The following is a 72,089-nucleotide window of genomic DNA, read 5'->3' as shown; positions in this document are numbered from 1 at the left end:
CTGTGCAAAGGGTTTCAGGCTGTAGAACTTTGAAAATGACAACTGTTAATTGTAAACCGATGAATGACTCTTTAATCGTCACATCAATGGCAACACCGAGAGCATCTCGTTTAACTATGACATAACTGACGATCTGGCTCATGTCATCGACTTTAGTCACATCTCGACGCTATTGTAAAGCAATTTACAAAAGATTCACTGAAAAAAAAATGCTGATGTGGTACATGAAAATGTAGCTTAAAATGTGGAGAATGCAATGCAATCAAACATTTTGGACGATGTGGAGAGACAAGCCGGCAGCAGATTAAATGCTCGAGAGAGAAAAAGATGCTGTTTTAAAAGGAAGCTGCAGCAAGCAGGTGATATTTGACATTTAGGCCTACTTCACAAAATCCAAGACTAAGAACAGAGATGTAACTGGACACATTGAGGCCAAAAATATTGAGAAGGGAATGTTGAAGACGAAGGAGTGAATAGTGGCAAGAGGCAAGCCGAAGGCTGCTGACAAGGGCCCGACGCTATTGTAAAGCAATTTACAAAATATTCACTGAACAAAAATGCTGCTGTGGTACATGAAAATGTAGCTAAAAATGTGGAGAATGCAATGCAATCAAACATTTTGGATGATATATTGGCACAAGCTGGCAGAATAGGCAACAGGCCGATGTGCGTTTTATTTGAAGACTGTTTTGCAAGACAGAGACTGAGTTTGCTGCTGATATTCTGGGGATAGGCTACAACATAGCCAATGTAGGACTTTAGCCTTTTAATTAGGGCTGTCAATCGATTAAAAAAAAATCTAATTAATTACATACTCTGTGATTAATTAATCTAAATTAATCGCATATAATTTTTGCTGTGAAAGTATTTTAAATATTTAAATTCAAATGAATCATTGAATAATCAGCATTAGTGACATTAAAGTTCAAAAACTCTTTTATTATTATTTTCACTGTTCAAATAATCGTCATAATAATCTATGATATGACCTAATATGCTGAGGAAATAAATTCAAAAGTGCTTCGGGAAGAAGTTTTTTTTTCTCACATACAAGGCATTTCAGGCCACAGATATAACCTAGGGGACACAATGAAAATAAATTAACATTCCCCTCAATGTCAACACTTATTTCTTTGCATTGATGTGCGACTATAGAGTTGATGAACTCCGTTGATATGCAAATTCCTTGCTGCAGACATTGCAGAGGACTTTATTTTCAACACTTTATGTTTTAGGCCGTTTTTAAAAAGTAAATGTTCCAATCAATGATCCAGGCAGCACGTTTTCTTCTCTCTCCTTCATTTTACAGTCTAATTTTTACTGATTAGAATGGCTCGGGGTCAAAGTCATACGGAATCGATTAATCTGCACACATTTTTTAATCAGTTATTTTTTCTCAAATGAATTCATCGAAATGAATCAGTTATTTTGACAGCCCTACTTTTAATATATTTGCTGCATAGTCTTTCTAGAACAGGCAAGAGCTTTCTAGCCTAACGTCAGCAGCGCTGCATCACCCATATACAGTACATTAAAACAACCAGCGGATGGCGGGCGGGTGCGGTTTTGAAAATTGGTCAAAAAACTTTGGTGCGGATGGATGGCGGATTGATAAGTTTTGCTATGCAGTTATGGTTGAAATAATAGCCAATCAGCGCATCTCTAGTGTGTGTGCGCCTCTCTCTCGCTCAGAGGGGAGGGTGAGGCTGAGGGGTCGATCAAGCATGGATTCTAAACTCTGTGGTGGATAGGATCTACAATTAGGTGTTAATTAATATTACTACGCTCGGTCAAGTACTCCCAAGTGCTATTGCGCCACATTGTAGTTCTCCTGTGTATTCGTCACATTTCATGTTGTGTGACCTTACACATTTTTATCAACTACTCATGCAACTGTATTTAAGTAGGGAAAACGTGGATGTGTTTGATTAATGCTATCTTTCTCCTTCTACGGCTACGTCTGGGCCCGCTAGCATAGCAACATGCTAACACATTTGCGCCGCAAGCCAGAGCGTTTGAGTGCACGTACCGACACCGGAGAGGTATGACTCAACTCGTGAAAGTTAAGGTAAGAACATATATTAATACTGACATTGGGTGGCGTGTTCCTTTAACACATGAACGGCATGCAGTTACAACTACAGACGAGAGCAAACTGTGCCTGAGATGGGACCGATGTGGTCTCATAATGAATCCACCTCGGCTAAAAACAAGTGCAACGGGCACTGAAGACGTCGGCAGTTTCATGGCCAGCATGTGGATTTGAGGGAGACAGGTCTTGGTGTTTGCCCTGAAGTGAAAAGCATTCTCGATGCCGTTGTGTGTTTTTTACATAAAAACATAAAAAAAATGTGTTGATCTCGAGGACTCGGTCTGAAATTACGAGTCCTTCTCCTCAAACTGTGGTCCGAGACGAGTCCAAGAAAGTAGAAATCGGTCTCGAGTCCGGTACTACATCACTACAGCCATGTCCTCGGTATCTCCAAACCAGACTTGGTTTTGCAAACGTAATATGCCAGAGTAAAGAAAGTAATCCTGTGTGGGATACCGTGGGATTGGGAAAGGACCATTAGGTTTGCATAACCCCACTATGTTACATTTGACATTTGAGTCTAGATACTCAGGAAATGCCCCATGTTGATTGGATACTAATGCAAAGAGGATATATTAGCAGTGATGGGCATATAATCTACCTTGTTTTCCTCGATGCTGTTGATGACCCACTGGTGTTAGCACAGGCCACTGAGCTCGCTGCGGTTGCCTCACTCCCTTCCTCCTCAACATTTTTGCCTTCTGCATCAATGTTGCTTGATCTGCTGGTGCTAGCATTAGCCAGGGAGCTGCTACTGCCAACAGTAGCTTCACATACTTTCTCTCTGGAATTGCATATTGGTTGTCTTCATTGTCATAATCATCATCAAACGTGTCATCTCCATCTTCTGGCTGTGGTATATTTCTTTGCTGGCACAGGTTGTAAAGAAACACACCGAGGAGCACATCATGCTTGACGAATTCCCGGACCGTCCTACTGCTATGGCTCTCCTATTCGGACTGATTTATGCTTTGAACACAAAGTATCCAAAGGAACTGAAGAACACGTTTGGAACGGTTTCTAACTTTTCAGTCTTTTAGAAACAAGTTACTGAACTGCTGAGGAGAGTAAATATGTGCATTAATTGACATTGTATGCTGTGCGAGTCTCTAAAAGATGGGGGTAAGGTCATGAGGGAGTTCAGTGATGTTGAGAATGTTCCAAAGGATTACAGAATTGTCTTTGACAAGGCTCACATTAGCCCCAACCGGATGTGGTTAAATTTGTTACCTTAAGATCATTTTAAAAGGCTCCAGAGTGATAACTTTATGTATGTGTAGTCCTGAATAAGTTGATACTGAAGTTCAAAACAGCACCCAATTCATTGCAACCTCAGTTCACTTCATGACAGTTATAGGCTACTGGTAGTGAGTGTTTGTAATGGGGTTACGCTTTGTGCCTAGGGGTCATTCCACGCTAACTCAGCCACCCATGTACATGACACCTCTCAGATTTTGCTAAAAAACAGTGAAAATATGCCTTATGTTACCAAACAAAGGAATCTAAAGTTTCAGGTCAATATCTCAAAAGGTTTGCCCGTGGTGTCCATTTGAATTTCTAGTGCCACACCCCACCACATCCTGTTAATTCTAAACAGGATTATTTGTTATATTTGGAAACTTTGCTCTTGCCAAAATTAATTTGAGGGTTATGGTACCACTGGTGCGGGTTTTATGGGGGTCCAAAAACCCTTTCGGGCAGAGGTGACTCTTTTGGAACCCCATATTTGGACCCCCAAATGACCATGTGGGCACTTGATGATCCTAATGGGATTTATACCAGATAAAGATACATATTTGTTCTTTCTTTTAATGAAATAAAACCTTTGACTATGAAGCTCCATAATATGGGAATTGAAGATTTTTATTCTTCATAATGCACCATTTTGGATTTTTCCAGATGTCTGAAATGTAGATCAGGGAGAATTTAGTGATAAAGCATGAACATAGTGGAAATAACTTAGTATTATGCTCAGTGATGGCAAACAATTAAACACTGAGGGCCAGATGTACGTACATTTGCGAACGTAACGTTATCAGCGCCATGGACAAACCGCAGACTGCGAACGCTGACAGACCCAAGTTTCCGTCGTATTTATCAATCGTTCAATCCTTGGTGTAAACTGCGCCTTTCTCTGCCTCTCTCCGCCCATAAACGCAATTTACGAACGTCCACAACTGAATGGCAGAGCCTACAAGCGCAGTTGAATGAAGTTAACTGATGACAACATTAAAAAGAATCAAACGTTTAGCGATCATGAAATAATACCATAGATGATAAGATGTCAACGAGCAGGGAGATAATGAAGATCAGTAGTTCTACTCAAACTACTTGTGAACGTAGGCTATGGAAAATGGGTCAAATCTAGCAAGTAGGAAAGTTTAAGTGAATGACGTGAAAGTGAAAGTAAGACATTCGAAAGGCCAACAAAAGTTAATGTTGCTTTTGATAGTAGCCTACAAAGACTTGCAAAACTGGTGCTCTAAATAGCGATTCTGTTGTCTATGAAAGGTTCTCTTATTGAAGCATTGAACTTCAATTTGGATTAACACCTGCTTTTACAAGGCAAGTATTTAGGCGCAGAATAGACGTGCGCTTTCAGGACCAGTTTTTGTACATACCGCGGAATACATAATTAGGCGCTCTTTACTCTTCCCCTCCCATCTTTTTACGCTAAACTCCCACTTTCCCCTGGATCCTCCCATGAATGCATATGCATGACATGACAATCGCAATCTGCCACTTTCAGCTCCCGCGACAGGCAGTTTGCGCTTTTACATCATTGCGGGCTGTTTGTACATACCTCGCAATGATTTTACACGCACGTTGCGAAACAAATACGCCTGAAGTGGGCGCAAAAGCGTTAGTACATCTGGCCCTGAGACTGTCACAAATTACTTTTTAAAATATGCTGATTTCCTTCTCATCATTTGCCTGTTTTCAGGCCTTCTTGTTGTTATTGGATTTATTGTATTTACAAAGACTTATCAATACTTTTCTGTTTATTTGGAGAGTGAAGGGGGAAGGAAAAACTCCCTTCTATTTGTAGTATTCTTACACTATGTAACATTCTTGTTATTTAGTTCTTTAAAAGTTTGATGGCGGGTCTCTTTCATAGGGGATAAGGGGGTAAGTACTGTAACGTTTGATCGCATACGACACCAAGCGTTGAGCTCTCCCGCTGCAGCTACCGTCTTCGGCGTCCCTCCTCGTGTTGCCATCTTGCAGAGCCGTCCTGCTCTGCTCCCGGCCCGTTCCACTCCTTTGCGGCCTCGGCGAAGGCACGAGATGGTCATGCTATCTAACTCCACACAACAAACTTTTTTTTTTTTTTAAAGACACCGGCCAACAGGCCAACTAGAACTAGCGCCTAGCACAGCACGGTGCCCCTCACACGCACCCAAAAGTTAAAACCCACACACAAAAACAGTCACACACTAGAGGGCCCCCACCCTCTCCCCTACCCAAAAGTCCCCGCACTCTTCGTGGCTCCAAAATGGCGCGAAGCAGGCGCGGCCGGCCAGGCTCCCGATTCTCCTCGCCGCCTCCAACTCTCCCGCGACGAACGGGCTCCGTCTCTGGCAGGCCAACAGTCGGCCCGTCGAGGAGGGCCGGAGGTGAGCCGCCAGCTCGCGCTGTCTCTCCCCCGGCGGGGGCAGCCGATCCGGGCCCACCTTGACTGGTATTGCTGGGGGCCCGTCTTCTCCGCTGCTCGCGCTCTCACTCCCGCTCTCGCCGCCGCTCAGTTCCTCGCTCGCTACTGGCGCGAACTCCACCGCCAGCAGGCCCGAGCATCTTCTCAGGAACTCGCTCTTGTCCTCCTCCTCTCCTCGCAGCTCGAGTAGGCGGCCCCCCTCTTCTCCCAAGCAGAGGTCCCCTGGCGCTTCATCTGCAGCGCGGAGCCAGGCCTTGATTATGGCGCCTCTTCTCCTCTCCCTCCGTCGGCGAGCCTTGGTGCGAGCCTTGGGAGTCTTATAAGGGCTGGCAAGAGCTCTAACGGCCCCCACCCCGGGGTCAGGTCGCCTGCCCTCACGAAAACTCCCGGGGCAGGGGCAGCTCCGCCACGCGTTCCAGCATTGGAGGCTTCCATTGTTCACTTCTGTCACCAGTGTAACGTTTGATCGCACACGACACCAAGCGTTGTTCAATGTAAGCTTTAATGGCTCGAGAACGAGGGCAGGGACACAGACACAGACCACAATGCACACAGAGCAGGTCAAGAAATCACACACACTACACCAACAGGGGAGGTCCAGCCCCCCACACGAAAAGGAACACACATGAGGGATAACTAAAAGGGAAACATGTTACGATAAAGACACCAACTTTACACATATAACTTAGGAGAATAACGACATAAACCCCCCGATTGTTCGCTCTCGCATCCCAGCATGCTTTTCGCAGGAGAACGCTAACACAGTCTTTTTACGCCGACGCTACAGTACTTACTTTTGCGTAATGTTTTGTGCTGGCGATACGGGTCACAGCAAGCTTCCTGCAAACTTTCATATCTTGTCAGGAAAGCCTTTTCATGGTAAAAAACATATGGTATCCCCATTTTTCAATGATACACCACTTCGCCACTCCAGGAGTCTCTTTTCATCAGGAGACAAACTTTCTACAAGTACCTTTTTTTTGGCAATAAGTGCTCTTATGACAAAGTGCTCTTATGACAAACTTCATTCAGAAAAATGCCAACAGTGCATTTGGACTGACTTCTTTCAGTCTAGAAGATCTACTAAAAGCCTAAATTGAATCTGTGGCTCGTTTCAAATACAGGTGTGAACAATGACCAAAATGGCTTGGAGTCTGATTGCTGAAACCACTTAAGGGGCTCTATCTTGCACTCCAGCGCAATTGACTTTGTGTACTCGTGCTTTTGTCTTTCCTATTTTGCAGTCAGGGCATATTGGAGTTTTCCCTCCACAGGTCCATATCCGTAAATTAGGAAATTCAATTGCGCCCACGGGGGCGGTTCAGCGAAAAGAGGGGGCGTGTTTTGGCACAAACGTTCCCTGTTGATATTTTGCAGTTTCAGAAAACAATTCCACCACAGACCAGTGGGGTATACTACGAAGCACGTTAGACATATCTAGGCTATGTAGACATATCGAGGCTTGACAAAGCCTTGACTCAGAGGTATATGTTAAGTGATCCTACGATAGCAGTTATGTGATATATTTGTCAAACTAGGCTTTCAGCTCAGATCTGTGCGCGTTCTCGGTGTTCGGATGACGTTGGCAATTCGTGAAATGTGGAGACGCACAAGACCGCCTCTATTTAAAAACAATTACTTCCGCATTCATGAGCGATAGCTTAATCTACACTGCGGTCATTTTTTGTGTCTAACCTATAACATCAAATAAATCATGTCATCAGTTGTTGTATGGTATGCACGTCCATAGTGGGATATTTGCACGCACAGCACTATTAAAGCGCATTCGAGATCCAAAATGTTAGTAGAGGCAGAGCTCCTGTAAGATATATGACAGAATCCTAACACGTGAGATAACTTCGTTTTTTAAGACAAATGATTGGTCAGTGTGCGGTAGATTACACAATTTGAGCTATAATTTAGCACATAACCTCCTCCCGACCATGTTTGGTTGACAGCATAAGATACCATGGTGATATAGCGACACTAAAACATATCCACTTTCGTATCACAGCATACTCTGGCTTTGAGCGCAACATACCTCGCTAACCCACTAATCGAGATTCGTAGTATACCCCACTGGGGGGTATTCCATCAACCTCGCTAAAGGCCAAACCTGGCTTATTTCGATAAGTCTCGCTAATTTTAGTGAGAATTCCGTTCCATTAATGAGGTTAACGTGAATCCCACCATGGGAATTTATGCCACAGAACTAACCTGTTCCGTAGCAGGTTAACTTTCAAGCTAAATTAAGCTGTGTTGCAAAAAAAAAACAATCAGTCGGAAAACGAGTCCAAAAAGATGGTTCCGTCAACCTGTGCTCACGTCACCTGTAGCCTACAACTTCAAAAATAGAAGTAGGCCTATAGAAATGTTTTTTCCGACACTGCACCAAGCATGGATTTACACATTCACTAGCTCCAAAGAATGTATGAAGATTATACGATTAAAAATGTTTTAACTTCACATGCGTGTGGTTCTAGGAATCGTGCTACTCTGCGTCACTTACATTCGGTGGTGGTGTAACGTGCAGCGAGACGGCATAGGAAAGGAATTACATTCTTGCGTGTTCGCAGGTTCGCTTCCCATACAAAGTATTAAGGCTACATTGTTTATCACCTTGATAATGGCATTTTTAGTTATAATCTTTGATGAAAGACATGTGTCTACTGCTGATAAAGGGTCATGCACATTTGGTAGGCTGTTCAGTGACAGCTTTGCCAGTGGGCTATATTATATCTGATGCAAGCCAAAGGATAATTATTCTGTAGCCTAGGGCTAGGCAGCTAATAATTAAAACTGCTTCATGTGTCGACGATTGTTTATGAATGTCAAATCAACTGTGTGCTACACAGATTAAATACTAGGCATACATTGAATTGAAAGCCATTGCATTTCAGATAATTTTATTTCAAACACTTTGGGACTTATGGGAGACAATAGGCTATTATGTTGATACTAATTTATTTTATGACCACCTACACCTAGACAATCATTTGGAGTGAACTCTTTTAATATAAGAACGTATAGTACAGCGGCTAAGCACCGGAATCGTTCAGTTTTTGCAGAAAGCATGAAACTTGGCACAGTTATACTACTACCCCTAGTGATCAAAAATTGAAATGGACCCCAACACATAACGCTCCCTAGTGGCCGCCATCTTGAATTCAAATATGGCCACCATTCTTAATAGAATTGTTGATACAACTTCAAAATTAAGCAAGATAAAAATGTCTTTTAAGTTCTAACACTTAACTTTTAGGGTCAAGGAAGCTATTGACATGATTTACAAACAAACCTGATGTTGGCCATTTTGAAATCCAATATGGCGGATACCAAATGTGAAAATATAGACCATCTCTATTGTTATTCATGATAGAAATATCATTCAAAAACAATTTCAAAGTTTGAAAAGTCATTTTATCACAACCTCAATAATATACGAGGCATCAAGTATAATCTGGTAAGATTCCAATATGGCCACCGTGTAAGAAAATAAGCCAGAAATTCTATATTTTCATCACTTCATCACATCACATCAATAAATTCTTATTCTACCTTCTCTTTCTGAGCAAATTGCTGAAAAAATTATACACTTTAAAAAATAAAACACATCAGATCTCAATGGGGAAAAAACATCATGCTGGTCATCTACATTACATTACATTTGGCTGACGCATTTTTAACCAAAGCGACTTACAACCTGGTAAACAGTTTAAAGCTTTTAAAACAATTCTCTCAACAATTGTAGAACAATTTAAAACAATTCAAAAAGGTAGAGAACAATAGGAAAAAGTGCATCAGTGAGTGCTGTTTTTATACAGTCAAGTGTCAGTTTTAGTCAGGTGGTAAGTGCTAGAATTAGCTAGTTGTAAATTGTGCTACGAGAGGAGATATTCTCTGAAGAGTTGGGTCTTCAGGAGTTTTTTTGAAGATGGAGAGGGATGCCCTTGCTCTAGTAGGAACTGGTAAAAGTTTGGATTGACCTTAGCGTGGCGCGTCATTTGTCTGAGGAGTGCAACAGATGGGAGGTATGCCTGTCTGAGGGCATTTGAATAGGTGGGAGCAGAACTGGAGACTACTTTGTAGTAGGGCTGTAACGATACACCAACCTCACGATTCGGTTTGTATCACGATTTTTGACTCACGGTTCGATACAAACCTCGATTTTTCTTTCTTTTTTTTTGGAGTGGGGGGGGGGGGGGGGGGGCTAGACATTTTATTAAATAACATTAAAAGATCAGAGGATTACAATAATATATAGTAGGCTAATATATATCTGTATTATTTTATATCCTGATATAAAAAGATTTTACTGAATGTCTGATATTTATGACAGCACACTTTATGCAGATTAGCCTATAGCCTAGGCCTACTATTTTTATTACAACTCTACCTCTTTAATTCAGTTGTCTGGTTGAAGCCTGGAAATATTATAAACAAAGTAGCATAGTTGGCTAGCTTATCATAGTCTACTTATTGGACTGTTCAGTTTCCCCATGTGTGTTTAAGTTTCAAGGTAGCCTAATACTTGTTTCTCAAGTTAGAGACTTGAATTTGATGTGGGCGGCCATAGTAGCCAGTGTAGCTGGATGAGCAGGGGGGTAAACGTGCCCTTTTGGGTTGGTTGTAGACCAGACGCGCCGGCGTGTTCTGGATCATCTGAAGGGGTTTCACTGTGACTTGCCTGTGCCAGGAGTTGGGTAGCATCTTGAGTCAAGTCCTGATTTTCCATATGTTGTAGAGTGTGAAACGGCATGACCGGGCGACCGAGGCAACATGATCAAAGAAGGTTAGTTGGTTGTCGAGAACGACTCCTAAATTTCTTGGTAGGTGCAACAGACAGAGAGTCAATTTTGAGGTTTATCTGGGAGGACCAGCAGTTCGGTTTTTGAGAGGTTTAGCTGGAGGTGGTGTGTCTTCATCCATGTAGATATGTCTGAGAGGCAATCCGAGATCTGTGCCGAGACCAAGGGGTCATCAAGTGGAAAGAACAAAGAGCTGTGTTTCGTCTGCATAGCAGTGGTATGAGAAGCTGTGCGAACGGATAATCTGTCCCAAAGAATTGGTGTGGATAGCAAAGAGAAGGGGGCCCAGTACTGAGCCCTGGGGGACCCCTGTGGTGAGATGGTGAGGTGCGGACAGCTGTCCAAGCCATGATACGTTAAACACGCGTCCTGTGAGGTAAGATTTAAACTGATATGGACTGGGTAATATGTTAGGAACGAAAGGATGTCACTTCGTTATTTGGGAATGAAAATTACCAATCCACAGAGGACTGAATTCAAAGACCCCTAAGTGAAAAAATGATCCGGCAAGCTAGTCCATTTTGCTTGAATTTTATGGGAGCAACTCATGATGGTACTCAGTAGTTCGTATGGCCCCGACATGCTTGATGGCATCGGGGCATGCTCCTAATGAAACGGCGGATGGTGTCCTGGGGGAATCTGCTCCCAGATGTGGACACAGCCATCACTGCGTTCCTTCACAGTCTGTGGTGCAACCTTGCGGTGTTGGATGGACCAAAACATAATGTCCCGGAGGTGTTCAATCGGATTTCAATCAATGCCTTCATCCTCCAGGAACTGCCTGCACACTCTCGCTACATGTGTCCATCATTGTTGTGCACCAGGAGGAACCCAGGGCCCACTGCACAAATACAGGATCAGACAATGGGTCTGAAGTTTTCATCCTGATGCCCAAGAGCAGTGAGGGTGCCGTTGTCTTGCCTGTCTCTGCGTCCTTCCAAGGATATCCCTCCCCTGATAGCACAGGGGCGTTGAATCCACGTTGAATCAACCTCCGCCGCTTCAAACAAACGTGGATACAACGCCCCTCAACGCCCCTTTGCTATCTGGGTCCCCAGACCATCAGTGGCCCACCACCAAACAAGTCATGCTGAATGATGTTGCAGGCAGCATTGCATTCTCCAAGACATCTTCAGACGTCACGTGCTCAGGGTGAACCTGGTCTCATTTGTGAAAAGCACAGGGTGTCAGTGGCGAACCTGCCAATTTTGTATTCTATGGCAAATGCTAATTGAGCTGCACGGTGCTGGGCAGTGAGCATAGGTCCTTCCAGAGGCCATCAGGCCCTCAGGCCACCTTCATAAAGTCTGTTTCTGACAGTGTGGTCTCACACCAGCGGCCTGGAAGAGGTCATTTTGTAGGGCTCTGGCAGGGCTCCTACTGTTTGTTGTTGCACAAAGGAGCAGATACTGGTCCTGCTGTTGGGTTAGGGACCCTCTACCATCCTGCCCAGCTCTCCTAGAGCAACTGTCTCCTGGAATCTCCTCCATGGTCTTGAGACTGCTCTGGGAAACACAGCAATCCTTCTGGCAATGGAACGTATTGGTGTGCCATACTGAAGGAGTTGGACTACCTGTGCAACCTTTGTAGGCTCCAGGTACTGGCTTATGCTACCAGTAGTGACACTGAACCTAGCCAAATGTGAAACTAGTGAAAAATCAGTCAAGAAGGATAAAGATGGAATATGTATCATTTGACACCACCTCTAAAATCATTCCTGTTTTTACAGTCCTATCTCCCTTCTTCCTTTCTTGTCAAAGTTTTTGGAGAAAGTGGTCTTCAAGTAAGTCTTGGACTTACTACATCATAACAACCTGCTAGACCCTATGCAGTCTGTTTTCAAGTCATTCTACTGAAACTGCTTTTCTGTCTGTGACGGAAGCATTGAGAGTAGCTAAGTCCTCATCTAAGTTGCTAAGTCATTAGTATTCATTCATTCTTTGATGCTATTAACCATGACATTCTCCTTTCTACTATCTGAACTGGGATAGTAGCATATGTTTCTTTAAGAGACTTGACAGACGCTAGGGTTTTATCCATGGGTTTTTAGCCTCCTTGCTAGTATGCTAGCCTCTAGGGGGCAAATTAGAATGATTGAGCCCAGGCAAGTGCAGGGTTTAGTCACACAGTTAAAACTTCACACATAGCCTAAATGCACCACAGTTTTTGACTCTGTGTCAGAATTTATGGTTACTTCCTTAAAATCCAACATGTCTGCCATTTTAATTATGCATGATTGTCACATTATGTATTTCATAATGCTGAAAGATGGCTATAGACATGTCATATTATGTGTTAAAAGCGGCATAGCATTATAAATGTAGAAAAAAGGGCATATTTTGGTGGCCATATTAGAAGTCAAAATAGGGGCCAGTAGGGGGCGCTATGTGTTGGGGTCCATTTCAATTTTTGATCACTAGGGGTAGTACTATAACTGTACCAAGTTTCGTGCTTTCTGCAAAAACTGAACGATTCAGGTAAAAATCTGGCCTTAGCCGCTGGCTATAGATAGTTTTGAATATATGGCAAAGTTGTTTTTGAGTTTATACTATTTATTCATTCACTTGTTTTGTTCAGGTATAGACTGTAGGCCAGGGGTCGGCAATTACGTTTGGACCCGGGCCAATTTTTTTTCAGACAATGGCATCGCGGGCCATAGCTTTTGTAATGGGGGGGGGGGGGGGGGGGTTATAGGCCTACTATTTAAATTATTAATTATTATATTATATTAAAATAAACATCATCTAACTTTTAAAATGCATTTAATTTAATTCCATTAAAAACGTTTATTTGCTTATGTGCGCTGTTTTTATGCCGCCTGCTGCATCTCCTGTCGTCTCTCATGAAACAGGCGACTTGCCTAGCAACTTGCCGTAACTAATGTGTAGGCTACAAATATTATTCTTTTGGATGACGTGTAAATGATTAGCTGAACATTGCTATATGCTAGTTATCGATGCAAAATGTCGTTGTCAAAAGCCTTGAAAAGAAAAATTGATTCAGAATGCAGGACCTACAAAGAAGAATGGAAGCAGAGGTATGTGTTGAGCCTGCCTGCATTTCTTAATGCCAAGCCTATTAATTTAACGAAACATAGGCTATTTTTGACCTTGCCCACTGGAAGAGGGAGACAGGACACTGTTGTTGTTTTTTTGCACAAGATTACGCGCACTCGCGTGCCAATACCGTTCCGACCTGTGCGTCATGGATAACTGCAAGGATGTTCCACCTGTTTTGTCACTTTAGTAGGACTATCATCTATACCTCAATAAATGTTTTGAAATTGATGGGATTGCTGTAGGCCTTTTTTTCTTTTTAAAAACATGGGGTTAAAAAAAAAATTCATTCAACAGCAAATTAACGTCATCTCGCGGGCCAGATAGAATAGATGGCGGGCCAAAATTGGCCCGCGGGCCACTATTTGCCGACCCCTGCTGTAGGCTATATGTGTTCAAGAGTGAAGCCAATCAAACTCGCAATTGATTTCAAACCATTAGCATTGTTGTTTTAAATGTATGCTTTCATTATTCTCTACGGTGGCGCATTGCATTCACATCACAAAAAAAAAAAATCAGGTTATCTCTTAATTACGAGATAATTATGATTTATGACACATTTCCAATTTTGCCCCCACTTGTGTGTGGCAATGACATGGTCTAGCTAGCAACATTAGAGAAGATAGACCATACATGGGCAACATACGGCCCGCGGGCCACATCCGGCCCGTTGGCTTTCCCTGACCGGCCCGCGTAAGGTCCGTGAAAGAGCCTAGCATAGAGATAATGCATGCAAATCAATATCGTTGTTTTTATTTTGAAAGCGACTGCTATTTGTATGCCCATACATTTGTGCGTGGATGCATACGACGTAAACACCCTCACTGATGTGCTGGTGAATAGAATTTATGCTTCTGCGTCGACACAATGCAGTTGCCTTTACGTCGGCGTAAACCTTTCAAAGTTTTGTGTCTCCTATGTCTGCGTCGCTCACCACCGCAAAGGTTGTTAGAACGAACTCCTACTGCTGCTCGTTGGCGATACGAAGTGTTCATTTCAAAACGTTACTGGCAGATAGACAGTTTACAATCGGATAACCCCGTAATTGTAACCAAAATATGTCTGAGTTTATTTGCAAAGCTTATGTTAGCGAACTAGTATGATGCTACTCACAGGTTGCTTGAAGCAGCCGGCTCAACACACAGAGCGAGTTGACCAATCACAGTTATGTGCATAAAGTTAAAGCAAAAACATAGCCTACATTTTTAAAATAGTTTTCTTTGTGCATGTTGATTAACTAATGACAGCCTACTGTCTGCTTCACATTTAATGATGAAATATTGCTGAGTGTTGATGAAATGGTGGCACAGGCCTATCGGTTGTACTGACTCCTTCACATTTTCATGACCTAGCCTAATTATATAGATATTGTAGTACTTTTTTATATCAGTCTTTGAAAACTGAAAAAAATGTCAATGTCAAAAAATAATTTTCGAGAATGAGGATTAAATACTGGACATAGACTAAATATTGCTGTGTCTCCCTCACATTTTCATCTGTTCTTACGACTAGTAAACAAAACCATATGATTTACTTAATGTTATACAAGAACAGAATAGAATTGAACAGAATTGAGTTCAGACTTGAGTTCGGTATTTTGGGTCCGGCCCTCCTCAACAGTCCCAGTTTGTCATGTGGCCCCTTGGGGAAATTAGTTGCCCACCCCTGAGATAGACCTATCAGCTTCCCAAGAGAAAGTCTGAAGCTGAAGTTCCTTTCAAACCTTTACTTAGGATTCACTGTAAAACTAAGCAGACCAACAGAGTACATCTCAGTTATTTCCTTCGATGTTTTGTTTAAGAGCAATCATGTAGACTAGCATTTCAAGTTACAGAATATAAACGAATGTGTTAGCTTATGGCTAATGTATATGAGAAATCTCATAGAGATGCTAACGGTTAGCATAATCAATAAAAGTAGATATTTAGAGCCAACTTCAGTCCATTTACGAAAGGGTTACATAAGAAGAGTTCTTTGTTTACAACTGACTATTTTCTCTCAATATAATATGTGTAGGAAAAATGTGACTGTTTAACTCATCAATGCCACTTGAACAAGTAGCCTAGCTGCACAAAATAAACAATAGGCGTGCATCTGACAACGTGGATGGAGGTAGCCCTATGCGTAGTAGTACCTCCACCTACTGGTAGGACTGTCAACGTGCAACATTGTATTGCCTTTGGGCAAAGAGTAGCCTTTAGAAGATTCTATTCTCTTTGCTTTGGGGTTGTTGGCGATTTGACAGGCTTATGTTTCATGCCACTTAAAGACATGTTAATCTTAAAGTCATTCAAAGCAGGAAATCAGTAGGAAATATGTGCTTGCTTTTATTGAAAGGCTGTTTACATCCTCAGCACGGATCCTATCCTTATCTCATAATTACGTAATTATGAGATAATTATCTCGTAATTATGAGATAGTTTTCTCGTAATTACGAGATAATTATCTCGTAATTATGAGATAATGTCATAATTATGAGATACTATCTTGTAATTATGAGATAATTATCTCATAATTATGAGAACCTGATTTTTTTTTTTTTGTGATGTGAATGCAGTGCGCCACCGTAATTCTCCAATTTCTGTAGGCAATCTATTTTTTTCTCTCGATGTTAAATTTGATGACTTAAATGAAAATCCTGTAGATGGCGCTTGCCTATCGAACAGAAATCGTCTAGTATTGTCTTAATTTTACGACATATATCGTCTTTTCGTCAATCTACTGTTTTGGTCTGCTTTTCTACCTCGTGCACGAGCAGAGATGAAGCTGAACTAAACCTCGCTTGAATAAACGAGGCCAAGATGCCGCTAACTTCAGTTAATGGAACGGCTTCAGCCCCAAGTGAAAGTCTACGCTAGTTCAAGCCAGGCTATTTCTGTTAAGTGCCGCCTTCATTAGCGAGGTTGATGGAATACCCCAGGGACCTCCTGGTCTAAAGTCAGTCGCGCAAATTCAGATGCTATTTTAAGGGTGCATGCATGGCCACAAGGCCTGCAGGAATTAATGCTATGCACACCGATCTACAGACACCCCCGTGCACAGACGGAAACATTCAAAGCCTTGATAATATTTGTCCGTTTCCCGGTTTTATTCGTGCATTGGTCACCTGAAAATTTAGTAGCTTAACATCTACATGCAATATCTTTACATCAACGCCTAATTACGACCTACCCTGGAAATCCAGAGTTTTCGCGAGAGCACAATGGAATTGTCTCTGCGAGACACTCTGTCAAAGAGCAATGATGCTCGTTACTTTTACCCCACATTCCGGGGAACCAGCTAAACTGATGAAGACAGCGCTGCAACGTTGGAGGACGGTACACATTGGTCGTAGTGTTATCCGATTGCGTCGAAGTCCGAAATCATTCAGAGTAAACATGGTCTAGTGTCATCCAATTGCGTGCAGTGAGATTTTTAAATGCATGCTTGTTGCCACCGCTCGTTCAATGCTGCCACACTGCCAGACAATTCTCTGCCCGCCCCTTGGATTAAGCGAGGTGAATGGGTCGATTCCAGACTATACATTTAAATGATATAGGATGGCCCGCCAGGCTAAGAGGTACCATGTACATGATACCCTGATATTGGCTATTTTCACATGTAATGACCCCTAGGCTGAAGTGCCAGTAGAGAAATCATACAAAATACCTGACAGTCAGAAACATTTCATCCCAATCTTTGAGGGACTGGTTCTTTCTCAGTATCTGATTCCTTCGCTCCTCGTCAGAAATCTTATCGGAGATTTGTCCCTCAAATCGGAGATTTGTCTCCCTTCCTGTATATCTGGCGGCACAACCCCAAACACAACACGTTTTCGTTATCGTTTTAACGTTTTTAACTATGTAAGGTCAGTGGAAGCCGCTTGAGTTCTGCCACCCGGAAGTATCTTGGAGCCTATTGTTTACAAACATTCTGAAATGCCGTCGAAGAATTTTTTTGTTGTAACGTCATGGTAAATTCTCAGGGACAGCAGAACTTCTAAACGGTGCTTAGCAATGACACCACGAGCATACGTCAAATAAATTACAATGACATTTAAACAAGTCATAAAAGAAGCAGTATCCTTAATTCTTCTGCCAAGTTTTTATCTGTAGATCGTTTGATTCACAAATCACTTATGTTACTAGGCAACCCTAAACAAAATGCTACATGGTCTGTTTAAGATTTCTCTAGTATTATTGTATCGTATTTCGTTCCAAAGGTCCTCTGTTCAGCCCCGATTTGGCCGTGTGGTGTGGTTCTGAAAATATAACAGGAAATAAGATATACTGTAAACCACTAGGCCTATTCAGAGCAATGTTACATGCATAATGACCGTTATCTGAAGAAATGTGCATTGTACACTTGTACACCAAGCACGCAAGCAAGCACAGCAAAAGGTAGCCTAAACGTGAATTAGCTAAAATCCATTCCCTAGCTTGCATATATTAAACTCTTCACTCAAAACGTAACTACTACATAATTCCCATATCTGCAATGATCTTACTTTGTTCATAGACACACAACTGTATGATGCCGTAGAACTACAGTAGTAGCCTAGACCAGTGGTTCTCAACCTTTTTTCAGTGATGTAGGCCTACCCCTTGTGAAATATTTTTTCAGCCAAGTACCCCCTAACCAGCGCAAAGCATTTTTAGTTGAGAAAAAAAGACTTAAAAAAGAGCAATAAAACATATTCTTCAAGATACAGCCGGAATTTTGCCAGCTCTAGTTTGGCCTTCTTTGCCACTTGTCTCTCCGTGTTTTCACAAGAATTACCGCTATGCTTCAACCACGACTCCATCGTTTGAGTTTTGACAGTGATTGACAGGTGATGGCGGGTGGCATGTGACCGGTTGGGTTGAACCATCCTGGTATGGGGGGGACTCTGGGTTTTTAGGATAATGAAATTGAATAGCCTACTGAAATGTAAAATTCATTTTATGAACATATATTTTCCTGAAATATTTATTATGTAAAATATTTATTACATAATTGTTTTTAAAGTATTTTTGCAAGGAATATTTTAAAATCTCACGTACCCCCTGGAGTGCCTTCACGTACCCCCATTTGAGAACCACTGGCCTAGACTAAGGTAGGCTAATGAGCTGCTAACCTGCTAAAGCTGCTAAAGGTGAGCTAGCATAGTTTGACTGCTACATTAAGTTAACATTTGACAACTTTTCATTAGGTTTCATTCAGTTATTGAAAACTTTATCGGCTACATACACAGCCAGACATGTTACTTACTTTCTTTGGTGGCCATCGGTGGTGTACTTCCGAATGCTGTAGCTAGTCAACCGTGAGCTGAACTAATGATGTGTATCGTGAGGTCGCAGATGTGTATGTGTGGATATCCCCGCCCGTCCTGCAGGCTGCAGCCAGAATACTCTCAACTTGCCTCGTGTGCACTTAGCAAACAATATATAACAGTATAACGTTATTGTCGGGCACACACAAGGTTGTCCTTGGGATGTTTTTGGGATGACCCAATGCGGACGACACTGAGGGACTTAACAGGGACGTCCCCAAAATGACACCGGACATCACACAAGGACCAAAAGGAGAACTTGTTCCGGACGTCAATAACGTTCTGGTGATCAATTGGGGACGTTGTGAATGTCCGCTTAATGTCCGTGAGGCCGTCCAGTGTTTGTCGGGTCTCTATCTCTTACTTTGTTCTGCCCCACAATCACTCCCATTTAGCGTAGCGGTCATATAGGAGTTTTTTTTCTTTTTCTTCAGTAATTTTGTGTTAACGATTCCCGAGACACTGAAAGACCCGGCTACACAAAATTTGGTGGGCATGTAGCCCTCCACCGGACTGGACCCCCCGAAAGGAGGGTAGGGCGGATACAGTTTTCCGTGAATATCTCAAGAACCGTAGGGCTTAGGGCCTAGGACCACATTTGTTTTGTACGTTGGGGCATCTCAACCCATCCCATAACCACTCATTTACGACATACTGTAGCGCCACATAGTTAAAAATGAAAAAGCAAAACACATAAACACATACACACTCACTCACATACACACATAAGCACACACACATAAGCACACCCACACATATACACACACAGGGGCAGGTGAATTTTCCAGGTAATATCGCAGGTTGTGGGTGGGTTGGGACAAATTCACTAGATAGCAACGTTCTGGGTTAACATTCATGTGCGTGTGTAGTAGGCTAAAGCGAAATACCGCATTGGAGGAGACAAAGCCTATCCATAGGCCTATAATAGAATTAAACAGTTGTTTGTAATTATCCAGATGGTAGTCTAAAGTAGCTTCTATTTCATAAAAAATCTGATGTAAGTCAAGGGATAACATTTAGGTCCTAACCACAATTATCTGGTAATGTGTAACGTCCCCAAAAACCCCAAGAAGTTGCTTGAGTTATTTCCATGCACGTTGCCACACTCTACTGACGTTTACACTAGCCTGTAGGCTAATTAAAGGAAAATTCCGGTATTTAGCACTTTGGGCCCTATCATGACAGTCAAAAGCGCATCGTCACTTGTCAAAAGCTTATTCAAATTTAGTAGGATGTCCAGTCCACATTGGGAGGGTTTTCGTCGAGCGCATGGCGCAACAAGGTGTTCCTAGGTTTTTTTTAATCAGTCTTGGGTGTGTTTGGGGCATAACATCATTTAAACCAATGAGAATGACATCTGTCATTGCCTTTAACGGCGCAAATCGCGATGTCAAATAAATGCATCGGTATTGACATTCAACGGCGCATTTGAAGGAGGCTGCTTGCGAGACCGTATGGAATAGTCATTCCACTACTTTACTAAAACCTAGCATAGCCTGCACGCATTTGCACTCCTCTATTATTTGAACTCATTGGCAAAGTGAAACTAACTTCACCATTGTGTCAGTCAACGACAAGACAGTTATATGCAGTTACTTTCACTATTGACTGACAATGGGTTATCATCGAAAACATAGGCTGGAAAAAGCAACACTTACCCTAATATTGCTCAAATGACTGAATAAAAAAAAAATTATCCTGCAGAGGAGTTGCTTATATCTCGGAGTTGCTTATATCGTGCTCCATACGTGTCTCTTGCCTCTCCCCTAATCACTTTTAACCGTCATTACCAATTTGCAAATGATGGTGAATAACTACTCATCATGAGATGTACAGTATTTCGTAATATCTTTATTCTAATTATGTTTCCCATTGTAATCGTGGAATTTGTAATGTTTTACATGGACGTGCGCTGGTGTGCGTTCATAAATGATAGAAGGATGGTGCGTGCACCTGCCAATATGACTGTTGACAGTGCGCTCTTAAAATAACATATAAACAACTCGCTGACCAGGTGTACAATAGCGATTTTTGCGACAATGCGTCAGGCCACTCCCTAGGTTGTTAATTGCCACACCCCTGGGCGCATTGTTTAAAAAATGAACATGCAAAATACCAAATTAAACTTGGCGCCGGGTGGAAAACGAGTTTTACGCCATGCGCCAGTGTGCAAAATACAGCCCTTTGAGTCCCTTTTCTGGTTTGTTTTGGATGAACGGTGGACACCGAAATTTTGACGATTGGTCCGTTTTGACTCGTTCTGACTCGTTTTGAATCGCCTTTGACTACTTCAGAGTGGCTGCAACAGGCATGCACAAACATGTCCTAAAACAACCCTTAAAGGAACCATATGTAAGATTGTGGCCAAAACTGGTACTGTGTATCCCCTCCCCCTCCCCCCTTACTCGAGGTTGCCAACCCAGATGCGAAACAGTACTGACTTTGTGATTATTAGATAGGTGGAGGGTGGCGCATCAGGCCAAAGCACAACATGACATGACAAAACACAACATCAACATCAGTTGAGGGCTGCAACTTCACTTTTTAAATGACAATATCCTGGCCGGACTACTGTTGTCAGTGATATTAGCATTTGAAATTAACATGATTTCTTAAGGTCTAGTGACATATCAGGGCCATTTTATGATTAATTGAAATACATTTCTTACATACGGTTCCTTTAATGTTCGTTTTCAAAACTGTGCAACTCACCGAATGGTTAGTGGTGTTCGTTGATGTTTCAAAACAAGTAGCATAGCGAAATACAGTTTCTGTCGTGTTTTATTTTGCATTTTGTAAGATCCCATTGATTTCTGTTGGAAGACTCATTGCACGTTGATATTACTGCGCCACCGTCTATGCTCAGGGTTGCCAGATTGGGCGGTTTCCCGCCCAATTGGGCGGTTTTGCAATCTATTTTGCGGGCAAAAATGGGTTTGGGCGGGTGTATAAAAATTGGGCTGGTTTCGGATCAGTTCGGCGGGTTTTTGTAGCCGAAACACATAGGCACTTCAGACCCTTCTTCCAGCGACCCTCAGCAGGCAGCAGTCTCTCACTCACTCACTCACACACCCTCTGGCTGACGTCCCTCCTAAACTCACAACAGACACTCTCAGCTCACGTCACCTGTATCGAAACATGCATTCTAGCTATAAATGGCATAGTGCATGGTATTTCCATAACCGCGAGATATGCGCTTCACAATGACAGCAATAAGTTGTTAGATATTCATAGCAGACAGTAAAGCCCAGCAGTAATTTATCTAAAATAACACATATTAAGTACCATTCATGATGTTGTCAAATATTGAAGTTGTGGGAAGTTTAAGCTGTATGTTTCTTTCGTCCCCCATGTCGTTTCATTTATCCCGGCCAGGAGGGACGAATGAAACAAAACGCACGTTCGATTTCTCCTTAAATAACTACTGAATGGTTTTGTTCAGACCTGAAAATGCAACTGTATTTGACAGAGGACAGATGTAGGTTGCTTGTGACAAAATATTAGCTTTCAGTGTTTTACGATGTCTTTGTAAATTACGTTTAATTAAAAAGTGTTTCAGTCTGGTTCTTCCCTACTGCGGCGCAGACCGCCCTTCAAACACACAGCTCGCGGGGTTTTCAAATTTAGCTAGCTGACTGACAATATCAATATGCCAAAGTGGGCAAAGATCATTTTCTCATTACAGTCAATCTCTTTATGAGGGTGCACACTGCTGAAAGATTACCTACGAGACAGGATGGACTTTCCCCTTCTTTCAGGGTTGATGGATGTGCGCACAGGTCTTGCGCGAATGGCTTGACATAGGACTACGGCCCACGTTCCGTCCAGCCCGACAGTTGTTGAGGAAGTTTGACAAAGCCTACTAGAACTTTTTAATTATTTTTAGGCCTAATAACAATTGCTCAAAGCAATTTTCACGAAGGGCCTAGGCCATAGGCCTATGTTTTTTGTGTAGAGATGGCCCGCCATGCATGAACGTTCTGCTTCTGCAGCGCACTGACACCCCTGTTCGTTCAACTCGACTTTCATGAAAACTCTAGGTTTAACTGTCAGGTAGGCCTACTAATTGTTCTAAATTACAGGTGTCAAACTCAAGTTTGCCTTTAGCCTATATCTGGCGTATGAAAATTTTTTTTTGCGTGTATAGAGTTGCCATGCATGAACGCACTGCTTCTGCAAAGAGCGCACTGACACTGTCCTAAATAGCCTATGTTCAGCGCGATTTTCATGAAAACTCTAGGCCTAACTGCCTGTCTCAAGGAATAGATAGCGCCTATGTATTAATTAATTGTTCTAAATCACAGGTGTCAGACTCAAGTTTAACTCAAGCCTTTAGCCTACATTTGGCGTAGGCCTATGAAAATATTTTTTGTGTAGCCTAGAGTTGGCCCACCAGTTGTGAACGCACTGCCTCTGCAAAGAGTCGACACCCCTGTTCTACAATCAATGCGATTTCATCTAATGTTATACATGAATATGCATGTCATGTTGCTATTATAAATAATTGAAATGTTGTGCGTTAGGCTATTTTGTATGTTCATATATCCACTCAATGTTTTTATGTTAGGCTAGCCTACTGAATGCTTTTGTTCCAAGCGTCTATTGACACAAACAGACTCATTGATAGTCTACGTTTATTGCATTATTTTTCGTAACATAAGCTTATAGAAGAATAGTCTGATTGAGGTCCTTGTAGCCTACTTTTGCGTTCATTTGATTGAATATTGTTTCTGAAATTGGATAGGCTAAGTCCAAAAATGGGTAATTTTAAAGCTTGTTAATGATTTCAATGTGTTTAAATGAGAAACAAGCAAAAGCAAATTTGGGCGGTTTTTTGTGCATTCTCGCGGTTTTTGACGAGGCTTTGGGCTGGAAAACCTTGCTGGCATCTGGCAACACTGTCTATGCTTCAGTCTCAAATGTTGAGCGGAAGTTTATACGCGGTTGTGAGGTGTCTGAAAAAATAGTTCCACAATAGCAAATAAGACGGCTGGAAATCATACATTGCGCCGATATATTTGATTTTAATAATCAACGAACACCACTAACCACTCGGTGAGTTGCACAGTTTTGAAAACGAATGTTAAGGGTTGTTTTAGGACATGTTTGTGCATGCCTGTTGCAGCCACTCTGAAGCAGTAAAGGCGATTCAAAACGAGTCAGAAAAGTTGAGACAGGACCAATCGTCAAAATTTCGGTGTCCACCACTCTAGTTCATTTAAAACAAACCAGAAAAGGGACTCAAAGTGCTAAATACCGGAATTTTCCTTTAAGTTTAGTTTAATTGGTCTATAGCATGGCCTAACATTGTGCCTAATATTGAAATTTGCGATTGCGTTTTATGAGAGTTGCGGTCGGTAGCCTACCGCTTAGGACAAGTTACACCATTGAAACGTATCTGATTGTCAGCAAGAAAAGTAATATCGGCATGCTGCATTGTGCAAGTTTACAGCACAGAACCTGAGGTAAGAAATGTGTTTGAGTGTGGGCACATGCCTGTGTGTGTGTGTGAGGGGGAGAGAGAGAGAGAGAGAGAGAGAGAGAGAATGAAGGGTTGCATAAGCTACTTTGTTTTTAAGTCCAGCCGTCTCCCCTTGTAATAGGCAGTTTAAGATAGCGTAGACCAGGGGTCTCAAACACCCGGCCCGCGTCCGGCCCAATTGTGGCCCGCGACGTATGTCAAAATAATAATGTAATCCGGCCCTTGAGACTATTTTTAATTGCGACAAACAACGATACTGATTAAAATAGACGATAGTTCCAAGTACGGTGACAAATCTCATTTGTACTCTGCTCCACTATGTGCTAGACATCCAGAGCTTCATTCAAATCCAAAATCGTTGCGCAACGTTTTCAGGAAATGTGTATTACACGCGAGAAACACAAAGACGTGCATTTGTAATGACGCGGAAGCGATGCAGACCATAGTGTTGCATAAATTGAAGCAGAAATTAAGCAGAAATATAGGCCTACACCAAATGTTGAAAAACGTTTACGTGTGATGAAGTCTTAGTTAGGCTATGTTATTCACCTATTCTGAAGGAGAATATCCTTTTGGAGATTATGATCGATCGTCTATTGAATGGAGGTGCCTCTGCGTGTATACGACGGTGTCCACTAAGCATACCATGCTTATTTCGACCCTCTGCAACATAGCTTGGAAGTTGCAGTGGTAATCGTGATGATAGTGTGAATGGACGTGGTACAGACAGCAGGGCTAGTAGAAATAGGGCTCTAAACTACAAAGTCACCCGCAATATGATGCGAACTTCTGGGTACTCAGATTACCCGCGATAGGAACTGATTTGACCAGAATACTTTATTGTAGGCCTTGTGGTTTAGAAACCATATACATCTTAGGTGTTGGTATACATCTTAGGTGTTTTCCTGTTAATTTGTTATGTGGGTAATATGAAAAAAGGAAAGTAAACCTGCTCAAATATGTTCATCCAGTATTTACTGAAAGGTGCATAATTTGAGGTGCTTGCCATCCAGTGGCAAATTAGATGGGTAAATTTACCCCCTTCATAAACTTTTGTTTTACTCAAAGATTTACAGTAGGACTTTATCTCTGACCACTTTCAAGCCATGGCCTTTTGAAATTTTGATATAAAAATCCAATGGTGTTGCTTTCTTAACCCTGACGCCTATAGTTTGCCAGGTTTAAAAAAGTTATGGGAGGAAAATATTTTTATTTGGTGTGACACACATACCTGTTTTTATGCTTTTCATTTGTTTTATAATTTGTATTAATATTTATTTTATCATTATTTTATTTATAAGCTAAGGTTGCTAGCAGAGGTGTCTAAAACTAGATAAAAACACTTGCACTTTCTGTTTGCAGTTTTGTGTGGTATTTGAAAAAAAGAACATTGTCAGAAATAGCCGGCCCTCCAATCAGATGACGTTGGCAGAATTGGCCCCCAGCTCATTTGAGTTTGAGACCCCTGGCGTAGACTGTTTTAGCCAAGGCTATTGACTGCATTTATTTATTTGTTAGCCTACATGAATGTCTTGTGAAGGAAAGTTACATTATAATGGCTTCATGATATTGATGCAACCACGTTAAGCCTATTGTTAAAATTAGGAATTTGCGGGTCATGTTTGGGTCGAGGTTGAAAATGTGTATGTGTGACTAATGTGTGTGTGGTGTTGAAAGCTGGGAAATATACACTTATTCCCAGGAAGATACGTGTTCTGTCTTATCCGACTCTTCAATGATTAGCCACAGATACTGTTGACTATGAAGTATTCATCAACAATTAGTAATATGTACTTCCAAAGAATTATCACTATCAAAGGCTTATCTGTTAATCATATAGGATTCAACCCAACACCTTTAACAGTTACTTAGTTCAGATGAAGTTTAAATTTCCTCGTTCAGTGACTCTCTGACAGTTTGCCTAGTTTTCCACTCAGAGGCTTGGTGCAATTTACTGAAAAGCTCAGGGGCTGCTCTAGTTTGATGAGTCCTCAAATATATGCGGTTTAATGTTACAGATTACCACTTAAAATAACAATTTATTGCAATGCCAGGAATAATCATACACTACAATCAATCAGTGTTTAAGACACAATCAACCATAAAGTTACCCTGGAAATCCAGAGTTGTCGCGAGAGCACAATGGAATTGTCTCTGCGAAACACTCTGGCAAAGAGCAATGATGCACGTTACTTTTACCCCAACATTCCGGGGAACCAGCTAAACTGATGAAGACAGCGCTGCACATTGGAGTACAGTCATAGTGTTATCTGATTGCGTCGAAGTACGAAATCATTCAGAGTAAACATGGTATAGTGTTATCCAATTGTGTGCAGTGAGATTTTTAAATGCATGCTTGTTGCCGCCCCTCAAGTTGGGCCATTACATTGTTTGTGGCCAGACCCTAATCTTTCTAGATTACCAGGGTATGGATTTTCCAGGCTACCATAAAGTATCAACAAGTCAAAATATAACATACCTGGCATATATTCAACTACACCTACGTGGGAGTTCTGAGAAGCAGATGACTCAGACTAAAGATATCACCACCCTTAAGTATCCAGCCAGAACAGGGGATTCTTGGGTTACATCCCAAAACACAAATTAACATAGAGATTTTCACATATGGAGACCACAAACCTACACAGGGCATCCTGTGTTCATTAGAACACAGACCTTCTTTTCCCAGACTACAGAAAAACATTACACTTATTTTACAATTCTACAACTGAACAAAACTACAACAGATAAATGATCATTTGTCATTTGACAGATACATGTCAGTTTTCAGTAGTTGAGTTCAGGAGGAGTTCCTGGTTGGAGAGAGGGGAGACTATGGGGGTCACTTAGCAGGGAGCCGGGAAACACGGCCAAATGGCAGGTAAGGCAATAGCAATAGCAGACAAATACACACAGGTATTACAGGAAGTAACTTGACTACAAAGGACATTCTGCAATTAGAATTCCTCTCCTGCCTCAGGAATGCAAAAAAGGCTAGCCTTTCCTGTACAGTGTTTGCAATGATGTGGATAGGTTAGGATAAAGGTAATATTTAACCACTGTCCCTGGCATCAAGACCTGCCGTCTGTCCCTGCTGCCCGATCTCTTTCTCTTTCTCGCTACCTTCCTCCCTCCCTTCCTTTCTCTTGCAGTATCTATCTCTCCCTTTTCCTGTCTCATTCACACTCTCGCTCTCTCTCTATCGCTCTAACTCATAAGGGTCTAGGAGTATCAGAGTTCACTCGTGATTAAGAGTTTGTCCAGCACTCTATGTAGACCTAATGGCTCCTGACAAGGAAAGCAATGGACTGGACAACGTTGCCTTTGAAGTAAGTAGGAAAAACATTTATTATGACATGCATGACAAGCCCTATGGGGATCCTCTAGACATTCGACTGTTAAAGAACCAAAGTGCACATTAAATTGGATGGTAAAGGTGATTTATGTGAGTCTGTAAACTGAACACTGCTTGGCTGGTGAGCTCTGTTAAAAGCACTTAGCTTTACTTGTTGTCAGAGGAACGTGAGTGTTGTGGAGAGCTCTTGTGCAGTATGAAAGGGTTGTTTGTGAAAGCAGCTGTAAAATTTGTGTATTTCAAACCATTTCACTAAGAAGCTAACATAAGGGAGACTTAGTAAAAAATGATGCCCTTTAACCATGTGACACTTTAGAAAATCAAAAATCCTTCTGGTATTTTTTGTGAGGCTTGGTCTGAAGCTCATCTACAGTATGTTAAGCTTTGTGTAGATCTGACAAAATTTGACCTGTGAAAAAAACGGTTCCGGTCAGACATTTTAGAGTTGGAATGGTGTTGATACTGTATCTCAAAAGCTCTACTAGGAGCTCTGTTGGCGAAACACCACTAGGCTACTTGAGATGGTAGTGCCTTTCTAAAGAAAGGTATCAGACATCTGCCAGTCTTTTTCAGTTGTGTGTGTCAAGTGCTCCTTCCTGCTAAACCCCACAGGAGGGATAGGCCTATTCCGTTTAGCAGGACATCATTTTACAACTCTGGTGCTAGCAACTGGATGATTAAAACATCCTCTGTGACATCCAGGACAGGGACATCCTAACTGAAAGCCAGACAAAGACATTGACACACATACCTTCACAGCATAACAGTGTGATATAATTTCACCCTGAGGTCTGTCAGGGAGAGTAAACTCTGTAGGCACAGCGGGGAGTGTGAGTGCGAGTGCAGGTTTGAACAGTTACTAGTTGGGCTCATGTTACTGTTTAATCATGAGTTGTCATGGGATTACCCCACTGGCATCGTCATGGGATCGCCTCACTGGCATCTACCCGGCTGCTGCTTGACAGTACATCTCATTCTTGGGGGCTCATGCAGAAAGGCTGGCACACATTTCCTGTATCTGTTAGCGGATTACTCTTGACATTTAAGCCATCTCTGTGCAATAGTAGCCTGAATACCTGGACCACCTAAGCTTCTATCGAATGTCATTATAAGGATGGGTGGCAGATTACAAAGTGGAAAATCACGCTAGTTAGTGCTACTACTGTTTGGTATTGTAATTGTATTACTCAGTTTTGATAGTGTGTGTGCATTTGTCTCTCCTATTGTGCGCAAAGTTACAGCAAATAGTGATCCCTGTGTAGGATCAGTAATGTTGGTTGTTGAGTGGTGATGTTCTGAAATCTCTTTCCTGCACTACAGGCGGATGGAGCAGAACATTTCTGTGAAATCCCAGAAAGCAAAGCCCTGTCTGGGGAGAACGACAGGGACAAGCTCGTCTACTGTGTGACGGACGTCCCTCCGTGGTACCTCTGCATAATCCTGGGAATTCAGGTACGAGGCATCGGGGAGCCATAGCATTTTTGGTACATACCATGTGCCTTGAGACCTTAATTTCTGTGGGTCATCATGATTAGATACCAGGAAGTACATCAAATATGGGCAAAACAATGAAAAAAGAACAATTTCAGAATTTCTTCAAAATCAGAGTTTCATCTCTACTTTTACATACTATGCTTCCCGTAATACTTATTATTAATTATACTGACTCACCCCTACCAACCCACCTCCCTTCTCCCAACTCACCCTACAATCCGCACACCTCTCCCAACTCACCCTACCATCCGCACACCTCTCCCACCCCCACCCTACCATCCGCACACCTCTCCCACCCCACCCCCGCACATTGCTGGTCCACATTCAAGACAGGACCCACATACACACACACAACCAAAAAAATAAAATAAAAAATAGTAAAGGGGATTCTGAAGACATGCTCTCAAGGGCATTGTAAATTAGGCTCCATCGGCTATCAGATTGTTTCTTTTTATTTTTGTCCTCTTGACATTGATCTTGACATTCATTAAGGCTTCATTAAAGCCTTCCAGTTTTCTATTGAAGGTGCTTCCTTATTTTTTCCAGTTTTGCAATATTAGTTTTTTAAAGTTAAGAGAGGAAAAATGTGTCTGCCAGCCAGTTCGATATCTTATATCTTAAAAAATACACATTCTAGCAGAGAATATGATTGTTCTGTTGGTACTGTATACTTAGATAACCAAATCTTTTTAATCCCTTTGTAGGACCAAAAGGCATGCATGAATGTTACATTTTAAACATCTATCTGATGATGTATCAAAATCTCTAGTATAGTATATTCTTGTCATTATCTTAAACTGTATTAGTAGCAGATTTTCATTAGTAGTTAGTTTGTATGTTAGTGACGTCAGTTAACGTCAACACCTAGGTCTTTGGTCCATTTATTTTATATACTTTGTAATAATGTATAACTGCTTTCCATGCTTATCAGCAAATTGTACATAGAGCCGATCAGCCTCCTCTTTTTGTTGCTTTGGCTTAAGATGTTAGACATTTCAGGGCTGATGTTCTTTCCCAAGTCAAAATTGCAAGTAACCCAGTTTTTCAGTTGCATGCAGGGTAGGAATTTCACGGCGGCCACGACGGCCATGGCCGTCGTAGCCCCTTGCGTTGGCCGTGAGGCCCCTTTGAAAATCAGAGGTTTACAGGCCACGGTGGCCTTGGTGCCCCCTTCTTTCAATATTCTGCTTTGCGTCCTACTAATAGCGATTTTTATTTAGCCTGTGGCCTGTCAAAATAATCTTAGCATTCACAGCGCGAATTAATTTAGTCTTTTACGCAGTGGAGAAAGTGACAGCGCAAGAAAGAAAGTGCGTCCAAATTCACCCATTCTCAGTTGAACTACTCGCGAAGTAGCCTATTCATCACACAGACATCACATGTATCACATGAAAGAGCTTTTTCTCAGCTTTTAAACGATGTTAGCCGATAATTGCTGTGTTGAACGGTTCGCGAGAAAAGTAAATAGGCCTAATATAATTCAATTTAATCACTACTGAAGGTTTTGCTGTAAAATTTCTGTAAATATTAGATGGTCAGATGATTTACAGTTCTATGTAATATGTCATGTTTCATGTTTTTGTAAAGTTTCATATAGTGATGCAGGTCTACTGCAGTGAATAGGCTAAATACAACTTTGATACTTTTTATAGCCTACTACTGTATAGTTAACTTTGGCCTTGGTGCCCTGACATGTGGCCTTTGTGCCCCCCACCAAATATGCCCAACTGAAGGCCAAGTGGCCTTGCCCCCAGAATGGTGAAATTCCAAGCCTGGTTGCATGTACCTAAATAATTCTGTAACTTTTAGGTTATGTTTGCTTTTTAATACACTGAATGGTGCAACAGTGTCGTGATTTATGATTTTATCTGACAACTGCTGGATATTTATGACATCTGACAACTGCTGGATTCCACCTTTTATTCATGTTTCCCAGTATAGCTGCATGCCCTGTATATTTATTGATGGATTGTTCTAAATCGGCATGTGTCTGGGAAGCCCTATTCGTTGATGGAGAATTTTTAGTATTTTTATATTAGTTAATATCATTGGGTGTTTTTGCCAGTTTATTTAATGAGGACATGCAAGGCCTCTGCTCTTAAGATTCAGTCTGAAACCTCCATAAAGGACACATTCAGTAATTTTAGTTGTGTATTAGCCGGGTAGATCTGCTTTTGTCCTGCAGCATACTGTGGTCTTTGTTTGTTTTGTTTTAGCCCCTAAACATATATTTGTCTTGTGCTCTTCCTCTCTCCCCAAATCTCTGTTCTTTCTCCCTATCTCTCCCCCTTTCTCTCTCTCTCTCACTCTCTCCCTCCTTGTCTTTCTCTCCATCCCCTCTCCTGTTCTCTCCTTCAGCATTACCTGACAGCGTTTGGAGGGATCGTATCCATCCCGCTGATCCTGTCACAGGCCCTGTGTCTTCAGCATGATGCTGTGACACAGAGCCACCTCATCAGCACCATCTTCTTCGTCTCAGGGCTCTGCACACTACTCCAGGTCATATTTGGAATCAGGTGATACAGACACGCACGAAAACACACACACACACAAGCATGCACGCAAACACACACGCACACACAGATAGGTCTTTGTTTATATTTTAGGGGTCTGAAATGTACATGAATAGTGAGGATTGGTACACCTGTGTACTGGAAAAAGATTAACCTGATGGTTAGTAGAGTAGTATTTGGCAGCAATCTGAGATAATTACTTCTACATATCTACCGACCCAGTTCTGAGTCATTCCATGATATAAATAACATTCTCCTGACATATATTACAGGTAAAGATAGCAGAGATGCAAGGCGGCATGAACAAGCCTATTTGGTGACTCTTGGCCCATCACAACAGTAAAACGGGGATCATACTGAGTAGCGGCAAGGTTTTCTATTGTCTGCTATGGCACTGCAGCGGAATGGTTGACACTGCCAGCATTGCGCTCATGACATAGGAGCTGATCGTTGAATTGAGTATAATGCGAGGCTCTTCAATGTCAGTTCGATGTATCCTAGGAACGTTTTAGGGAACTTTATTTATATAGTGCATTTCATACACAGAGGTCATTCAATGTGCTTTACATAAACACAAGCAAACAGGAATAGCTAATAACAGCATAGAAGGGCAATAGTCAAAGAAAAGTAAAACAAAAAAGCCAAAAGAAGACTGAAGTGTTAACTTTAAACATTCCTAACCCCTCACCAATTGAAGTTAATGGAGAAGATGTCCCCAAAACTGATGAGTTCACGTATTTGGGCAGTATTAGTCATGAGTGGGGCACAGACCAAGACATTAAGAATGGCACTCACGACAATACATTACAAAGACCAAACTCAAATTGAATCAGAGCTGTGTTTTATCCACCCTTTTGTATGGCTCTGAATGTTGGAGAATGTTAAAAAGAGATCTCAACAGTCTTTCAACATTCCACACCAAAAGTTGGAATACATTTTTTGGTCAAACACAATCTCAAATGAAGAACTGTATCAGAAATGCCAACAAGAAAGTATGGAGACCATCCTCATGAAAAAAAGGTGGAGATGGATAGGACATATTTTGAGAAAAGATCCAACTGATATTACAAGAATAGCTCTACATTGGACGCCAGAGGGGAAAAGAAAGAGAGGAAGACCTAAGGACACATGGTGAAGAACTGTGGAGAAGGAGACGCAGAGCCTAAACCACTCATGAGGCACCATTCAACGACTTGCCCAGGATAGACTGGAGTGGAAAACTGTTGTTGCTGCCCTACTGTACATGCCAGGAGGCATAAAGGGCAGTCAAAACAGTAAATTGTTTTATTGGGGTGAAACATTCGCTCCGTTGTACAGATATGAGTACTTAACATCACTCAGCAATAGATAAGATATGGTAAGATAATTGTTTACATCTCTCACAATGGAAAATGTAGATTGTTTCAGCAGCAACACCACATCCACACAACACATCATCAGGGTAGCCACTACTGCACAGTACTTGGACATGTACATGGTCACGTATATGTTCATGTGCAACAACAACATCAACAACAGGGTTTTCACTACTGCCCACAGGTATTGCACATATGTAAGGATAAGGAGGGAATACAAAAAGGTTTGCCAGTTCTACAAATACAAACATATCCAGCAACGTGACAGTTCTCATTTCTGTTAAAACCACATAACACTAATAATTTCAGTAGGGTTTTATACTAAATTAAATAACTGTGTCCTGAATGGACTGAACATTCACAGAACAGCACTGTATTAAGGCTCCTCGTTGAGTTGTGCAGTCCCCCTACAAGTGTTTATCAGGGCCAACAACTAAGTTTAGGCACAGAAAGTACAGTTTGGGCACTGTACCAACAACTTAGTTTGGGCACAGAAAGCTACAAAACTCAAAGTGCCTGCGTCAGTCAGATGCTTGAACATTGTGATTGAACTCGGTGTGCAGAAGTGTATTGCAGAGGCCCCACAGAGGTCTACCCTTGCATCAGCTGGAGTCTTAAATAGGATTAGGGTCGAATTTTGAACCTTATTAGAGCAGAATCTTGTGCCTTGTAATTCCAAATTCCGTAAGCTTGTCCTGAGTGGGTTTGTGTTCCGTTGTGACAATAATGGAGATGGTGGCAGTGTAAACAGTGAGGTAGCTGTAGTCGGAAAAGAGCATGTTGGTTTTTATCAGTTGATAGGAATTTCATATCAATTTGAATACTGTGAATAGCAGGAAGATGGGTGTGGATTTTGGAAGTATTATAGATTAACATAGGTAATAAAGGAATAAACAGAGAGACATAACAAAGTGCAATATAATGTAGAAGTATAGATGAAGTTGCTGTGTAGCAACTTAGAGTTTATATACTGTAATGTGTACTTCAGAGCACAAGAAGTTTACTTTTGGTCAAACTAATTTTAATATAGTAGTATTTTGCATTATTATATTATGAAGAAGACATGGACTGAGGTAGATAAAACCAAAGTTTTCAGGGGTTTTTTGTACCAACAATACTCAGTGACCGTGAGAAATGGAGATCTATGTAAAAAATCGCCGGAATTCTCCTTTAAGTTGAGAACAGGAGGAACCACCACCACTGCCTTCATGTAAAGATGCCTTATGATTAGCTAATTTGGCTGTGTTGCCATTGCTTTGATAGGTTGCCCATTCTGCAGGGTGGGACGTTCTCTCTCCTGGTGCCCTGCCTGGCCCTGCTGTCCACGCCAGAGTGGGAGTGCCCAGCCTGGACCCAGAACGCCACGCTGGTCAACACCTCGTCTCCCGTCTTCATCCAAGTCTGGCAGAGCCGCATGCGAGTTGTAAGTGTTCAAATGTTAAAGTTACTGATTAAAGTTGACTGGTATTTAGCAGATGCTTTTTCCTTAAGCGAAACTGACTTGCAACAGCTGGTTTGGGAATCGAACGTTACAAGACCATTGTATGTTAAGCTTTACATAGAGGCAATTAAACCTAATTAAAAAAAACGGCACTAATCATTTCAGAAGTTTTCGATGGATTGACAGTAGGCTAGGTCGGAAAAGTGGAAAAAAGATTATAACTTTTTTTTACCATTGACTGTGCTTGAAGATGATCATATCTGGTAGTTTACCGTGAACACGACTTGATATCACTTGTGATGATGATGTTAATAGTAAGAACTAACTAAATGTTTAACTTTGATGACTTTGAAAGCGAGGGAGGTGTGAGAAGAATTTCTGTGTGAACCATCTATCAGACGAATTACAAGATTCAGTTTGATGGCTAACGTCACAAAGTTAGTTTGAGTCTGCGCAGTACGATGGCAAGCCAACTGAAAAACCGTTCAAATTTATGTCAGTGCCCTCCCATTGAAAAGTCTGTTCATCCATTTCTTTTACTGTCTATGGTCCACACTGACCAACAATAACGAAAGTCTCTCTTTGTGTTCATGAATGTGATGGCTATTACAGCCAGCCTGAATAAATGACATGTCGGCCCAGCTGCAGCAGATCCAGCTGATTCAGACACCACCCCCACAGCTGCCCCGCCTGCACCCCTCCAACCTGTTCAGCCACCCTTGCCTTCCACGAGAGCCCCGGTTGCCTCCACCCGAACCATATGCTGGAGAACCTGGAACCTGTAGATCCTTTCTCTCTCAGTGTTCCTTGGTAATGGAGCTTCAGCCATCCACCTTTCCTATGACTGGGGCCCGTATTGCCTATATAATAACCCTGTTGACGGGCTATGCAAGCTTCACAGAAGAGATGAGAGTTTTCGATCGATCTGTGTCTGGAAGAGATGCCGTTCAGGAGATGCTGCACATGCGGCAGGGAAGTAGGTCCGTCTCAGACTTCACCATCGTGTAACGCACCCTCACTACCACATGTGGCTGGAATTAGAAGGCCCAGTTCTTGTGGACCTTGCTGTTCGAATTGACGGACATCTGAAGTTGTGCCACAGAAAACAAGTGTCCAGCCGAAGACCAAGGTTTCCAAGTGAGACTCTTCTTCCGACCTTGCCAGCTCCTGCACTTACCAGCGAGCCTGAGGCCCCTGTAAATAGACTGTGCCCATCTGTCCTCTGCAGAGAGACAAAGAAGATGACACACCCAACTCCTGCCTGGCCTCTACATCACCCAGTGCACAGTAAGAGGTAGCACTCGCCAGTGAGTGGGAGTACTGGTGTGAGCGTCACTCCTCTTCATCCTTCCCCTACAGTCCACATCCTGGTTCCTGCTACTCTCATCACAGGCAATCACTGTCAAACTGTCTCTGTTCTCATTGACTCAGGGGCTGATGGGAACTTCATTAACACTTGTCAAGCCTCCTTACTGCTTCTCTACCCTACCAAGCTGCATAACCCCCTGGAAGCAAAGGCTCTAACTAGAAAGGCTTGCCCAGTTCATACACGTCACACTAGTGGTGAGTCTACTTATCTCTGGAAACCACCAAGAGACCATAGTGTTTCATTTGCTTGACTCACCCCAAGTCCCTATTGTTCTGGGTCACTCCTGGTTGGTTAAGCACAACCCACACATTGATTGGGCCTATAACAGGATTCTAGGCTGGAGCCCATTTTGCCTGTCTAACTGCCTTCATAACACTCTCATACCCCTGTCCCCAGATCCACCTGCTTCAGAAGAACCCCAGGATCTGTCTGGCGTTCCTCCTGAGTACCTGGACCTCAAGTCAGTGTTCAGCAAATCCCGGGTTATCTCCCTGCCTCCACATCACCTATGATTGTGCCATAAACCTTCTGCCTGGTACGTTGCACTCTGGTCTTCCCCGGAAACCGAATCCATGAATAAATACATTGAAGATTCGCTGGCTGCTGGCACCATTCGCTCATCCCTCTAAGCCGCCATCCTAACCATTTTCTTCTTGGGAAAGAAGGATGGCATCCTTGCATTGATTATAGGAGTCTGAACAATATCACAGTGAAGAATCACTACCCTCTTCCTCTGATGTTATTGACTTTTGAACAACTGCAGTGAGGTCTAACATCTTTACTAAGCTAGACCTCCGCAATGCCTACCATAAGTATAAGTATAAGTATATATACTCTTTTGAGGGAAATTTGGTTTCTGCATTTATCCCAATCCGTGAATTAGTGAAACACACAGTGAACACACAGTGAGGTGAAGCACACACTAATCCCGGCGCAGTGAGCTGCCTGCAACAACAGCGGCGCTCAGGGAGCAGTGAGGGGTTAGGTCTATAGCCTTGCTCAAGGGCACTTCAGCCGTGCCTACTGGTCGGGGTTCAAACCGGCAACCCTCCGGTTACAAGTCCGAAGTGCTAACCAGTAGGCCACGGCTGCCCCATCTAGTCTGCATAAGACAGGTAAGGGAGACAAGTGGAAGATGGCTTTCAACACCCCACCCCCACCCCAGGCCACTATGAATATCTGGTCGTGCCTTTTGGTCTTTCTAATAACCCAGCTGTGTTCCAGTGTCTGATTAATGACGTCCTGAGAGACATGCTTAATAAATTTGTTTTTGTTTACCTGGACGACATTTTAATTTTCTCTTAGTCTGTGTCTGATCATGTCCAACATGTCCGCAGGGTCCTGCAGCGCTTTTCATTAAGGTAAAGAAATGCGAGTTTCACAAAGAGTCTGTTTCTTTCCTTGGGTATGTTAATGCGTCAGGGGAGATACAGATGGACAAGCAGAAGGTTAAGACGGTTACCGACTGTCCCCAGCCAAGCTCTCGCTGTGAACTGCAATGGTTGTACATTACTTTGCACATTTCTACCGGCGCTTCATCCGGAATTATGAGACTGTGGCTGCACCCATCACCTTCTTGACCTCTGCAAAAGTGAAGTTTACCTGGCTGCCAGCTGCAGATACGCTTCACCTCAGCACCCATCTTGGAGACACCCGGACCCTGCTCACCTGATCATTGTTTTTCTCTTGTTGTAATTTCTGATGGTCTTATCATCCTGGTTCCTAGAGTGGCAAACCGGATGCTCTCTCCTGTCAGTTCTCTGCTTCTGAGTCTATCCCCACCCAGCACAATACTGCCTGCTCAGTGCCTAATTGCTGACATGACTTGGGATATAGACCTCTGAAGTTTGCCTACAAAAAAGCTGCCATCTTTGCCCATATAAGGCAGTTTTTCCTACGGGAAAATAGCATGGGTATTTTGAATTATCGCACCTGTTAAACTCTTGCAGGAACAATTTTTGCAAATAATTGGATTCTCTGGCATTCATAGTCAGTATTAGTTTTTCCTAATAGCATAATCAAATCTGTGTGTGTGTGTGTGTGTGTGTGTCTGTTTGTCTGTCTCTGTGTGTGTCTGTGTGTGTTTGTGTGTGTGTGTGTGTGTGTGTGTGTGTGGGTGTTCTCCCCCAGCTGCAGGGCTCCATCATGGTGGGCTCCCTCTTCCAGGTCGTGGTGGGCTTCTCAGGCCTCATCGGGCTCTTCATGCGTTTCATCGGGCCCCTCACCATCGCTCCCACTATCTCTCTCATCGGCCTCTCGCTCTACGACTCGGCCGGCAAGAACGCAGGCAACCACTGGGGCATCGCAGCCATGTAGGTAACACATTATAGCAGCTTTATTTGTTTCCATACAACAATGCCGAACCTCAAAAACCCTAAGTTGGGTGTCCATATAAGAAGCCTTAATTGTCCTACTAATTTCACAAAATAAACTAAAGATACCCCTCTTAGATCAAGGTTAGGTTCATTTCAAAGTTATTTCACATCCCTGTGTGGCAGATGAACGGAAATGGGTCCAAATTCACACCCATTCTCCTCTGCTGCGTTGACATTTAGGCTACATTTACATGTATTCATTTAGCAGACGCTTTTGCCCAAACTTATAGAAAGAATAACCTTCAAGCTACAGAGAAGAGACCTTATCTACTGTAGGAACTACTACTACATCTGTCAATATGCTACTATGGCTATAGGATAAAAGTGGCAACATTATAAGTCATTATCACCCAGAGAGAAGAAATACTCTTTTCTGATTGGCTGGCGGGGTGGCTTTTAATTCTGAATAACGGGACACCTATGAAGTAGATCTGGTAAAAAAAGTTTAATCGCCGTTCCATATCAATGCTTATGAATGGTAACTATAACAACGATAGGATGACGGTTGAGCCTGGAGGCAGCCTTCGCAACAATAGAATCAACTGTAAACAAGCTAACTGTCCATGCTACCGCTGTTATAGGGCCAACGAAAGTTGTACAATAAGCTGAACTAGTGAGCTTCTTGGAACCGCGTGTTTCCTTTGTTTTACAGTGGCAACCGGGTGATAAGCTTGATAGCGGCCTTCGAGGTGTGTCCAGTTATAGGGAATTAATGGACTCCGCTGTGCGTCGGGGAGTTCTTTGCCCCTCACCCTCGTCCATTAATTCCGTATAACAGGACACCTCGGTGGCCGTTATCCCCTACATAAAATAGCCAACGTGTGGTAGGAGGAGAGAAAGTCGTTGGAGGGAGGAAATGGAAGTGTGGTAAGTGCATGTTAGATCCATTGACTAGCCAGTGAATTAGATTAAAATCAAGAAAGGATAAAACATCAGTGATTCAAAGTCCACTGACATTTGTAATTAGCTTGCAGTTTAAGGCTTTTTTTCTAATAATTCTGATCAGCTCAAATCCATGAATCAGAGTTGTTAATGTACTAAACAACAACCTTATCATTAAGAATGAATGGACTGGAGGCAGCATGCCTCCGAGCATACTGAGTAAAACTTAAAAAAGAGTCAAACTTAAAGACAAGGTACACAGAACAACATGCACAATAGGGGCTCTTCTCTACGGTGGCCCAACAGGTCCAGACTTAAGGTTAGGGAATAAAGACCCGATAGACAACAAGGGTAATACAATTTAACACCCTTTTTCTTTGTTCCCTTAAAGGACTACCTGCATGATCGTCCTGTTCTCTCAGTACCTCCGACACATTCCAGTGCCGTTTCCCACCTACAGCAAAACCAAGAAGTTTCACACATCCAAGATTTACATATTTCAGATTCTTCCTGTAAGTCAGAATTAAAAATTACATTCTCTCTCCCTTCTCATTCAAAGAGAAGTGCCTACTGTAGCCCCTTTCAAGTGCACTAGAATTGGATTCGTGAAATTACTATTGTAATCTTGATATGTAATATTAGCCTGGTGCTATTCTCCCATGTGTGTAAGGGTGCGTAAGTAAAAAAAAATGTGTGACTAAGCGCTTTTCAACCTGTGCGAATTCTCCCCTTGAGTTAAATCTGTCATTTATGGATGGAGGGAGTTGCGCATTTTGGGAGGAGCAACCCCAAAATCTGGGCGTTTCTTATGTATACAACTCTTGTGCCCATTCTGCCACTGACGCAGCTTTTCAGCTATGTGGGTCGAGCGCCACTACAAGGTGAAACAGCATATTGCTCGATGTCGGCAGTAGGTCTAGTTCTAAATTCATGTAGGTTACACGGAATGTTACAAATTAACATTGCAGTATCAAATTTGGTGTTTCATATGCTGATAAGGCTTAATGTCTTTCCCATACACACTTCAATCATGTCTTGGCTCTTTATAAACAAACCTCAGAGCAAAAGGGAAATTTCGTTCAGTCAATTCTTTGTTAGGCTATGTGATAACACACCATTTTACTAGGCAGTTCGCTATTCAGTTCACCATGCTTACGTTTTCAAAATCAAAGACTGGTTTTGTGTTCGTTCTGGATTTAAATGACATTAAGAAGGTCAATGAGAACGTCCACGTTCCAGGTTTTCATATCAACCTAAATTAAAGAGGTGGTGGATCAGTCAGGTTATATTTTAAATAAATCACGCCTTTTTCATAAGGCCGCCTTGATTTCGAACTTGCACGCTGTGGTTGTGACAAGATCGGGAATGGGAGAATGCACATACCTGAAAAGTGCTAACTGAACTGTGTAACTGACGCGCATTAAAAAGGGCTTACACGCGATTCAAATAGCCTACCTACACCTACAACTAGCAGTAGGATAGGTTAATATCCCTCCGCTGTGAGGGCTAAAACTTTGAACTTTGAACGTCAATAACTAAAAACATGAAACACATGCACTAGCATTATGTCTCACTCAGCAGCATTAACTGACTTTAACTGAAACTGTGGAAAGATGGTTATATGCAAATCCATTCACTATTCTCAATATAAGAGAACATTTCTGTAGCTCTCTTCTTGTATGAGCTCAAGCTTCTCGAGAGGGGTCTGGCTGCAGAGCTCCACCCTAAAATGGAAACACGTGACCTCCACTCCAAAAGCCGCCCTACTCTTCCTCCACCGCGGCGCAGTTTGAATTGAATTAAGCTGCTTCACTCAACTTGCGGTTACACTTTACTTGACAGTATCGACATAAGAGTGACAAGTAGGGTTGCAAAGGGGCGGAAAATTTCCGGTAAATTTCCGGAAACTTACCGGAAACTTTCCATGGGAAGTTAAGCTGGGGAATTTTGGAAATATTCCAAATTGGAAACTTTCATGGAATTAAAGGAAATTATGGGAATTAATGGGAATTTACGGGAATTAACTGGGACTTTTTGGTAATTCCTACTGTTTCATATACAGACATTAACATTTTGTTTCGTAATAAGCAATATGATTTGTTTGTTCATATTTTCGCTTAGCTTAGCATACAAAGCTAGCTACCATGCTAGCAGGAATCCCATTCTCTGCCTAAGGTTTACTAGCGTGCTAAGATAGCAACACAGAAACCACTGAACTGCCCAAGATACACCATGCCACTCAACAACATTGACTGACTATCAGCTAGTTAGAATCCCAGAAAATGGTAAAACAAATAAAAATACAATGACACAACATACCACCCCAACCAAACCTTATAGATTATGTAAATTATATATAAATTGTCAAGCTTAATCAGACAGATTAATCGTCCCATTACAGTTTATGCAAAATGACCTACATCCATTTGAATGAGGACAAAAGTGACGACAAGCCCATAACTGGACAACTCTGTTGGCAAACTTCGCCCAGTTTCACACCAATTTGTGGGAATACATGAGATGACATTTTCACTGGGAATTGATTTTCCCCATACACATGAACGCACCATAGGTTTCCTTTATGTCTAGTAGCCTATGCTGATTGCTGTGTGCATGGGATTGACTTATGTGCATGGTAGAAATTTGACTGAAATTGCATTATCAGGTTGTTTTAACTAATATTATGCTGCAAGATGGGGTTTTGTCCACTACATTTAAGTTCCCTGTTATAGACTAACTTGCCAGTTTATTCCCATTAATTCCTGTTCATTCTCGTTAATTTCCGTATATTCCCGTTAATTCCCATGGAAAGTTTCCAACTTTGAAATTTCCCGGAATTTTTATGCTTGGATTTTGTGAAAGTTACTTTGACAGACACATACATGTGACTGCCTTGGCCATAACCCCCTCTCAGCCAGACCTTCTTGGGCCAATCAGAGGCAGAGTAGGGGGTGGGCTCTTGGAGTGGAGGTTACATGTCCCCCCTCCCCTTCCTCTTTCTTCTCTTCACTCTTCCCCAACCAATAGGATGTCATGATACATGAACTTACTCACTACTTAACCAATAAGACTAATGATTGCTGACCAGCACTATGCATTCGTTTTTAAAATCTCTAATGTAGATTATGGTATTTCCATACAATACTATTTTTACCTCTATTTTTGAAGCAGAAGTTAAACACCTGACATATGCAATTTAAATATGTATTAGTATTAATAGGACTATTTTTAACATTGCACTTATGACATATTTTCAAAGGGGCTGTAACAATTTGGAAAATTAGGCTGTAGGCTAGGAATGATGAGGGACTAAACGTAAAAAAGGCTTACACCCGGGTAGTGTGAGAAAATGTTTGCCTAAAGATTTAAACTAAACTAAACTTCAGAAGTGCTAAAAACTGAATAGTTGTGAAACTCTGAACATAAAGAAAAAGCAGTAGCACATTAAAATCCAAACTCATTCACAAAGTGACAATAAACAGCATCAACAGTCAGGAAACAATGCATGTGGGTCTGCCTTGCTGTAAATACATGCTTATCACAATAAGTTTAGTTTATTGGGCCACTGTAGTAAGAGGAAGTAGACTTAAGGTTGGTGTGAGTTATCTGTGTGTATGTGGGATTTAAACGACCACTACATTGACTCTGTGTTGTTCTAATCTTATTAATTGAGTGGCACTGTTTGAATACCTCCCTCCACACAGATTATTTAAAGCTGACAGAACTAGCCAGAAGTACAAATACTGAACTGGCAGATAGATCATTTGAATACCTATAATAGCCTACTCATTGCATCCATTCTTGTAAGAGGTTTAGAAGGGCTGCCAGATTTTTATACAATCTAAAATCTGATAGTTAGAGAACAAAAGCTGTAATAAGATACATTATGGTCTATTGGCACAATTTTCTTTGCACGCTTCACACACTACTTTTAATACCTAGATTCAATCTCCAAATTAGTACCTCACTGTAGCATTTAATCTTCTGAAGTAAAGCTATTTCATGTGGGTGTGCATCTTTAATATCCTGTAGGTGCTCCTTGGCATCACGCTCTCCTGGCTGATCTGCTACATTCTCACCGTCACCAACGTCCTGCCCTCTGACTCCTCCCAATACGGCTACTTGGCACGCACCGACATCAAGGGAGACGTCATAGGCCGGGCACCTTGGTTCACCTTTCCATACCCAGGTACAGATGCCAGCAAACAATTAACCCTCAGCACGAGTTCTTAACAGCCTTGATTAGTTTGTAGTAATCACTCTCACATGTGCTTGAGGAAATTGATTATTATATGTTTGATCAGCATTTATTCATGCTTTATCTCTTTTTGATATTCAGATTTGTTTAAATACAGATATGTGGTTGGATATGAAAATACAAAGGCACATGCGCTGTTAATTATAGATGCATTGTTCTTTGGGCAAAAAAAAGAATAATCACAATAGCGTTTTAAATCCTCTGATATAATCCTCATTCTTTCCTCAGGGCAGTGGGGGCTGCCAACTGTGAGCGTGGCTGGCGTGTTTGGGATCCTAGCAGGGGTGATATCCTCCATGATTGAATCTGTGGGCGACTACCATGCATGTGCCCGCCTCTCTGGGGCCCCTCCTCCACCTAAACATGCCATCAACCGGGGCATTGGCATGGAGGGCTTAGGGTGCCTACTGGCTGGGGCCTGGGGAACAGGCAACGGAACCACGTCTTTCAGTGAGAACGTAGGGGTCCTCGGCATCACCAAGGTGAGAGACTTAGAGAGGGTTGGTTTCACTCCTGTATAGAAAAGGATGGCAAAAACACATATAGAAATCACTCTTGTCATCATACCTGCTTGATGAATCTATGGTGAAGAGCTTGCATATGTTTCATCCTAAAATGGCATAAATAATGACATTTTTGTTCATTACTGTATATGACAGAGGACATGATCATGTGTGTTAACATGTAAAGTATGTAGATAGTTGTAGTTTATTTGCAATACCCAAAGCCCTCTGATATTTTGTGTGTGTCATATAATATCATATGCTATGACACTGCCAGGTGATTAAAGTAATCCACTGTGAAACCCTGGAGATCTTATAATGTACAGTGCTTATACAAAGTATTTACCCCCCTTTTATATTTCCACTTTTACTGCTTTTATAAATGGAATCTTGATCAATTTATTTTGGCCTTTTCTTACAATAGTTTACAAAAATCCCCTATTTAATGACAAAGTGAAAGCAGATTTCTACAAAGTAATGTTAGTTAATTAAAAATACACTGCTCAAAAACATTAAAGGAACACTTCAGATCTCAATGGGAAAAAACACATCAGATCTCAATGGGAAAAAAACTCATGCTGGATATCTATACTGATATGCACTGGGTCAGAGTTTCCGCTAGAAAAAAATGGTGCCGGTCAAAGTGACCGGCAGAGGTTTCGTTTTCCGGACATTTTGATGATATGCCGGTCAAATATCCTATTATCGCTTCTTAATTAGTCAAATTGAGAAAAAACTGGAGACAGGCTATGTAGCTTAAAAAATTACATAATCAGGCTGTATAGAATGCAACATGTTCATTAGCCTAACTTAAACATGCCTAACAAGATCTAGCCAGTATCTTTTCATGGACAAGAGTCCGCTTCGTTCGTTGTTTTAAAAAGGCTACGCTGTTTGTTGCTGCTACCCACGTTATCTCCAGTGGTGACTGTTTAACTTACACAGATGCGCACACAGAAGAATGAGCGCTCACACCACTACCCCCTAATGCTATGCCTCTTTATTTGATAACAATAAATTAAGAAATGTCTCCAATTCTGGGAAATGTTTAGTTTCTTTTTCTTTCGGCCGCGGTTCAATGATACCGTTTAATTGTGCCAGGAATTATCCGCAGACCAGCAATCTCCTCGTCGAGGAGGCCCTGCAGATCATAGACAGAGAACGCACAGGCCTACTGTATGCTTTGGGTAAAGAACACTTTGCATGTCCAGTGTAGGCTACACCGAGAATGATAGTGTCTTGGAGCGGCCGCACCCCTGCAACTCCACTTCCAATGTCACTGATTCCGAAAGATACGCCCGACACTTCTGCTTTTTATCTGGTCGTGGTGGATTTGACCGGACATCTGAGGCTTCAGACGTTACCAATTTATCATCATCCATCGCGTCTGGCTTCTGAAAAAACTTTTAAGGCTAGTCTGCCTGGGCCTGTGTTTGAACCGCCTCACTCATTTGTTCATTGTTTAACATGGACGTTTTAAGCGTGCGCTTCCTATTTGAAATGCAGCATAGGCTATGCGTGTTGTTTAATAGCTTAATTTTCAAACGGTAGAGCCTGTTCATTTAAAAACATAGACAGAGGACGTATAATATAGGCTTACATATTAAGGCTTATTCCTAAATTCAGATTGCATTAGGGGACGGGATTATTAGCCAATTTCAATCGGACAATTTGACCGGAGAGATTTAATTTTGTCGGACATTTCATTTTTTTTTCGGCCAATGTCCGGTCATTACCGGACAACGGAAACCCTGCACTGGGTAATGTGTACTGGGTAAAGGATGCCACATTATTTTTTGGTAATGAAAATGATCAACCTACAGAGGCAGTGTTCGAATTATACCATCAGCTTCGGGGGGTACAGCTATTTTGACTGATGACGTCACTCCATTTTATATAGGCTTACACACATGATTTCACACTTGTGGTTCACAGTCAATTTTCCTTCGAAATATAGGTCATATGTGTTTTGTGTAGATTCATATGCATTATAATAAAACCACACAGAAGGGTGTATGTGCTTTTCAAAGCAATATGTAATCATTTTACTATCAAATTTCAGGATTATGAATATATCAATCCATCATGTAAACCTCAACAGTTATTATTATTATCAATTAAACAATGAAAAGTTAAGTCAATCAACCAATTATGTATCTTTACAAGTTAAGGGTATCAATCAATCATGTTACATTGAACAACAAAGTCAAGTTAACACAATCAACCAATTATGTATATATTAATTTAAGAGTATTTATCAATCAATCAGTCAATCATGTTGCAATGAAAAGTCAAGCAACCCCCATCCATCACATTTGAGAGCTTTGAAAGACTCAATCAAATATGTTGCCTTTCATGTGCAATGTGGTCTATGATTTCTGCGCAAGAGTGGTCTGATCGGTGCACCTCCCCCACTACAGCACCATTAAAGGAGAATTCCGGTGTGATATTGACCTAAAGTGTGTTGAAACATGATACCGAGTGTGAACGTATGTCTCATAGCCCATCTCGGCTTGTCCCCTGCACTCCAAAATCTGGCACTAGTTAGCCGATGCTGCCAACAGTTTTTTCAATGGTGGTGCTTCGGCATCGGGCTAGCCATGCAAATAAATCACTGTTTTACACCATTTACGAGGCTCAATGTATCTCCACACTTCATTGGTAGACTTCCGAGGGCCCTGACATTTAAAACGAGACATTGAGAACTTTGAAAAAGCACTGGTAGTTTACTTACAAGACGATTTATACAGACAGTATCTTCACAAAGTTTAGTGTTTGCAGCCATCTTGAATTTAGTCACGATAAGTCGAGCGACGAGTAAGAATGAACAGGTATGATAAGGGATCAGATTTCAAAAATAATTCAGTGGAAATGCATGGATTCCAGTTTCTTCCAGTAGCAGCTTCTACAGGGTTGCCAACTTTGGGTGATTGGCTGGAGTGAGATTTTGTGAAGTCATAGTGCGTGTGCGTTAAATTTTTCCCTAAACCTAATTTTAAAAATGTCTGTCCCCTGACTTTTTTGCTATGTACAGTATAATCCCTGATTTAAGTTTCTTCAAAATGTACAATTAAATTATTGATTGCACTTGAAAACAAGACCAGTGTTTTAACCCCGTGGCATGGAAGGATTATGAGCCACTGGGCCCCTGGGCACAGACATGAAAAGGGCCCCCCTGCCCACCTGGTAGTAGCTCAGTAGAAAAAATGAAAAATAACCCCTTAAATGATTACTTCTGGGGAGTTTTGTGGAAAGAAATGGACAGATTGAGACTTATGAATGTGTGTATGAGTGTACGTATGTATCAGGGATGGAAATAGCCTAAAATATTTTTTTCCACCTACCATTGTGGCTGGTGGATTCCAAAGTCTACCAGCCACTAGAGATACAGTATGAACATTTGATGAAAAATCATGACTAAAATGATTACGGTTATTGGTATTGCAATATGATTAAAATGTGCTGACTTTTCTTCTAACCCTACCATCAATGTTGGACAGAACTCATAATTGGCCTGCCCTTCATGCCCAGTAGCAACAAATCTAAAGGTCAACAGAACAGCTATAGTGTCATAAAAGTGGTGTGGCTCCTTTAAGACCCAATCCACTGGTGTGAGTTCTGGAGCCATCCAACTTCTAACTCTATACTATCCTACATCATCTGATTTTATTATTATGTCTAGGCTACAGTATATTTAACATTTATTTTCTATTTGGCCTGTTATGAAATTATGCATTGACCAATATAAGCACACTTTTTTAAGACACTTAAATACATGCATGCTTAGCATTTTGTGAAAACAAATATGGCTACATCGACAAACTCTTAGCCATGAGCTATATATCCTCTGATTTTAATATTTACACATATGTAGGTATTTAAGCACAGCTCAGTTTTAAGACACTTAAAGCCCAAAATTGGAGACCATATAGAAATTTGCTACCATTTCAAAACCGGATTACTCTGGAACGGCTTATTGTACAGGGGATTGCATTAAACCTTTGTGTTCGGTAAGGTCTGCAGTTTATTCTGGTTTACGGTTTGTCATGTGTGGAACGAAAAGTTTGTGAGATATTCCTCCTATAGGAATTGAAATGAGCGCAGAGCTATAGTAGCCTAATATGATTATTTCTTGAAAGTTAATTTATTTTTCTCGCGAACCGTTTATCGCAGCAAATAGCGGATATAGCACCTTATAAAAGATGAGAAAAAGTTATTTAATGTGATGTCTGTGAGGCTACTTCGCGAGTAGTTCCTAGAGAAGAATGGGCGGCCACACTTTATGTCGGTCTGCCTCATGTCTAAATAGCAGCGTGTTCCGTGAAGGTGTCGCGGACCGGATTAAAATACCATAGTCAGCGAATCAACAATCAGAGAAAACTGCGCTGAGAACGTTGTAGGCGGATATTAGACCTACCTGCTGTTGGTCTAGACATATGTATGCCTTAAACTCGTATCCTGTCATTTAGAAACAATGCTGTGGGCTAGTCTAGTCATCAACAAAAAATGAACGGATTGCAAAAAAAAAAAGAATGGATTTGGCGTGACATTTCTTGAGTGTGCGTGAGAGCGTGAGATTGGTGCTGAAAGCGTGAGTGTCACGCCAGATGCGTGAGAGTTGGCAACCCTGGCTTCTATCTTTCCACCCCTGCCACTGTTCTTGTGTCCAGCAGAATGGCGTTATCCCTGTCTCCTCATGGTCAATCCCTCTAATAAACTAAAGAAAAAAAGGCTATTAGGATGGGGTTTTGGTGGCATACTGTGCAGATCTCCATGTCTAACAAACTCACCTCTTGGTCATGTCCTGCCTGCTCATGTTTTTAAATACACATTTTGTTAAATACATCAGCACTCATACCTTAATGACCTGTCTCTTAATTATTATCAAATTATATGTCCTACTTACTGTTCTTTTACCACCAAAAAAATCCCTGATGTCTGGCACTGTCCCTTTTCTCTTAGGCCTACTCATAGTTGCTCTGTAAATAACATTAATTTCAGGTTTTAGTAGGTTGACTGTAAGTGACTTCCCTCACATCAATGTTTTGAAATGAATCGCGTTGATTCGTGTGTTAACGTGATGAACATTAAAATCCATAACGATTTTTTAATGATTGTTTCACTTGCTGAAGTGGTGAATGTTCTTGAGAAATCGCGCGCCACTGTAGGCTATGTTGTTTGAGACGGGATGAAGACCTATCTCGCACCTAAATACAGATAGGCTAACCTAGCTAGTGCAGTCACTGTTCAAACACACACATTTGAGCATGTTTCCATCCGACAACAACCTTGTCCATGAGATAATAAACTTCTTGCATATAATGCAACCAGAATTTCCTTAGTTTCACAAGATACTGACAATATTTTCTTGGTACAGAGAGTTTCAGGGGCTGCGTGAACTTTTAGCTATTTATCTAGCTAGACCATAAGTTCATTATAGATGAGAGAAATTAAGTCAGTTCTGAAAACCTGTTTTGATGACGAGCTGCTTATACATTTAGGCCTACCACAAAGCACGATGATATACATGGCAGATTCAGCCACTTACTCTTAATTTCGCTGACACACCAGCGGCTGCGCCCGTAGACCCGCGGTAGGCTACGCACATTCAACCACAGCAAAGCACTGAAGAAATGGTACATCCATCTATTTCATTAGATTATTTCCTCAATTGATGTGATGGTAATATTGCATTTAAATACATACAATTTTGGAAAGGCTCACATTATATTTCATTAAATTTTTTTCAGTACCCCCCAAACTATTATTTTCATCTTCTTTGGGAGGGTCCAAGTCTCATCTAGGGGAGTCGGACCCCCCCAATCCCCCCTGTAATTCGAACCATGTACAGAGGGCTGAATTCAAAGACCCCCACGAAAATCAATGAAAAAAGTGAAAAAAATGATGCGACAAGCTAGTCCATTTTGCCTAAATTTCATTGCAGCAACTCAAAATGGTACTCAGTAGTTCGTATGGACCCCACATGCTTGACAATGAGATGGCGGATGGTGTACTGGGGGTCTGCTCCCAGATGTGGACACGGCCATCATTGAGGTCCTTGACAGTCTGTGGTGCAACCTGCCTGTGTTGGATGGACCAAAACACAATGTCCAAGAGGTGTTCTACTGGATTTACGTCAGGGGAGTGTGAGGGACAGTCAATGGTATCAATTCCTTCATCCTCCAGGAACTGCCTGCACACTCTCGCCACATGTGGCCGGGCACTGTTGTGCACCAGGGGGAACCCAGCGGCCTCTGCACCAGTACAGGGTCAGATAATGGGTCTGAAGATTCATCCCGATACCTAAGAGCATTGAGGGTGCCGTTGTCTTGCCCATAGAGGTCGGTGCGTCCCTCTAAGGGTATGCCTCCCCAGACCATCACTGACCCACCACCAAATCGGTCATGCTGAATGATGTTGCAGGCAGCATAATGTTCTCCACAACATGTCCAGACCCTTTCACGTCTGTCACATGTGCTCAGGGTGAACCTGCCCTCATCTGTGAAAAGCACAGGGTGCCAATGGCGGACCTGCCAATTTTGTATTCTATGTTAAATGTCAATTGAGCTCCACAGTGCTGGGCAGTGAGCACAGGCCCCTCTAGAGGCCATCGGGCCCTCAGGCCACCCTCATGAAGTCTGTTTCTGACAGTGTGGTCAGAGACATTCACACCAGCGGCCTGCTGGAGGTCATTTTGTAGGGCTCTGGCAGGGCTTCTACTGTTCCTCCTTGCACAAAGGAGTGAAAGTAATTGTAGGTGAATAATTACTTAATATTGATCTTAGACTGGCGAACTTCAGGAAAAACTCAGGAATCAGGTTTATTATGTTACAAGCTGAGAGAGAGTACAAAAAAGGTCTATGGTCTATGTAGGCCTAGCCCAGGCCTGAGGCCTAGGTTGGCCTGTAGCCAACTTATCCTCTCTTCCGCTACATCCTTAGTCCAAGTCTAGAAAATCTGATCTGACAAACATTGCAGTTTAGTTACTTTTAAATGTTTTAAACAAAGAACAAAAAATGGCGCCAAGAACAATCCCACTTGGTTGGCTCTTCACTTGGTATCAGACACACCTACTCACACCCACTTCACACCTATATGAATAGCATGAGGAGAGATATCTTATATATCAGAAATATCACTTATAGAATGTTCCAAACATTCTCACAATCACATCATTACAATCCTTGTAATGAGACTATCAAAATGATACCAGACATGAATACATTTACATTTCATGATACATGGATACATTATATCAAGGTAGCATCCTTTGTCTTGTGTAAGTGATAGGCCTTAAACCAGCACATTAGCATTCCATTGGGGAAGGGGATGGGGTCTTTGTTTAAAACCATGAAGGGTTACATGGCTAACTAAAAGTAGTCTTGAAGTTAAATTATTATCCATACATTTTATTGCTATCAGGAGCAGATACTGGTCCTGCTGCTGGGTAAAGGGTCTTCTACCACACTGCCCAGCTCTCTTAGAGCAACTGCCTGTCTCCAGTAATCTCCTTTTGAGACTGCGCTGGGAGACACAGAAGTCCTGGCAATGGAATGTATTGGTGTGCCATTCTGGAGGAGTTGGACTACCTGTGCAACCTTTGTAGGCTCCAGGTACTGGCTTATGCTACCAGTAGTGACACTGACCCTACTCAAATGCGAAACTTGTGAAAAATCACCCAAGGATAAAGATGGAAAAATTATCAGTTGCCACCAGCTGTAAAACCATTCCTGTTTTGGGGGTCGTCTCATTGTTGCCCCTCTAGTGCACCTGTTGTTAACTTTGATGACACCAAAGCAGGTGAAACTGATTCACAACCACCTCTGTTACGTAACTGGCCAGACCAATAGCTTACAAGTTTGATAGACTTGATGCTATACTCCTATGAAAAAGTGTTCCCTTATTTATTTTGAGCAGTGTATATTACCGGTATGCAAAATAAGTGATTGCATAAATATTCACCCCCTTCAAGTCAGCATTGAGTAAATGCACCTTTGGCCGCAATTAAAACATGGAGTCTGCGTAGATAGGATAGTGCAATTGTACGCTCTGCCAGGTTGCAAGGGGAGCAGCCAGCTTCAGAGTCCAGCTTCAGATTTTCTACAGGATTGAGGTCTGGACTTTGACTCTGCATTCACCTTGTTGTCTTTGCCAAAAATAGCATTTACATGTAGTCTGACCCAAAAAGTTCAATTTTGGTCTCATCAGACCAACAAACCTTCTTCCATTTGACCTTCCATTCGTCCTTTTTTAAAACTGTCTGTGGTTTTTGGTGCCCTCAAGGTGTCAGGGAGAGCATTCGACAGACAATGGGCAGCAGCACAGAAAGCCCTATACCCCATGGTCTTGAGGTTTGTTCTGGGTATGTGGAGGTAGTTTGAGTGAGTGGAGCGGAGGGAGCGTGTTGTGTTTTGTGGGGTGAGTAGTTCTTTGGGGTATGGGGGGGCATTTCCATAGATGCATTGGTGAGTGATGAGGGAAATGTATTCAGTCCTGGAGGAAGGGAGGGAAGCCTGTGGAGTGAGTGAAGAATGGGGGTAAAGTGCTCGTATTTCCGCACTCTCATCAGGATCCTAGCTGCAGAGTTTTGGATGTATTGTATAAGTAAGTATAAGTATATATACTCTTTTGATCCTGTGAGGGAAATTTGGTCTCTGCATTTATCCCAATCTGTGAATTAGTGAAACACACTCAGCTCACAGTGAACACACACAGTGAGGTGAAGCACACACTAATCCCGGCGCAGTGAGCTGCCTGCAACAACAGCGGCGCTCGGGGAGCAGTGAGGGGTTAGGTGCCTTGCTCAAGGGCACTTCAGCCGTGCCTACTGGTCGGGGTTCGAACCAGCAACCCTCCGGTAACAAGTCCGAAGCGCTAACCAGTAGGCCACAGCTGCCTCTGGAGGCTCTTACTAGGATCCCGATGAGAATCTGGGAGGGAGAGGGTGGGGCGGAGTTTGGCAATATTACAGAGGTGGAAGAAGGAGATCTTGCAGAGGTGGTTGATGTGGGATTCATAGGTGAGTTGGGGGTGCCAAGGTTGGTGACTGATGAGGAGAGGAGGATGTGACCAGAGAAGATGATGCTGGTTATGGATGATGACTGGGTCTGCTGAGGGGTGCCAACCTGATGGCTTCAGTTTTGGAGTTGTTACTGTAAGTTGGAGGAAGTTGTGTTTCATCCACACCTTTATCTCCTCCAGACAGGTGGTGAGTCTCTCTGTCTTTCTGAGTCTTTCAGGAGGTGGTGGTCTTTCTGAAGGAGATGTGGCGTTTAGGCTAAGTGATGTTGGGTGAGAGGGGCAGAGTTAGTGATGACCAGCTCCAGGGTGTGCCCCCTGGTGTGGGTGGGGACATCAACAAGTTGCCCTAAATTGAAGCAGTCCAGTAATTGGAGGAATTCAGCTACAAAACGGCAGGAGTGGATGTTCATATCGCCCTAAATTATATCAGCAGAGGATGTACAGAAAGTTGTGAGAAGATTTGAAATCTCAGAGATAAAGGATGAGTTTGGTTTTGGTGGTCGGTAAATAAGAAAGACCAGCATGGGGGAGGGGGGCTTACATTTAAATGCAAGACATTCAAATGAAGACAGTTCAGGTAAGGGCAACGGAGACAAATCCAGATCGCCGCAATAGATGACTGATAGATTGACACAACCTATACTGCGAGCTTTCTGGAGATAGCTGTACCCCAGAGGACAGCTCTCATTGAGAGAGGATAAAGTATCTGGTTGGTGCCAGGTCTCTGTAATGCACATAAAATCAAGACATCTATCAAGGATATGGTCATATATGAGGCAAGATTTGTTTGAGAGTGATTGGGCATTAAACAGCTCAATTTTGATATTTGAAGAGGCAAAAAGTCTTTGTACAGTAGTAGACAGTCCACTCCACGTTTTCCATCCTGCTCTCTGGAGGTTGTTTTAATGGAGACGCCCAGGCCACTTGTCCAGTAGGAAACAAGTCCAATAAGAGCATAGAATGGTGAAGTTGGACTGGTGAAGAACTCTGGAATAAGTTGCTGCATGCATAGTTTCCCCATCTCAGCTGCTGAAGCTTTTAACTTCTTCAGAGTTGTCATAGGTGCCTTGGTGGCCTCCCCCACCATTCTTCTTCTTGAAAGGTCACTCAGTTTGTGGTGCTGGCCTGCTCTAGGCAGTTTTGCACATTTGCCATAATCCTTACATTCCTTAATGATGGATTTCACTGAACTCCAGGGGATGTTCAGTGACTTGAACCTTTTTTAATCCATCCCCTCACTTATGCTTGTTAATAGCCTTTTCTTTGAGTTGTTTGGAGTGTTCTTTTGTCTTGATGGTGGAATTATAGCCAGGAATACTGATTGACCAGTGACTGGACCTTCCAGACGCATGTGTTTTGCATCACTATATTACTGTATACACATTCCAGAGGTGTCAAAAGTATTCACATTCATTACTCAGGTAGAAGTATAGATACTAGGGTTTAAAAAGTCTTCTGTAAAAGCTAAAGTATCAACTCAAGCGTTTTACTCAACTACTGGTTTCAAAACTACTTAAAGTGTTAAAGTAAAAGTAATATAAGGGGAAAAATGGCATTAAGGACAAAAGCTTAGGCCGCGCCACAGACCAAGATTATCATTATGCATTATCCCACCTCCCCCAAAAAACATTTTTCTAAAGGCCATAATGACGCACAATGCAAATACCTTAAAGAACCATATATGTGTATTACTGAGCATTAACATGTGTTTCATGGAGCGGAAGATATGATGACTAGTTGCCTATAAGTATTGTAATGGTGCAAAAAGCCAAACTTCAGAGGCATGTTATCAATAACCTTTATTGGAATGTAAACATCCAAGCTTAGCTGCAGGAATCTGTGAGGGCAACGGATGTAAGATAACAAAACTGGACAAGAAAATTGGTGTACCCAGGGCAGGCTTAGTAACAATTACTCTTGTCTACTCTTGGTTGTCTATATACAGTATACATTAGTGATGTCAAAATAAATTATTAATCCAATCAATTAATAAAAAAATAAAAAATGCTTGGTTTGTTTGGAGGGTGGGGCCAAAGAACCTTCAGTGGATGACTTCCTTTTGAGGGCTGCTGAAGTAACTTGCGTGTACCTCTCTAGACAAGTGGGGTGTTTCTTCTGAGGAGAAAGTGAATACTTTTTAGAGGCACTGTATATGAATAACATGGAGTTGTCATTTTTGTCCAGGTGGGCAGTAGGAGTGTGATCATTGCCAGTGGTATCCTCATGGTCATCATGGGCCTCTTTGGCAAAATCGCTGCCATATTCACCACCATTCCCACACCTATCATCGGAGGCATGTTCCTGGTCATGTTCGGAGTCATAGCCGCTGCGGGAGTGTCCAACCTCCAGGTGAGCTGCCCTCGGTTGAAACCATGGCAACGCTAAGACTAGCTTGCTTTCATGTAGATCATGCGCCAGGGCCTGATTTATTCATAACAATAATGGGAAATTCGGCGTATGACGTGATTTCACTGAGGGTAATGGAGCACTGTCTTGTGAGGGTCATTAAAATCCTATGGTCATGTGTTTCTTATAGTACACTGATATGAACTCCTCCCGCAACATTTTCATCTTTGGCTTCTCCATGTTCACTGGACTGGTCATTCCCAACTGGATACTCAAAAACCCCACAACCATCACGACAGGTAAAAATGTTACTATTTCACTGGATCCTGATTCTTCTTCCCTATGTTGCAGCTTACTTTCCATTTGTTATGGAAATACTGTCCTAGATGCTAGAACATGAAGAAGTAGTAGAGGTGTATGTTGTTGTTGTAGCCTATATATGTTATGCAGGTTATGTATTTTTTTTTTGTAAAGCATCTCTGAGTGTTGAAAAGTGAGTTAGCACAATTAAAAAAAATAGGGCTGTTCCAATAAGACCAAGAGTATCATTATGCAGATGATGAGAAGGAACACACAAGTGAAAACGGTTCTGTGTCCACTGCAGGGATAGTTGAGATTGACCAGGTGATTCAGGTGCTTCTGACGACCAGTATGTTTGTTGGGGGCTTCTTTGGGTTCATCCTGGACAACACCATCCCAGGTAAGTCTCCTTAAAGGCACCCTTAACATTTTTTTTAACTTAACATAACGTTTCCAAAATAATTTGGATGCACATTACCTTATAACATGACTAACGGCACTTCTGCCATTGTCTGAGCTGCCCTCTATAGGCGATTACCGACCTAGTAACGTTCTGGCCCCGATCGTGCACCTGGCGCAAGGTGGCGCAAAGCACGATGCAAACCTTCTTACACTCAATAAAGTGTTGATTTTATCTTGTCTTTTATTAAACCTTGCGCCCAGGGGCATGGCAATTAACAGCATAAGGTGTTGTCTGGCGTATGATCCAAAAATCGCTATCTTACACGCTCTAAAAATCATTACGGCACTGACCAAGAAAAACCTGGTCTATAACGAAAGGCTCATATAAAGCACAGCTGAAGATGCACTGTCACGAGATGTAAGCAGCAACTCCTCTGCAGGATATCCTTAGGATTTTTATTCAGTCATTCAAACATTATTGGGGTAAGTGTTGCTTTTTTCAGGCTGTTTTCGATGGTAACCCTTTCAATACTGAAAGTAGTTACTGTGTTGTTGACTATGAGACCAAGGTACGGTTAGTTTCACTTTGCCTATGAGTTCAATTACTAGACGAGTGCAGATGCATGTACTGTAGGCTATACTCTACTTGTCACAAACAGGTTTTAGTAAAGCAAGGTTTAGTGGAATCCCTGTTCTATACGGTCCTTCAAATTCCTTCAAATGCACCGCTGACTATCAAAATACCGATGCTTACTGTTGAAGGGAATGGCAGGTGTCATTCTCATTGGTTTAAAGAATGTTAAGCCCAAAACACACTCATGACTGATTAAGAAACATAAGAACAACCCTTTTGCGCCCAGCGCCTGGGGTTTGATCACATAATCGCGCCATTAAATTAGTGAATGTGGACTGGCCACGCCTTTAATGTCTATAAACTTTCTGCTTCTGGCCATCCGTTTGTGATCGCTGTAATACAGCCCTCTGTGTTCGAAATCGAAACAGAAAAGAGCTGTTATGCTACAGGAATTTGGAGATTTTTCTCCACAGACTGCTGTTGGTGAATTCCCTCTATATTATATTGGAGTTATGTTCATTCTTTGTTGCAAAAGACGCATGTTTAGTTTGTTTATTATTGCGCTTCTCAACTGTAAGGGGACCCTGACAGCAAATCTTGTTTATTGCTGCTTTAATGCCACTGTTTAGTTTTAGACAGAAATGGTTCTGGCATGGACCTATCCAATAAGCATGATCTGCAATGTACCGCAATGACCTTCTCTGTACCGTGTGTGTCTTGATGCCATTTTATAGCTGAATAACTATTGCATTGGATTATGGGATTCCTTAGAATCCTTTAAAACAACATTATACCTTTTCATCCCTTATACTCACACCCCACCCCCACCCCACCCCACCCTGTCCCTCCCTTCCTGCCTGTCCCACTCAGGGACCAAACGTGAGCGGGGCATCATCGCATGGAACAAAGCTCACGAGGAGGACTCGAACGTCACCATCGAGAGTGACGAGGTGTACAACCTGCCCTTTAACCTCAGTGCCCGCCTATCCTCCGTACCCTGGGTACGTTACATTCCTTTCTGCCCATACCAACCGAGCCGCAGCCCATCTGACGGCACTCCCGAAAGTTCGGACTCGCTGGACGTCCTCAAGGAGACCTCCACAGATATCGTTGCTTCAGTGGGCCTATAATAGCTATGGCTCCCCCCTGTGGTGTGGGTTGCTATTGCAACTCAGGCAGCTGACTGGGAAGTTTAATTCTGCTTGAAAGGATCCCTGGTCCAAAGTGTTCAATGTGTTTAGCTTAGTATCGACAGCATATTTTGCACTGCTTTTACAGTTTTTATTTTTATCCTTCATGGACAGTTGCCAAGTTTTTGTCCTGGCATTATAGAATGTTGTTTTTAAGTATTTTGGGTATGTAAAATCATTCACTTTACTTTTTGTCCTCAGCATAAAAATATACACCTTACCGTTTTATCATAACCTATCAGGCACCTTGGAAATAATTTTCTGAAGCAAGATTCAGGATATGTCACTAATGCAATGAAATGTAAAGTATTAAACAGAGTTATATAAACATGTATGTATTGTCTTTTATAGAGCTTTGAATGGTCTTTTATAGAGCTTTGAATTGTCTTTTATAGAGCTTTGAATGGTCTTTTATAGAGCTTTGAATGGTCTTTTATAGACTTTTGAAAGCTGATTCTGTGTGCACTGGCTGTACAATTCTTTATGATAAACATGTTGTTTATTGAAATCGAAAAAAAAAAAACATTAGGAATTACTATGTCATACACACATACATACAAAAAAAGAGAAAACATGGCCAATTATATGCACATTCTATGAATGTTTGTCACCCATTCAAGTGACCTGGCATTAAACACAGGTTATCATCTGTAGCTGTGTACCTGTAGCTGCAAGGTGTCTTTTAATGGCCCTGAAGACCTCTACAAGCGACAAGTCTGTAGTCATTTAGCGGCAAGGTCTCTTTTAATAGCCCTGAAGAGCTCTACAAAGGACTCGGCCCAGAGCTCCCTCTGGTGGTGGCTGGAGGCTTGTGCCACATGTTGGGCAGAGTACACCATCGTCAGGAGAGTGCGCTCAAAGTCCTCCCGCCTCAGAGTGGCGCTGCCTGCATGCTGCGAGAGGGCAGAGGTCAAGCGGCGTATGTCTGTCAGCTTCTTTGGCAGGAAGTCCTCACAGATGACCTCTAGGATGTGTGTGTGTCGCAGGGACGCCAGCTCCTCGTCATGGATATGGAAAGAGACATGCTCGTCAGGAAAATCAAGCCCTGCGTCTAAGATCTTTTGAGGAGGAGAGAGCAGACAGACTTGGCATGAAAGGTGCTCTCAGTGAACAAGACTGTAAAGCTGTGTCTCAAACCGCACTGCTAAGTGTGCACTGAGCAAAAGGAACACTTATTTTATGGTAAAGGAACACTCACTGAAAGTGATGCCCGTTTAGTAGTGTCCATTGTTCCACACTTAACTTTTTGACTGTTATTAGGGCGTCATTCAGGTACTTTCAGTGCACTGAGTTTTTGCGTTATCTGCACTATATACTTAAACTAAATACTTGAAGTGTGCAAGTAAGATGTTTGAGACGCAGCCTAAGAAGAAGTCAGATTCGGATCTATGTCTAGACAACAGGAGCTGTTCATCACAATCTTTCATCAGTGAGAGAATTCAAATGCATGCTCTCTATCACTTACATAATATAAAGCTGGGGAACACATTCTTGGATGTTCTTTGTCATCATAAAAAAATGACATAATTTATTCACATTGTTATATCACAAAGGAATGTACAGTATTTCAATGTATTAGATAAGACTAAATATTTTTTTGGCTTGAAACATATTGATTCAATTTATAAAACTAACAGTTGAAGCTTAAACTCTCCTCAGGATGCAAGCCTACCTCATAGAATAGATCAACATCTTTGATGGACTTCTGAAAGACAGGATTCACCATTGCTGCGGTCCCTCTCCTCGCTCTGTGCACAGCAGGAAAGAGAGCTGGAAAGAGGACAGACAGCGGAGATAGAGAATACACTGACATGTCAACATGATTAGCGATGTTTTTTGGCATCATCCGTCAAAGTATTCTACTCTAATCCACTGTGCCACTTGGCAATAAACCAGACTGACAAAAACAGCAAAGAAGAATGATACTTTCAGTGAAGATTTTGTAATCTGTAGACATGGATGTACAGTAAGTAGCCTGCTGTGACAGATGCAGTATATTACTGTGGAGACAACATGTTTTATAGCTATCATGCAAAAGCTCATCTTATTTCAGAACAGCAGAGGGTCCGTTCAGTTCATAGACCTCTTTGATGTGGCCAACAACCATAGAGATTTGTAGATCTACTGTATGTAGATATAGACACATTCTCTCTCTTCAGAGCCCCTGATATCAAACCCATATGCTGCATGCTGCCAGTTTTGGAGATCTGAAGCATGGAGCTGCGTTTCATACATTTGAGAATAAGCCTCTGTTTGGAGGCTTCCGATTGCAAGTCTGATGTTAACATGTATTCCGTTTGGGCTGTTAATTGGAACAGGCAGACATGATTAGGAGGACACTTCTTGAAACAGCACTGCCCTCAATCACTCCCTGAAATCAAACTTTAAAATTGGACAGCACAAGCAATGAGGAGATATTATCTACAGGAGCCCAGAACTGAAAATTAGGAGGTTGGTAATAGGAGAAGGGTTGAGCAGCAGTTTCTTCTTAAAGGAAATAAAGAAAAGCCAGGCAGCTACAGTGCTACACTGTGGGGTCATGATGTTAAAGAATATATGAAAGATCCACTTTTTGAACTAAATTAGGGGGGGAAATGAACTTTTCCACGATATTTTACTTTTTTGAAACCCACCTGTATAATTTTTTTACTTCTACTTTTGGATGTATTTCCCCATAGTAAGGGATTTCTGAGTGGTTCATTATCAGCCAAACCTCCATTATCCCGATGAAAGGAGATCAAACCATCACCATGGAAACTGTTGTCTGTGTGTGTTTCCATACAATTGGCCGATTTAAAGTTTCTCCTTTTACAATGAGTCACAGCAGTGATGGAAGGCCATTAAGGAATACTTCAGAGGTGATGTAAAAGTTTTATGGACTCCTGGACTTTGGTGGGGAAACTCAACTAGTAGAAATATAAATTATGTATGATGGAAGTATAAATCATTCATACCAACCTTTATCGCAAGTGTATCTGACGTATTTTTCACAAATGCTTAATCGTTACTGCCCAATCCAACCCAATGCAATTTACAAGTCTGTCCTAACATTAAATGTTAATCAGAATCCACCACATTCCTGAGAAATTATCTGTCAGAATATGGAGAGTAGACAGTCTCAGTCTTTGTGCTATGCTAACATGCCTGTGTGGCCTTAATAATCTTCTACCATGCCGACTGACTGTGAAGCAGATCTGGCCCTGAGCTAGCTGCTCAGTGGGATGAAATGATGTTTTCATTCTTGTGGGTCTGCCTATTTCCTGCAGCATACTTGAAATATCTTCCTTGCTCTGTATCAGAAGCATGTGGGAACGCTTCAGCCAGTAGCTGTCAACTCAAAAATGGAGTTCAGTCATCACATAGTCACATGAGAGAATATTAAGAACTCAGTGCAGCTGTGCGGCATGAAGCCTTGCAAAGACACACAACACAATAGAGAAAAACTATGTCCCATTACTGTCACAGACACACACACACACACACACACACACACACACACACACAATAGACATGAGCTTAAAATTATCCTATACTAGGTGATGTGCAACAATTGAATCAGACCAGGCAATGATGTGTGCAGATGTGTGGCGTTAGGGATTGTTTTGCAAATGGTTTTAGCTGGCTTGTATGATGGCTAATTTGCCTCTGAAGCATCTGTGCTAATAAACACAACTCAGTGTGCAGTCAGTCACTCACACATGTTTCAAATCTAGTGACAAAACACGGACAAATGTCAAAACAGGCTATGCTCAGAATAGAATGTGTGGCTCTGATTATGCCCAAAAATAGTGTGTGACATTAATTAAGCATGATCATGAAGCTTACGCCCTGGGCATCACAATAGCACAACGATGCACTGTGTGCCTGACACCAAAACAATATCAACAGTCAACATACAACTGGTAGGGATTTAAAGAGACCTATTGACAAAATCAGAGCTTTTCAGTATTAGACAGTGAAAGTAAAAATAAATAACACAAATACAATCAAAACAGATTTTTAACTATCATTTGAAGTGTGGTGTACTGCAGGTCAACACATCATGGACAAAATCCACAGGACCAATACCACAGTGCTACACAGTGCAAGAGAGATCCAAACAGATATGGAATCTTACCTCTGTACTGCCGGTGACTGAAACAGAAACATAAAGCACACTGGAGAAGAGTGAGGATGACGAACCATCTGGGTGCCATGCTGAAGTCAGCACCATCGGTCAGAGAGATGAGAGAGAGATACACTCCACTTTCGTTCACTATTGGCACCAAAGCTAAGAGCAAAAGCCCCAACCCAGTGTGGTCATGAAGAGAGAGACGGTCTAGTACTCCACAGATCAAAACAAAAGCCTCAGAATGATGTAGCCTTGACTAAAATCCCCCAAAAACACCATCGGTCAAAATAACAGCCCCAGCAAACCATAAAATCACAGTCTTCTCTCAACAGCACACCAAATGTCCTCTCTTGTGGCTTTTTTTTTCTTATGGTACTTCTCTTTCTTCATTGTTGCTCTTGCTCACTCCACCCCCCCCCCCTCTCTCTCTTTCTCTGTCTCTCTCGCTCTCTCCTACTTAGCCAGTTCTTTCTTTTTTGTCACTGCATCTGGATCTCATCAGGTGGAGCAGAGCAGGAGCACTGCTGATGCTCTTAGCTGCTGCTTATCCCAGTTCTGGGGCTCACACATCAGCACCTGGCTCACCTGCACCGCACATCACCACAGCAGCGAGGGGACTCGCTCTCTTCGTCATGCTCGTTATTCGTCAGCATGGACATTACTTCTGTCATCGTTCATTCTCATCATCATCTGTTTACAGTTTTTTCACAATGGCTAAAACACATTTTTTAGAAACCTTTCACCCTATACTCAAAACTGTAAACACAACCTCCCATTCTTAAACTACATTCACAAAAACGTCTGTGGTTCTGCACTTCTGCAAATCCTTAACAATCACCTCAAAACTATTTTTCTTGTGCTCTATAACAAACAATGTCATCATTCACATTTCACAAAGCAGTCAAATTGAAAACACTACTGAGCAGTCATTACACACTACTTCAAACAATGAAAACACAGTGCCCAGGGCAAGGCATATAGATCCAGGAGAAATGTTCATTGTTTACATTACAGTATGTGTATGTATAGAGTACTGTAAATGCATTTTGCATCTAAAAATGCAAATGTACTCTAAATGCCTCACTGATAGTTTCTGCTCCAAAAGGAGTTTAGTGTTTTAGCAATTGTGAAAAACTGAAATGCAGATAACAAATTCACTTTTTTGTAGAACAATGCATTTTGCAACCTAAAACTTTTACATCATATGTACAAAATCTGTCCGATATTGTGCCTTCTAATTTACTTATTACAATTTTTGCCTATTGCTTACACACTTTTTGCAGAATTTGGCTCATTGTGTCAAAACTCTACATACAGCCAAACAATTCATAGCACTTGAACAACTCACTCAATCACAGCACTTGAGTAAACAAATCTATCCCAAAATGAAACACTGAAATCAAAACTCAACAATCCTTTCTAAAAATGTAATTATTGCAACAAAACCATGAACCATTTGACATACTCTTTCAAATCAACAGCAACACACTGATGTGCTTTATATAAAACACTGCAGTCTTTGTGTTTCAGACTCAGTCTTCTGTCAAACTCAAAAGAATTCCTGTAGTAATCAGCTGACATTTTTTGCATCAAAAGTTTTTATAAAATAAAAGCATTCTTACAGAACTAAATAGAATCACAATTTTCAATGCAATACTGTAAGTGAATGTACTCTATAAAAATGTAATAAAAGTACAAAACAAAACAAAAGTAAAAAGAAAAAAACAATTACTGGAGAAATTGCTATTGATTGCTATCTTGTGTGTGTGTGTGTGTGTGATGGAGGTGGGGGGGCGGGGGGATATGGATCCTGCCTTCTGTTCAGATCTGGCCACAAGTCCTCGTCCTCTCAGGCTAGGCAACGGGGAAAATATCACCATTGAACTGACCCCACCTCAATATCTCTGCATGCCCCTTCCATTCCTTGCTAAAGACAATGCAGGTATGTGATTAATGGTCATGTACTTTTCATAGAGTGGACCGGGCACTGGAGAGGTCTATAGTGGGCACTAGAGTGGACCGGGCACTGGAGAGGTCTAGGCAGTGGGCACTAGAGTGGACCGGGCACTGGAGAGGTCTATAGTGGGCACTAGAGTGGACCGGGCACTAGAGTGGACCAGGCACTGGAGAGGTCTATAGTGGGTACTAGAGTGGACCGGGCACTGGAGAGGTCTATAGTGGGCACTAGAGTGGACCGGGCACTGGAGAGGTCTATAGTGGGCACTAGAGTGGACCAGGCACTAGGCACTAGGCAGTGGGCACTAGAATGGACCGGGCACTAGGCACTATGCAGTGGGCACTAGAGTGGACCAGGCACTAGGCAGTGGGCACTAGAGTGGACCGGGCACTGGAGAGGTCTATAGTGGGCACTAGAGTGGACCGGACACTGGAGTGGACCAGGCACTGGAGAGGTCTAGGCAGTGGGCACTAGAGTGGACCGGGCACTGGAGTGGTCTAGGCAGTGGGCACTAGAGTGGACCGGGCACTGGAGAGGTCTATAGTGGGCACTAGAGTGGACCGGGCATTGGAGAAGTCTAGGCAGTGGGCACTAGAGTGGACCGGGCACTGGAGAGGTCTATAGTGGGCACTAGAGTGGACCGGGCACTGGATTGGACCAGGCACTGGAGAGGTCTAGGCAGTGGGCACTAGAGTGGACCGGGCACTGGAGTGGTCTAGGCAGTGGGCACTAGAGTGGACCGGGCACTGGAGAGGTCTATAGTGGGCACTAGAGTGGACCGGGCACTAGGCAGTGGGCACTAGAGTGGACCGGGCACTGGAGAGGTCTATAGTGGGCACTAGAGTGGACCGGGCACTAGGCAGTGCGGCACTAGGCAGTGGGCACTAGAGTGGACCGGGCATTGGAGAGGTCTATAGTGGGCACTAGAGTGGACCGGGCACTAGGCAGTGGGCACTAGAGTGGACCGGGCATTGGAGAGGTCTATAGTGGGCACTAGAGTGGACCGGGCACTAGGCAGTGGGCACTAGAGTGGACCGGGCACTGGAGAGGTCTAGGCAGTGGGCACTGGAGCAGACGAGGCTTGAGTCGGAACTGAACTGGACATGCAAATGACAGGAACAGGTGTCCTTGTGTGTTACCCCTGTCTGTACAAAGTCTGTACATGTAGGTTTGTAATTCAGTCACATTAGCTTGTAGAGGTTGGACCCATATGCATGGCAAAGGTATCTATGACGCTCTACTTACAACTGAAGGAGGCAGCAAAACAGTGTGCACCCAATAGATTACACAAGACAAGGGTCCAGAGTGCAGGGACAAGGGTGCAGTCACAACATAGACACAAGGGAAAATGCACATGTATTGAAATTTGTAAAAGTGTTAGCTCGTGATAAAAGTGTTCACAGGGTTGTATATTTGTTTTAGATTGTAATTTTGTTTTATGACATGTCATTTTGTGCTCGGACTTTATAAATTTGCACCCGCAAATGTACATTTGTTTGTAAATAAAACAAACTAATATCAACGGATGTGAAGTCATCCAGACTTGCTTAATTCACTTTAAATGATCAAATTGGTTTATATTGAGACAATAAAGTAATGTTTTGGTTTCACATGGCAATTCTGTGTGATCCAGTAAAATCCTGTTTTTGAAGCATCAAAAAGTTACATCTGTTTGCAGTAAACCAGTGTTTAGCTCCATCTTTTGGTCAGTTTTGAAACAACCGCATCAAACTGCTACCATGCTGTCTGATTGTCACATTAGGGGCTCTAATTTGACGATCAAAAAAACTCGATGCGCCCAGGGGTGTGGCAATTAACAACATAAGGTGTGGTCTGGCGTGTGATCTAAAAATCGCTATCTTACACCAATCTAAAAAGCATTACGCCACTGACCAAGAAAACTCTATAGCGGAAGGCGCATATGAAGCACAGCTGAACGAGTCACGAGATGTAAGCAGCAACTCCTCTGCAGGATAAATGTCCTTCGTTTTTTTTTATTCACAGATGTCACTCTGACATGAAACTGATGTGGTTTAAAGGATGTTACGCCCAAAACACACCCATGACTGATTAAGAAACATAAGAACCGCCTATTTGCGCCAGGCGCCCGGTGTTTGATAACAAAACCACCCCAATGTGGACTGGACAAACCAATTTCAGCTATTTACCAGTGACCATGTTTTAGATCGGCAAGATAGGGCCCTATAGTACATACACATAGCTATTTCAATTAGTCCTTTTTTAAGATTAAAAAGAGAAAGAGATCTACTTATCTTTTAACATTTTATTTAAATAATTGACCAGTCACATAGTCTGTGAATACCCATACGTCCCTTTGGCAAATTTGGGATTTGCTCTGCAGGTCCGTCTGGGTACGAAGCCGTTGAAGCCCATTTTCTATTTCCCTAAAGCACGTGCACACAAATACAATCCGGCATGGACGTGTATTTCTTTGGTACGGCGTAAACAACTGCATTTTAACCTTCGTTTACAAGATTGCTGCACTTCTGAAACGATTTGGTAAGAGTTTAACAATTTAAGTTTAATTTCACTGCTAGTTATGCCCCTGCTGGAAGCCGTAAGTCAATTAACCTTGTTCAGACCCACTCTCAATTCCAATAGAGAAGGTCTGTGTGCTAACCAGGCTACCAGAGGACTCATGAAAAACACAGCAAGGGGGGCAGAGGGCAGCACCTGAAATTCAGCCTGCAGGGCTGAAAGCTTTTTTTTTTGTTAGTTCAACAAATAGGTTTTGTATTGCATAAGAAATTATCAGATCCATGTGCTGCTGCATGAAGAAAACTTCACCAATCAATCAATCACAGCACTTGAGTAAACAACTCACATATATCCCAAAATGAAACACTGCAATCAAAACTCAACAATCCTTTCTAAAAATGTAATTATTGCAACAAAACCATGCACCACTTGACATACTCTTTCAAATCAACAGCAACACACTGATGTGCTTTATATAAAACACTACAGTCTTTGTGTTTCAGACTCAGTCTTCTGTGAAACTCAAAAGTAGAATTCCTGTAGTAATAAGCTGACATTTTTTGCAACAAAAGTTTTTATAAAATAAAAACATTCTTACAGTGTGTTGGAAGCAGTTACCAGCTGGGAAAAAATGGCATGGTAAAATATAATAGTGACTTTGTTTTCTATGGATAGTCTTTTCAGTGATTGATGATAATCATTGATTTACTTGAGAATCGGGGCCTATTGCATTACTATAACATGTCTTTTTGATGAAGTTGCTTGCACTGTGGTCAAAGCCTTTGCAGATAGATGATTGTGGAATGAGCCTGACCCTAGTCCTGGTGTGGGTCCCTTCTAGAATCAGGTCTTCACTAATCCCGTCCAGCTGTTAAATGTGTAACAGATCCGGCCGTAATCTGGTGCCCGACCAGGTCCAGACCCCTATATGAGCAGGACAGAAACAATATATGTGCGGCAGAACATTTATCTGTGGAAAAATGATGGAAAATATGTAGTGAGTTTCTCACTGAGTGAGAATTTAGAGTCTAACTGGGGCCTCGTGACTCCTTATGCGATTGGGATGTTCAACGAATGAGGCAGTCAAGGGACATATGGAGTTTCATATTTGGATTGCATTGAACCATCACACCATCTCCTAAAATGTGAATATTTTACTATTGATCACAATGCTAATGACTACCAATGGAGGTTTAATGAGAAGTTAATCAGAGTCTCATTATCTTTAATAAGATGGAGTAAGGAATGCAGATGAGCTGCCATTTTGTCTTCTGTTATTCATAAATGGGATGTGGAGTACATTTCAAATAATTGTTTACACTGTATGCTGATATGATGATGACTGATTCGAGTCATCTGCATTCCAATGAAATTAGATCATGTTAGCACACAAGAGTGAGTGAACTCATGTACTAAAGGACTGAGCATACTAGCGAGGACTTGTTGACTTCCTAGGGTCCCCTAGGGTCTGCTAACTGCACTGTGTGAATCTCTGCCTGCCACACCACATGCCCACAATAACCTACAGTCCAGTACGGCCAGTTTGAAAATGCACTGCATTGTCAGCTGAAAAAAAGCCCACTCAAAATGCATCAGACTTCCAAACACACATAGACCTACTACCTACATATACCTATATGCAGTTATGTAGGCTGTTATGTCATTTTCTTTTCAACTTCTGGTTGTAGATGGGTTGTTAGGGTGTGAATTTTCATTGCCACAAGATGGGGGTATCTACTAGTAAAACATAGTTACAGCAGTGTCCACCTAAATACACGAGTGATCGCACATTCTCTAGGTGGCACTAGAGAACTGTGAATATCCAGACATGCCTCTAGGTGGCACAAGAGAAACGTGAATATCCAGACATTCCGGGTCTCCTGATGACCCTCACCACAGTCCAGGCTACTGTTTTCACTGTGTATCCTACTGTCTTTTCTGATCACAGTCACATATTTCTGCAGGACCTTAAAGACCAGACACGTCTCCTCTATGCACCATCATTCCTTTAGTGTACCGTGTGGAAACAAACCTCAGTGTAATGCTCATTCATATTCAAGGTCATATCTTGAGGTAAAATTGTCCTTTGAAATAAGGAGGCATATTGTGTGTGTGTGCATGTGCATGCATTGCTTTTGGCACTTCTTTATATTTTCCAGGGAGTTTCTGTGGAAACCATCTGTCACAATTCTATTAGTGTCCCAGATCTTCACATAGGGGCATTTGGCTCTTTTCCCTCTCTCTTTCTGTCTCTCCCTCTCTCTTTCTTTCTTTCTCTCGCTCTTTTTCCTCTTTATCTCCATCTTACCTTGTTTTCATCCTTTTCTTGTTAGTGATGAGTCACAAGACACACTTTAGACTTGCGGGACTGACTGTGGCCACCCACCCCCCTCTCCCTCTCCCCCATGGGCAATCACACGTCGCTAACCATGACCATCAGACCATTGTCCATCTGGATATGGTGGATGAGTCGATGATGACTGTAATCAAGAACATGCGGGGCAGCCGAAAAACACTTTTCCCAGGAGAAGGATGCCGCTACGCCGCTGTCAGGCAGAGGGAGGGGCTCTGTCTAGGACAGACCAGATTTGCAGCATCTCTCCATCTGAACTGAAAATAGCAGCGGTGGGAATATGTTCGGGAACGTCGCCATGGTGGGAATATGTTCGGGAACGTCGCCATGGTTGGAACGATTACGCTGACAAATGAACAGCATTTTTTTCTGTCTCTCTTTTTTTTGTTTTTGGTCTTTCACTTAAAACCACGACGGACATAATTGGCCACTGTACTAAATTGCTTCAAGATGCAAATCACAATGAGAACGATAGTAGCAATCAGCATGCAATGAATTAAAGCTAACCACTGTTGTGACATCGCCAAATTTGTTTGAGGCATCTGCTCCGTCCAGGGGGTCTCTGGTGACTAGCCCCGGACTTAAAGGCTTGTTTTCATTCATTTCAGTAATAACACTCATATCACTGATTGTGAGCATAGTAGTCGTCGACTCCGCAGTGGATCAGGACATGGTCAGTGCCGGACTCACCCAGCTGCTTTTGGGTCATTAGCAGAACGGCATGGGCCATAATGACCAAGACTACAGGCCATAATGAAAATGAATGCTCAGCGTCACTGCATCATCACGGTATTATTAATGTGAGTGCAAGCAGTATGCAGCATGTGCCTTTCTTCTATGAGTCTGCAGTGGGGAAAAAAAGAAATTGGTGTCAGACCATAGTTGCTGAACAGAGAGTGTGTAATGTATGTGTGTGTGTGTGTGTGTCTGTGCACCTGTGTGTGTGTGTGTCGAGCAAAACTCCTGATCTTTTAGTATGCGTTTTCTGCACTGGACACCCTGTTCAGAGCAGTGTGTGTTTTTCTTCCTCTTGGTCCTCTTCACCATTTAATCCATTAAGGGCCAAGCATCTGGGAAAGTGCGCAGACCCGTAGCGGAGCCGAGGAGAGGAGCCCGCTGAACCATGCTCTATTCTTTCCCCCGACTCTGCCGTGAAGTCATTCCAAAACAGACGAGGGGTCTGCGAATCCGGCCCCTCCGGAACGGCCGGACTCTAATAAAGTCTGCGGCACATCCTGGTGTCCGCCGTCCCAGCATGCATCTCTCTCCGGCTCCCCACGGGGGCCACGACGCAGCCCAGCTGCAGGGCTGGGAGGGGGTCGAAGGTTGTCGGCCGCTGCCCCCCTCCTCTCCTCGGCACAGACACAGGACACATGAGCCCTTGTGTGGGCCTGCGGGCCGCCCCTTCATCTCGCGCCAACTGGGCGCGCTCGTCCTGCCTAGAGCCATCTGCCCGGAAAATATGATTTCAGACAGACAACAGAGAACCAGGGAAGAACAAGAGAGGGGTGGGGTGGGTGGAGTGTTTAAGGAAAAAAATAGCAGATACTGTAAGTCCAGATAGATAGATAGATGGATAGATAGAGAAGGAGAGGGAGAGACAAGACTTTCCATGAGACTTTCTTTCTATTGTGTCTGTATAGTATATGTAGAAAAACAATACTGAAAGGAAAGACAGCCAATGGTTTGAACAGTTCAGATTATATTGCATACGGTGTGTATCAATCCTATAAAGATCCATCACATTCCAGTGGTAATAAGGTATGAGAAAATCTTTCAATGTATGCATTAACGGTGTTCAAGCAGCTCAAGGTTAGATGCAGCCTTGCTTTAGGTTAGATCAATTCCTTCAGACTATGAGAAAAAGAAGTGCATAACAAATAAAAAAGCAGTGCTCGACCGTATGATCTCCCTTTTGGTTGTACAATAACTACTGCCATCAATCAATATCTTCAAGTGAAAATGATTGTCCTCTGTTGGTGTCAACTACGTGAGAAGGAGCATTCCGCACCGTGCATGGGCTGACCCCTCCAGCTATGCACCAGGTCGACACGGCAACCTCGAAAAGGAAGTGCACTGATAAAGATGGCCGTTGCCTGAGCTTCCGCAGTGGTGTTTTATTTATTTCAAGGGCTTACTGGCAGGGCCATATATGAGCTCCGACCTTCAGCGTGAGTGACCACTCGAAGCACTGTGTAGGCTGCAGGCCCGGCTCCAAAGCCATTACCTCTGTTACGATTGTAATCTCCCTCCCTCCCTCCCTCCTGCTGGAAGCAGTCCGTGGCTGCGGCAGGGTTGGCGCTCGGCCCGCGGGCCTGGCTGGGCCTGAGTCATGGGCCGTGGAGGAAATCCCGCTTTTAACAAGCGTGCAGTGCATTATCACATAGAGCACAGGGGTCAGCACGGTCACAGCACATCCACCGAGTGGACATCGTGCCCGGACGTGGATTTGGACGGTGGTGAAGCACATACACACACAGACACACACACACACACACATGTATGCAGGAAACACCTTGATACATGTTTGCAATAGGAGGGTGCAAACACACACACACACACACACACACACACACACACATACACACATCACACACGCACACACACCTCTGCCTCCAGAAAGCATCCTGTATTTTCACATATTCTGAACATCATTACCTTCTTTCTCACCTAAATGAAAATCAATATTGTGCTTTTTCTTTGCACAGATGACAAAAGCAGACCAGGGAAATGTTTTCACCCGCTCACCTCACTGATTGCATTGAGCATAAAAAAAACTCTAATTCAGGGGAAACTGATCTATGCTAGCTTTGTTGTAGGAATTTTATAAGAATGGCTTCCAAAATTCAGAAAAAGAATATTCTATTTTCCTAGAAACTGCTGTGACTTTAGCAAGTATGCGTTAGCTTTTGAGACATAGAGCAAAGAGGAGTGGGATGATGGGTTCAAGTCTGGAGTGGTGCTGGGAAATCGGGGACATTGGATAGAGAAATTGGGTAAAAGCTCCAGGTCAAGACTCCAGAATACCTACCAAAATGATTGCCCGTCCTGTTGTTAGAATTAACTCAGTAACAATGTTTATTTGAAGACCCCGGTTTGTGACATTATTTGACACAAGGTGACATTATTATGACCGCCGCGCAGCGAAGCCAGATTTTTTTTCTTTTTTTTTCTTTTTCGCATGTCCAAATTTCCGTCAAGGATTCCCGGTACACTGAAAGACCGGGGTAGACGAAACTTGGTGGGCATGCAACCCCATATGGATAGCATGGAACCATCGTTTTTTGTTTTGATCTGTAGCCCCCCCGCTGGACTGCACCCCCCGAAAGGAGGGTAGGGCAGACACAGTTTTCTGTGAATATCTCGAGAACCGTAAGGTTTAGGAGGACCATTTTTTTTTGGTATGTT

At 42.4% G+C, this 72,089-nt stretch overlaps 2 protein-coding genes across 2 annotated transcripts; one reads left to right on the top strand and one right to left on the bottom strand.

Moving 5' to 3' along the window:
* The first annotated feature begins 27,664 nt into the window (after nt 1–27,664).
* LOC143140784 (solute carrier family 23 member 1-like) lies at nt 27,665–57,705 on the top strand. The gene is made up of 12 exons (XM_076301881.1): nt 27,665–27,712; nt 29,059–29,190; nt 31,591–31,748; nt 34,364–34,523; nt 38,041–38,222; nt 39,559–39,679; nt 43,200–43,356; nt 43,654–43,907; nt 55,134–55,298; nt 55,486–55,594; nt 55,900–55,995; nt 57,442–57,705. Exons 1-12 carry the CDS (start codon nt 27,665–27,667, stop codon nt 57,699–57,701), a joined length of 1,842 nt encoding a protein of 613 aa, XP_076157996.1. The 3' UTR covers nt 57,702–57,705.
* A 778-nt stretch (nt 57,706–58,483) lies between these two features.
* Nucleotides 58,484–61,962, bottom strand: LOC143140776 (protein FAM180A-like). The gene is made up of 3 exons (XM_076301869.1): nt 61,879–61,962; nt 59,434–59,531; nt 58,484–58,819 (listed from the first exon to the last, which is right to left on the bottom strand). The coding sequence occupies exons 1-3, from the start codon at nt 61,955–61,957 to the stop codon at nt 58,484–58,486; spliced, it is 513 nt and encodes a 170-aa protein (XP_076157984.1). The 5' UTR covers nt 61,958–61,962.
* Nucleotides 61,963–72,089: the final 10,127 nt, after the last annotated feature.

This window comes from Alosa pseudoharengus, unplaced genomic scaffold (assembly GCF_046254945.1).
Source record: "Alosa pseudoharengus isolate Yale_2024_CS ecotype anadromous, Long Island Sound unplaced genomic scaffold, YU_APseudo_1.1 YU_APseudo_1.1_scf_10, whole genome shotgun sequence".
NCBI classification, from domain to species: Eukaryota; Metazoa; Chordata; class Actinopteri; order Clupeiformes; family Clupeidae; genus Alosa; species Alosa pseudoharengus.
The sequence above is the reverse complement of the archived record's forward strand: the minus strand, read 5'-3'. Positions and strand labels throughout refer to the sequence as shown.

Bases quoted from the DNA above. Each gene is read 5' to 3' on its own strand.
- LOC143140784 (XM_076301881.1), top strand. From the start codon at position 27,665: ATGGCTCCTGACAAGGAAAGCAATGGACTGGACAACGTTGCCTTTGAA. The intron at 43,357-43,653 runs GTACAGATGCCA...TTCTTTCCTCAG, and splicing joins GTTCACCTTTCCATACCCAG to GGCAGTGGGGGCTGCCAACT. The intron at 43,908-55,133 runs GTGAGAGACTTA...ATTTTTGTCCAG, and splicing joins GGGTCCTCGGCATCACCAAG to GTGGGCAGTAGGAGTGTGAT.
- LOC143140776 (XM_076301869.1), bottom strand. From the start codon at position 61,957: ATGGCACCCAGATGGTTCGTCATCCTCACTCTTCTCCAGTGTGCTTTA. The intron at 59,532-61,878 runs GTAAGATTCCAT...TCCTCTTTCCAG, and splicing joins CAGTCACCGGCAGTACAGAG to CTCTCTTTCCTGCTGTGCAC. The intron at 58,820-59,433 runs GTAGGCTTGCAT...CCTCCTCAAAAG, and splicing joins ATGTTGATCTATTCTATGAG to ATCTTAGACGCAGGGCTTGA.